General features: G+C 39.3%; 1 protein-coding gene, 3 long non-coding RNA genes and 3 pseudogenes across 4 annotated transcripts; 5 read left to right on the top strand and 2 right to left on the bottom strand.

Moving 5' to 3' along the window:
- Positions 1-17,306: 17,306 nt before the first annotated feature.
- On the top strand, positions 17,307-19,097 carry LOC136482040 (uncharacterized). Its single transcript, XR_010764944.1, has 3 exons — positions 17,307-17,439; positions 17,573-17,959; positions 18,993-19,097. It is a non-coding gene; the product is annotated as an uncharacterized lncRNA (long non-coding RNA).
- A 21,679-nt stretch (positions 19,098-40,776) lies between these two features.
- Positions 40,777-42,027, top strand: LOC136480015 (protein FAR1-RELATED SEQUENCE 5-like; annotated as a pseudogene).
- On the bottom strand, positions 42,024-44,809 carry LOC136480014 (uncharacterized; annotated as a pseudogene).
- A 1-nt stretch (position 44,810) lies between these two features.
- LOC136480013 (uncharacterized) lies at positions 44,811-50,436 on the bottom strand (annotated as a pseudogene).
- Positions 50,437-52,547: 2,111 nt separating this feature from the next.
- On the top strand, positions 52,548-55,555 carry LOC136483207 (uncharacterized). Its single transcript, XR_010765350.1, has 4 exons — positions 52,548-52,568; positions 52,698-52,770; positions 54,339-54,412; positions 55,367-55,555. It is a non-coding gene; the product is annotated as an uncharacterized lncRNA (long non-coding RNA).
- Positions 55,556-58,148: 2,593 nt separating this feature from the next.
- LOC136482039 (uncharacterized) lies at positions 58,149-62,775 on the top strand. The gene is made up of 4 exons (XR_010764943.1): positions 58,149-58,255; positions 58,628-58,700; positions 60,293-60,366; positions 61,772-62,775. It is a non-coding gene; the product is annotated as an uncharacterized lncRNA (long non-coding RNA).
- Positions 62,776-64,125: 1,350 nt separating this feature from the next.
- Positions 64,126-69,845, top strand: LOC136482038 (protein LAZY 1-like). The gene is made up of 5 exons (XM_066479289.1): positions 64,126-64,215; positions 64,588-64,660; positions 66,624-67,507; positions 69,018-69,291; positions 69,554-69,845. The coding sequence occupies exons 1-5, from the start codon at positions 64,210-64,212 to the stop codon at positions 69,571-69,573; spliced, it is 1,257 nt and encodes a 418-aa protein (XP_066335386.1). The 5' UTR covers positions 64,126-64,209; the 3' UTR covers positions 69,574-69,845.
- Positions 69,846-72,089: the final 2,244 nt, after the last annotated feature.

The following is a 72,089-nucleotide window of genomic DNA, read 5'->3' as shown; positions in this document are numbered from 1 at the left end:
GATGAGAATTATGTGCTCAAGGACAAGGTGGAATGGCTCACTAGCAAGAATGAGATCTTACAAGAAGATCATGATGAGCTTTTGTGCTCTCATAAGAAGCTTATGGATTCTCATCTCATGCTAGAAATTGCTAATGAGGTTTTGGTAACAATGGTAAAATCATACCAACCTCACACTCACAAGTGCACATGTACATAAGTTCCATATATTTTATCATGTGCTAATAATTGTTGCTCTCAAGCAAGCCAACCTTCCGTTGAGCATGTAATTGTAGAAATTTGTGATGATTCCATTACAAAAGAAAATGAAGATCTCAAGGAAGAAGTTGAGAGGCTAAAAAGGGACATGATTCAATTAAAGGGAAAGTACAATGCTCAACCTTCTCAAGATAACTGCAAAGACATGGTGAAGAAGCTTGAGAAGGGATCAAACAAAGCATGCATCAAGCCCCATCAAGAAGGACACAAGTCCAATAGTGCCAATGTCAAAGGGAAATTTGAAGAAGTACAATCTGTCCAAAATGTAGCAGTTCAGTTGAAGGCTGTAGAAGTTCCAGGATGTGGCAGTGTCGCATCCTAGTGTGGTAGTGCCTCACCTGGGAAGAACAACAATGCCCCCAAAGGCCACCAAGGTGTAACTTCAACCAAAGAAGAATCTCATCACTCGCTTCAGGTGCAAGAAGGAGGGTCACCATGTAAGAGATTGCTCCTTGAAGAAAGAAAACAAAGGCATGAGTAAGATTCAAGAGAAGAAGAAGATGGCTCATGTCAAGTGCCTCAAGTGTTCCATCATGGGACACAATGCCTCTATGCATTCCGACAAGGTTGATGACCAAGCCACACTTCCAAAGAAGAAGACAAGAAGAAACAAGAGGAAGTGTTATGGTTGCAATGAGAAGGAACATGAAATTGGCTCATGTTCTAACAAGAAAAGTGAAAGCCCTGTGTCATCAAGAAAGAGGCTCATTAGCAAGGTAGCAAACAAGAAGCAAGATAAAAAGATGTCTTACAAGATCAAGCACCGCATTTGCTACACTTGCCGAGGAAAGGGACATCTATGTATGGATTGTCCCATGGGTAACACTCCTAAGCTCAACTCATCAATTGATTCCAATTTGCTTAGGAAGCCCAAAAATGACACTTGTGCTAGAAAGGTGATTTGTTCCCCACGTGCTAGCACAAAGGCCATTTGGGTGCCTAAGTCTCCTGTGACTAACCTTGATGGACCCAACATAGTTTGGCTACCAAGTTGTGCTTGATGAGTGTTGTAGGTACCTGAAGGTGGTATGAAGCTTTGGGGTGCTTGAGAAAGTTAATTGAAAATATCATCTCAAGTTATCAATCTTATTCATATTGTCTATTTTCTCAAGATTGACCCAAGGACAACTTGATGGATATATCTTTAACTTCATACTCACCTCTGTAACTAGTACCTAACCCTTCCTAGCTAGCCACTTGACTTCTATAGTATCTAGTAGTTCACAAATTTGTGTGTGTTTGTGAATTGTTAAGAGTGGCTAGAGTATTTCAAGTTTAAATGAATCATTTGCCATATGATGCTTTAATGGCTCTCTAGTAGAGCAAGATCTTATTCATGTTGTAGGTAATGAGGAACCACCTTGCAAGGCAATCAAGCAAATGGCCATTGGTGATATTAGACCACAAGAAATCCGGGCCACTATAGAGGAGGATCCTCAAGTTGCCGCTGCTCCAGAACCAGCTGATGCAGCATCTGCGGCAGTGCCGCACCTCTAAGCGGCAGTGCCGCGCAGCAACAAGGAGTAGCAGTTGACATCAGTCCAGTTCGAGGACAAAACCTACAACCAATATTTGAGCAAGAAGAAGATGAAACTCATGATGGAAGTGATTCATTTCTATGTGATGAAAATGGATGGTCAACTCAAGACCAATCTCTAGTGCCATAACCAAGAGCTCACCAAAACATTGAAAAGGACTGAATTTCAAGAAAGCCAAGAATAAAGAATCAAGCTCAAGTAGAGTCACTCATCACTCACACTTCAAGAACTCTCTACTTGATGGAATCTTGTCTTATGGTAGATTGCCAAATTCTCATTCTTATCTTATGGCCATCTACATGTTCTAATGGTTGTAAGTATTTCTTAGCATAGTTCAATTTGATTACTCTATTGTTGCCATGACATAGACATAGAGTGAAATCCCAAGTTCTTAAATGAATAAAATGCTATGTGAGGAATTCAAATACTTAGAGCACTTACCAAAAGGGAAGTTAATCTATGACTAGTGTTGTGAGACTAATCTTTCTCTCTAAGTGATTTGTGTAGTCTCACTAAATGAGAATGTGCTTCTCAAATGGAGTGTGCTATCATAGGAAGATCATCAATCCAAAACTATGTGATGTGCTCTCTCTCTCTAGTTAATTTGGAATTGATTCATCTATTCTAACCACTCACCATACTATGGCTTAAATCTACCCTTTTGGACTTAATTGACCAACCATGCACATTTATATTTCCACTCCACTCAAAAGAATATGCATGAGGGTTTAAGGGAGATTTAGTCCATGTTATGAGGTTTCTCTATTTTAGTAACCCATTTGTCTTCCACACATAAAAGGTTACTAAATGAGAAACTAGCGCTTGTGTTACTAATGCCCTCTTGTGTTGAGCTTATTTATAGAAATTCAAGAAAAAGAGGTTGTACTTGTTTAACTAAATAAATCACAAGCCCATGGTTACTCTTCACCTAAAGAAAGATGAGGTTGCTAGAGGCCAAAGAAACCAAATTTTTAGTTTGGATAAAATTAAGTTTGAGGTTGAGTTGGATAAGCTATATTAGAAGAATTCACAAGACTACAAGTATCAATAAGAAAACTGAATGGAAATAACATCTTGTGAGTACTCTCAACCAAATTCACCTTAAGATTCGACAAGAAGAGAAGAACAGGGAATTATTAAATCTGTCCAGAAAATTAAAATTCTAAATTGGCTACCTTCAAGCATGGATTTGGAAGTTCAAATACTGATAAATTGGCCTGAAACTTTGTGAGCATGCAATACACACCTAGTACTTGTTGCTATACAGTTGGCATAAAGATTGGTTTAGAAGAAAGTCAGTTGTGAGTCAAGTTCTGTTAGCTTCAGCAATGCTATATTGAATTGGATTGCATTGTAACAACAAGATTAAGTTGGCTCTAAAGTTGGTCATGAAGAATCAGTAAAAATGAGATGCATCAGTTTGGTCTAAAGGAGTTGCAATCAAATACAAGAAGCAGCAAGTAATTGCAACTGATTGGAACTAGAAGAAATCAGTTACAGGCTTTCAGAAACAACAACTAAAATCAATTAAAACTAGATCAAACTAGTTGACTTCAGAAGCTATAAGCAGCAGAAATGGGTTACAATCAGTTGGAACTAGCTAAAATCAATTGGAAGCAACTGTAACCAGCGGAAACTAATTGGATTGCATGTAGCTTGAAAGAGTTTAAGATTAGTTGGAATATAGTGTAATCTTCTCCCTTGATCTCATAATTATTGTTATGCATGAGTGTACTTTGTGTCCTCTTGTATGCACAAATTGAGGGGGAGTTAAGCCTATATCTTGTGGGACTAATGGTTTCTTTCAAAGTTAATATTGAGTAGTCTCACATACATTGGAAAAAGAAGAACATCAAAGGAGGATGGATGGTTCCAATGGAATTCTTGGGGTGCTCCAAAGGTTATTCTAGGAAGTCTTGGTCTTTATAAACCAAGTGCTCTCGGATTATTGTTGAATGCCCCAATCCTTTAGTGGAACTAGATTTGAATGAGTTGGAGAAGAGAATTGAAGAATGGGCTTTCAATGCTATTTCTCCTCTCTAGAGATCATCATATGCACATGATCCATCCCATTGATCACCCAGGATCTTATCAACACAGAGTGGTAACTCCTAGTTCACTATTTGCAAAATTCATGAATTTTACCTTTGCTCTTTGTGTGAGTTGCTTTAGGTAAAGAAAGAACTAGGAACCAAATATGGATCTTGGATGATCATAAGAGCTCTAATTCACCATGAGTCATCAAGTGAAGAACTATGGCTATCCAAATCATCAAGTCTCACTTATGATGGTCATATCAATGTGGTGATCTATCTACCTTGGTGGTGGTATGTTTTCTTGGCATAATTTCAATTGTTGTAAATTGATCATACCTTGACCAAGATATAGGATGAACTCCTCTTGATTGTTAAACCGATTAAAGTGCACTTCACAAAGTAATTCGAGTACTGATGCACATATTAAGAGGGAGCCCATTCCATGTCATGTGTCTTTTGAGACTACTCTTTTCTTCTAGTGAATTTATGTAGTCTCTTGGTGAGAATGAGTTTCTCATGGGTATGCTACATTGATTCAATCCAAATTGGCAAAGTTATCTCTCATATTCATTTGGATTGCAATTTTATCTCTTGTGTAGCTACTCTCCATAATATAGCTTAAATTCCCTTGTTTGGACTTAATTGACCAAAAGTGCATATGTTCTTGCCTTCCACATATATATGTGTGCACTATCAAAAAGGGGGAATTTAGTCTATGTTATGAGGTTTTGCAATTACTGATCTACATGCCTTCCACATCCAAAATGATAACTAGTTGTGAAACTCTAGCATGTGCAATTTAATGATATCTCTTGTCTTTATGAGCATTCCCTAAGTGACATTATGAAATGCAAGAATCCATTCCAATTGGCATTAGTGAAGACTCTCCTTCAAGTGGTGTCAAAACTATAAAGATTATATTTCAATTGGTATTAGTGGATAATCTTTCAATTCGGTATATCAAGAAATATGTCTCTAGTTGGTATGTCAAAATGACAAGAAGAGCTAGCAATGGACCTTCAAATGAGATCAAGCACAAGTTTGTGAAATCTTCATGAAGGTCATGATTAAAAGAGATGGGCACAAATGAAATCTTTTGCATTATGTCAAGCCCATCAAAGCACTAAATTCAAAATATCATGATAACAGTGGAGATTATGAGGCTTAGAACAAAGGTATATCGCTCCATGAACTCTTGTACTACCTTTGTGCATCTAGGCCCTTACATGCTAGTGTGTGCATGTGTATACAATATTTTGAGTCACACCATGAGTTTGTTCTTGTGGTGACGATTAGAGAATTATTTAGATATTTGGTTGATATCTCTTGTGGTGATGGCATGAGTCAATCTCATGTTAAAAGTGTCATCTAAGTGAGGTATGAGCCAAATATGCCGACTTCTCAAGAATCTTGACTTAACATGTTGCATACTTTGTTTGGTAGACAACTAAGGAGAGAAATCATATATGTTGAACTTTAACCTACCTCTTGCCCTCACTTGTCTACCATTATTTGCTCCTTTTGGTGGAGAGATCCTTTTTGGAGATTAATGTCAAAGGGGGAGAAATATTGGGAGAGAGTGTAAGGAAAAGAGATTGATATGAGGATTTAAAGGGGTAAAAGGGTGGCATATAAGATTTCAATTTTATTGTGTGGTGTGTGCAAAGATAGTTTAAATTGATGCTCTTGATAAGGACCATATATGCTAGTGTGTGATATTCATGCCTTGAATGATGTGTTGTTTATCTTCTCTGACTACCACTGTGCGGCAGTGCCGCACATGACAACTTCAGAAACTTCTTAAGTGGATGAACTGCCATGAGCATCACGTTTATCATGATGACACCTTGTAGCCCATAGATGCTAAGATATTGGAGAGTTCCCACACTTTATCTTGAATATGTGCATTTGGCATTTGAGGCCAAAATTTGAATTCCTTTCAGTGCACACATTTAGGGGGAGCTCACTATACCATAGGATTCAAAATATTATTATTTATCAATCTCTTATAAGCTTTACTTGTGTTGTCATCAATCACCAAAAAGGGGAGGTTGTAAGTGTATCTAGCCCTTTAGTGGGTTTTGGTGAATTGAATGACAACACTATTAAAGGCCTAACAAGTTTGCTAAGTGTTGAATAGAAAATTGAGTTTATTGCATACACTTGTGGACTATGGAATAAGAAGTGTATATAGATTCAACAAGAAGGCAAACTCGATGATATTCCATATAATGTCCAAATCAAGGCCAAATTGTGTTGAAAGATCATGGAAACAATATAGTTCAAGAGAAAGACAAAAATGCAAATGGAGTTGATGAAATGGCTTCTATATTGAGGAATATCATAGTATCATGAGAAAGCAAGCATATTTGGCAAATATTAAAAGAGACATGAGTTGATGATTTTGGATTGGTGAAAGGTCCTAATGGCTAGAGGAGGTGAATAGTCTATTAAAAATTTCTACAACAACACTTACCAAAACGGTTAGACAATTATGAGGTGAAGCAAGTGTTGCACTAGCCTACTAAAGTTGCAAGCCACCTACCACAATTCTAGTTTCTAGTCTCTGTCCACACAATGGCTATGTCACTATACTAAGTTAGTGTGCTCTCAAAGGCTAACTAAAGAGCCACACTAACCAAACCAGTAAGCTCTCACAACTAGCTACACTAAAGAGCTTGACAACTAGTTTGCGGTAATGTAAAGAGAGAGAGCAAGATGGTTATACCGCCAAGTTGAGGACTGAACCAATCAATCACAAGAGTGAATACCAATGAAGACCAATTACCTCAGAATCAAATAATGACACAATGATTTTTTACCAAGGTTCACTTGCTTGCCAGCATGCTAGTCCTCGTTGTGGCGATTCACTCACTTGGAGGTTCACTCGCTAATTGGCATCACATGCCAAACCCTCAATAGGGTGCCGCACAACCAACACAAGATGAGGATCACATAAGCCATGAGCAATTTACTAGAGTACCTTTTGGCTCTCCATCGGGGAAAGGTCAAGAACCCCTCACAATCACCACGTTCAGAGCTGGAGACAATCACCAACCACCGCTCGACGATCCTCGCTGCCCCAAGCTGTCTAGGTGGCGACAACCACCAAGAGTAACAAGTGAATCCCGTAGCGAAACACGAACACCAAGTGCCTCTACATGCTAACACTCAAGCAATGCACTTGGATTCTCTCCCAATCCCACAAAGATGATAAATCAATGATGGAGATGAGTGGGAGGGCTTTGGCTAAGCTCACAAGGTTGCTATGTCATTGCAAATGGCCAAGAAAGTGAGCTAGAGCCGGCAATGGGGCTTAAATAGGGAGCCTCCATGAATAGAGCCATTGGCTCAATTATTGGGCTGACTATGGGATGACCGGACGCTTTAGTCGTGTCCACCGGATGCGTTCGGTGTGGTGACCGGACGCGTCCTGTCGCTGCCTGACCGCCACGTGTCCCTTTCAAATTCTTTAGCCATTCGCGCCCAACGGCTATCCGCACAACAGCGACCGGACACGTTCGGTGTGGCCGATCGGACGTAGGAGGGGCAGCGTTCGGTCGAGTCTAGAGAGCTCCTAGAGCCGCTCAACTGCGACCAGACGCATCTGGTGTGGCCAAGCGGACACACCCCTATATCCGGTCCTCTCTAGACCAACACCCACGCCCCATGTCACCATGATTGGACGCGCTGTTAGAAAATGACCGGACACGGGAGATGCAACGTCTGGTCGAGTCTAGAGAGCTCCCAGAGCCACTCTAGACCGACCGGACGCGTCCGAGCACACCGGACCGGACGCTCCCAGCATCTGATCAATTGTAGCGCTAAAAACCCGAGACTTGTTGGTTCACACCGGATGCGTTCGGTGTGCAGGCCGGATGTGTCCGGTCACTCTACAATCTTGAATTAGGTTATATCACTTTGACCGGACATTGAATAGTAACTCGTCAGCGTCTGATCACTCCACTGAGCCAGAGTCCGGTCACTTTCACTTAGTTGCTCACTTTGGGTCCAAATATCAGACACGTTTGGTAGCCACACCGGACGTGTCCGGTCACTTCCGTCTGACTACCCGAAGTCTGGATAAAATACCGAACACATCCGGTATCTACACCGGACGCGTCCGGTCATTCTGTTACCAGTGCGACTAACTCCTTTTCAACTCTATGTTCTTTACCCTTGCTCAAATGTGCCAACCACCAAGTGTATCACCTTGTGCACATGTGTTAGCATATTTTCACAAATGTTTTCAAGGGTGTTAGCACTTCACTAGATCCTAAATGCATATGCAATGAGTTAGAGCATCTAGTGGCACTTTGATAACCGCATTTCGATATGAGTTTCACCCCTCTTAATAGTACGACTATCGATCCTAAATGTGATTACACTCACTAAGTGTCTCGATCACCAAAACAAAATAGCTCCTATCAAGTTCACCTTTGCCTTAAGCTTTTTGTTTTTCTTTCTTATTTTCCAAGTCTGTAGCACCCAGTTTTAAGGACAAAACCAGATACACACCATATGCGAGCCCAGGAAGTCAAATCTCACATTGTTGTTGATGCATTAAGTATAGGAATTGGTTGGAACCAATTGTTGCATTATACATCTATCCTTGTCTAGATACCGCACTTGAATCCTAATTAAGTTTAGAAATGGGTTAAATGCTTTGCCATTCTTAGTGCGGTAGAAGTCAGGTGATTTCCTGTCACCTATGAGCTTTAGGATGAGGTGGGTCACGGTTGGCTATATTTGCTATCATGGAAAAGAACCATGTTAATAATGAATTAAGACTGGGCAGAGTTTTGTGTAGGTTTGGACATAGTGACTCTGTCTATGTCGTTTAAGGACCGATACGCTGTACGTCCTCATGTCATGTTGAACGTAGCCTAACACTTAGCTGGCCAGATAAGTCGTTCCGACCGTGAAGCCTAGTAGCTCGACTCAGGCCGAGATCATGAGCAGTTGGTCGCAATCTAGATGGCGGTAAGGATGCGTGGAGAGCCATTGGTGTAAGCCTATGGGCGGGTTAAGTCACCGAGCACTCATGGCAGAGTGGTTCTCTAATTTTGCTGCACTGATCATACCCGCGACTCCTGAATTGTACCAAAGGTGACTTGTTTGCGACCCTGACGGGAGAAGCAGGGTTTGTGTTTAGGAATACCCCTCCAGCTAGATAGGAATCAATTTGAATCATCGTCTCTCCCAGATAGTGAGAACTTGACTGAGCAGCGGCAACGTAGATTCACTTAATTTAACAATATGGTTAATGGAGAATGATGATAAAGTTGCCACAGTTTATACCTGCTATGGTTAATAATGTTTGCATCTTAATCAAGTGATTGCTTAGTACAGGTGCTAATATAGATGCTAGGTTAATGGCTAAAAGTCACTGCTATCTCAGGTTAAGAGTTGATCATTATTACTTATGCTTTTTCGTAAAAAGAAAGTGTCAGCCAGATCCACTAAATTAAGCTATGCATGATCCTTGGTGTCAATTATTTTGGTTTTCGATGGGTAAGTCTAGCTGAGTACATCCTCGTACTCAGGGTTTATTCCCTCTTATTGCAGATGACCTTCTTTATCAGGGCTTCTGTAAGTACTGTCTCCACCCGGCGGGTGATGAAGACTAGATCACGGGCATGATCTCTATTTATCTTATCCAAATGCTTTTGTGGGATGTGATCGGCAAGCTGGTACTTGTATTTGAACTTGTGTGTGAGTTAAACTATTTGCTTCCGCTACTTTACAAGACTTGGTTTGTAATAACTATGACTCTGATGTGTTGTCATCTATCTACAAACTGTTTGTGAAATATTGTAACGTGCGATGTGTTATGTTGAATTACTGTGATCTTGGTTGTATGCAAGTTGGTTTGAAATCCTTCGTGGTTTCAGTTGACTACCGGGTTTATATGGGCTCAAGTGCGAGAATTTGATCATTTTCGGTGATCATTTTTGTACTTGTGCTCTTATAAATTGGACGGTTCTGTTACATTCAAACTCTCTACAAGCAACACATTTGAAATGTTCATATCATTGGATATTGCAATCTTACCAAGCCCTTTGACCTTGCCTTTACCATTGTCACCAAATATGATACTATCATAACCATCATTGCCATCGGTATTGATTGAGTTGAACATTCTTGCATCACCGGTCATATGTTGAGTGCACCCACTATCAAGAAGCCTCCAGCTTTGTAATTGACCTATAAAAGAAGATCAATTCTTTTTAGGTACCCAAACTTGCTTGGGTCCTTGAAGGTTAGCCACTAAGCTCTTTGGTACCCAAATGGCTTTCTTCTTTGAGCCCATCCAAGGTGCACTAACGAACTTAGCCTTCACACCATTTGTACCCTTAGTAAGTACATAGAAAGAATTAATCTTAATTGAGGATATATTAGCATTTTTGCTCTTATTCTTGCACTCATGCTCTTTATGACCAACTTGCTTGCAACTAGTGCAAAACTGACCATTGTTCTTCATAAAACTAGTCTTGTGAGGAGCAAAGGTCGCCTTGCCTTTCTTAGGGTATAGCCCAATCCCTCTTTGTAGAGGGAAGCACTTTGGCTACCCAAGCATATAAGCAAGCAGTCCTCAACATCATAGGCCTTAGCCAAGGTGTGAGTGAGCTTATTGACCTCCTTCTTAAGGGTCTCATTCTCAACCATTAGTGAGGCATCATAAGTGAAACCATCACTACTAGATGAGGTGGAAGTAGAAGTGCTACAAGAAGGGTTAGTGGGAGCAACAATGATAGACTTATAGAATGATTCATCAATTATATCACAAGCTAAGCCTACATCACATGTCTCAACATGCTTCTTCTCATTTTGTTCATTAAGCAAAGAGGAATGAGCTTTTTCAAGCTTCTTGTGAGCCTTGCCAAGCTCCTCATGGGCTTCCTCTAGCCTCTCATGAGATGCATTGAGCTCATCAAGGTCGTACTTAAGGGCTTTTATTTCCTTATGCAAGCTTTTGCATTCCCTTCTCTTAATGTCAAAGTGTTCTTTAGCATCATCTAGCATGTCAAGTAGTTCATCCTGTAACACCCTAAAATTTTGCACTTTTGAAAATAGAGTTAAAATAATGGTTATCGGTTTTTGTGCTCATGAAATATAGGAAAAGTAATATTTTTTTAAATTAAAATTCATCATAGGAGTAGCAACATGCGGGATTGTGCATTCATGCTGGTTGCATTTGGTGTTTATGAGTGCAAATGGTTTTGAAATATGATAGAGCGATGTTTCTTTCTCTCCGGAAAATTTTCCGACCTTTTCTGGAATTAAATTCCTTTTTCCTTGGGCTTAATATTTTTCCTTGATCTTTGCAACAATATTTTCGTGAGCTCTAAAAACTTTATTTGGGTTCATTAGGTTCAAAAGTGTCTTCCAGAATTTTTCTAGAATTTTTGGAGCCATCGGAGTATTTTTCGTGGGCTAAAAATCAATTCTGGACTTTTCTGGAATTATCTTAATCCCGGAATTAATTAAATCCGAAAATAATAAAATATCTTGTTTTTCCACCGACCTCAAACCCCTACACTATATATATGTCGGTGTTCCTCTCGATGCGAGCTTTCTAGAAGTACAGCCCGTTTTTTGAGCCGCCACTCGTAGCCCCGCAGATCGGACGCCGAAGTTCTCCACAGCTAGGTTTCCGGCGAACCTTCGGTGAGCTTTTCCGGCCACTTCGGACGTCTCCGGCGAAAACCGCCACCACTAGAAGGTAGCCCTCTTCGTCCTCTACGCCGTCGTGTCTTCCGTTTCTCGAATCCATCACCGTTTGAGCGTTTCCCCTTCGTTTTTCCTTTTTCGTTGATGTTTTCCGGCGAGCTTCACCATGGCTTTCTCTGTTCCAGGCCATCTCCGGCCATGGCCGCGGCCTTCCTCGCCTAGGGCCTGGCGCCGCCGCCCCTGGCCCTCACTCGCGCGCCTCCAGTCGACTCGGTCAGGCGAGCCGCTCCCCTTCCCCGCACCCCCAGCCCCTCCGGTCGCGTGCTCCAGCGTGCAGGCAGCAGGCCGTGCCTGTAGTGGCCGGCAGCCACCGTTTGAAGCCGGCCCCGGTCCAGCCACGTGGGCCCCTGCGCCGTGCAGTCCTGTGCCGCCGCTGGCCAGCCAGGTCCGGCCGTCCCCGGCCCCTTCCTCCTGTGCACTGTGCAGCAGCAGCTTACATGACCATGGAGGCCACGTACGTTCTGTACATAGACCAAGGAGGAAGATGATAGTATTTACAAGATTGCCATCCGGTAATTATCATTGATCTTTAATCCTTCGCCGTTTCATCATTTTAGCTCCGTTTCGTCTCGTTCTCATTGCGTTAGTATCGTGTCGAAACGCTCTATGCAGTAGCGCTAATGGTTTTCATGTCACATGATTTTTCATATATAGCTAAATATTAAATTGGTTAACATGCTTATAATTAGTTTTATAACTAGAAACAATATAGGTTTTATATCTCGGTGATTATACATAACCTGTTAATTTGATTAATCAGTAACTTCAGTATAGTCTTAGATTATAATTAGTTGAATGTTGCATATGTGTTAAGTATGAATAGATGCCCTCACATGATTTATGTTTTTAATTTATAGATGTTTAAATGACTAAAAGTATATATATAATCTTTTATAATTATAAAATATGATGTATGCCAACATTAATGCCTTTTTAATTATGACTTGCTTGGATCAATTATGAGACATAATATAATTGTTCTATTAGTTGCTCTCACATGTTCTATATTTCTAAAGTAAAGTTTAAATACTTTATATAATAAGAGATATGTTGATTAATAAAATATGATTAATTAGTGACATAAACAAGTATGTCTTTAAATTGTAATTTGCCAAGTTTAAATGTGACATATATACTTTGAATATATATACTCTCATTTGTTATTATATTTCAATTTAATTTGCATAAATGATATCAAAATATTTATAATTAAGATATGATTAATTTATCTTAGTTTTCTAAATCTAATAACTCAAGTATAAAATGACTTAACTCAATTTTAGATATTTCCCTAAGATATCTTATACATGTTTTATGATCATTAAAATAGATAAAGCATATAGTTTTCTTTCCAACGTAAATCCTTCGATAGATGTTTCTGTTTTACCGTAGCTCCGATTAGTGTGCCTTTCGCGTGTGTGTGATCGTAGCAATGTGCAGATTAGATTTCGAATCTTTTCATTGATTGGTGTATTGTTCTAATCTAGTATGTTTGCTATGCATGCTTGTTCGGGTGCTTGTGTGGTGCTTTTCGGTCTTGTCCAGTCGGTGAGTTTTGCGTTGGTGATCTATAAGAAGTTGGAGATCAAGAAGAAGAAGAAGAAAACGTTGAAGATTAAAGCTTACCAAAGGATCGGTGTTTAAGACAAGTATAGTTTGGGTTTTCTTTCTGTGACTATGATGTTGAAACTTGATTAATGAATATGCTATAAATATAAAAAGATGACTTGTTAGCAACAACAGGAGGGTTAAATTCCCTCTCCACAAGGTCTCATTTGTAAGTGATCATCCGGGACTTACAGTACAGCTGTGAGGGCTATATGGCTCTGGCTTTAGCTCAGTATGAGGTCTTTTTCTAGCCGGCTTAGAGGATACTGCGAGTTGGGTATAGGACAGCCTCTGTCCTGTTGAGCCTAGCTATGGTAGCAGCCTTTTTTTTGGAAGGGGGGTTCCTATATCCGATGACCCTGCGGCCCTTCCCGGTTAGACGGAACCTTTGAAAGGCTTCATAGTGAACCCTGCCGGCCTTCCTTTGTAGAGGGTTAAGAGGCTCGCAACCTCAGGTGAAAGGGCAATTCACGACTCACAGTGAAAGTGTACACCTCTGCGCAGAGTTTAATAAACTGATATATCAGCCGTGCTCACGGTCACGAGCGGCCAAGGGATTCTTACGCCAAAGATGAGCACTTGTTTAATTATGCTTAACTGAGTTATTCTGAGCTATTTATTATTCAATTATACTTGATCATGTGGCTATGGAATACACTACCTTGTTGCTATATTTGCGGAGTTCGATATGGACTCACCCTTGCAACTTCCCCCACACCTCAGGCTGGATGACAGTCTGTCAGAGACTTGAGAAGTTGGGCTTGTGGTCAACCAGTCAGTTGGATCCAGTGGAGTAAAGTCTGCACCCAGAGATCAGAGTTGTCTATCCGTTGATTGCTTTCTAAGGTTATCTCTTTTGCTAAGTTTGCTATATATTAAGCATTGTGAATTGATACTGCCCCTTCATTTGTAGCTATATGTGAGGTTTGATTACCAGGGCTCACATATGGTGTGCATTCGGCTTTGTCCTTAAAACCGGGAGTTACAAGTGGTATCAAAGAAATGCTGACTGTAGGACGCAAGCCTAGTAGAAATTGGTCGTTCTAAGGTTTACAGGTTACAGCAAAAATTCGTGTTCTATAAACCTTGATATTTTCTTTCCTACTACATTCTTACCCTTGATATTCGTCCCCTCCTTGATGCTTCTTTGAAAGCTTTTTGTTCCCATCTACTCCTTGCTTTGATATGCTTTTAGAATCTTATCTTACCACCTTCTCGCGTAATTTGAAGTTAAGCTATAGGATCTTTACTCATAATATGAAGAAGACGATAGTATCGCAAGTGTAAGTCAATGATTGAAACCTTAATTGCTTGTTGGCTTGTCATTATGATTATGTTTTGTTTTGAATCTTTGTAATGAGTGCAATGATTTTGTGGGATTTTCCACAAATTCATTTAGTTTATAGGCATAAGACATAAGGATTAATGAATAGATAGTTGGGTTTTGGTTTTCTCCTGTTTTCCTATCCTATCTTTCTGGAGCAACCTGTCATCTTTGGTTTATATCTCTGTTTTCGGGCAATCAAAAATCATGGTAAACTTTTAGAGAATACTAGACTTCAACATGTTTCTCTGACCTCAAGAATCACCCTGATAGCTATTATAGTTATGGAGTTATGAAAATCATAAGAGGATGTATCTGTGCTGTCAGAAATCTAGAGCAGTCTGCGGTGTTCTGGTCATAACTTTTTACCTATTCGAGCAATGGCTATGAAATTTTTGTGGGAATAAATAGACCTCTGTATCTTTCCAATGCCACAAGAATCACCTCATTATTAGTTCTGGATTAAAAATTATACCTGTCGTAATCTGAAGTTACTGTTCTGTCCGGAATCTGAAACCATCTTCTGTTGTGGTCTGTTTTTGATCAACTTAACTTCAGAATCAGAGAACATGGTCTAAATAAAAGTTGTAGATAATTTCATGAGCTTTCCAACGGTATAAAGTACAATACTATTGGATTTATAGAACAGGAGTTATAGCAGTTTTACTATTCTGCTATTTTTTTTACTCGCTGGAGAAATCAGATTGTTTTTGCACATAAGTTTATTTGGAATATATTGGATAGATCAAATAGGAGAAGAAGCAAGCTATCCTTTGGTGACCCTACTTGATCTTTTCTTAAGGGGGGTAGCCAAGGCATAAAGGAATCGCAAGATGGAGGTCTCATACAATCTAGAGCTTCACTGGGAAGTGTCGGTTATTCCTATGGTTGAGGAATCACTATTAGACACAAGGATCTTTGTTCAAGATTGTTAACAGGTTGGATCATCTACAAGGAGCTCAAATATTTTGTCAAGATTGGTCTTCGCTTCAAGCTATCATCACTTGGGAGTTCAACCTTCAACTCAAGACAAGTTGGCACTGATGGCATACGAAAATATGATGATTGGACTTCTCTATAGTTGGTTCTTTGGCAACTTAAGTGAGTTTAGTTTGGATGGAGTTCTCTTTTTGGTTGTGGGATGTCTCTAATGATAGAATTATACGGACAATCACTCAAGAGAGATGTGTTGAGCTAGAACCCACTTAAGTATGCAAGAGTGATTCAGAGTTCCTCGGAATGGTAAGATTCTATCACACGTTCATTAGAGGTATTATAGTGTTGAACACAAGAGTTTCTTTTATAAAGCGGTTGGCAAGGATATGGATGTGCTCTATGTAAGAAAAGCAGTGAATTGTGCATCAAGACAACTATGGAGGCTTGAGATGGACTATTTGACATATGAGATCTGGAGTTATCCATTGTGGAGCATAGTGGTATTATCTACTTGGACATGAAGGGTGATATCTACGTGAATCATAAGAATCTAAGGGACATTTTTAGTAAGTTGGTTTGAGATTGTGACATCAGTGTTGGGTTCAAGTAACCAAATGTTTTTGGTTTAGAAGTATGTGTTATCTTTAGGAGAAATAAAAGTCATTGCCAATGCCGTTAGCAAATTGGAAGAGCTATGCTAAGAAGATTAGACGACACCATTGATTAAGTTGTGTTTAAGAGTCACAACTCAACCTGAGCATATATATAGTTAATAGTGTTTTGAAGTTGGAATCTATTTTGGACCAAGAGAGAGTAATACATGAGGATCCATTGGAATATGGATGTATGAAGTAGTCGATTTGATATCTTGGACTAAAAAAAATCTAGCAAGACATGTTGAGAAGTATTGTGTTACATTTTGGAATTAGTGAGGACAAGAGTTTGTCACCCAATGGATTCCAAAGTGGTCTTTGTGAGAAGCATATGGAGTGTCAGTGTGAAGAATAAGCTAGCACCCAGCTACAACAGTTCATTGAGGTTGTATAAAAGGAAAAGAGAAGAGGCCTAATAATTGGAAGAGTACCAGAGAGTTGGTTTGTGGATACTTGAGAGTTAATTAGAGGGCCTATCAACATCTGGGGATCAGCGAGTATACTATTTGGAGTAAAAGTAACAGGTGTGCAAAGTCAAGAGGATTCTTTGTCAAGATGGTGGAACTACTCGAGAAAGTGGAGAAGATCCAATGGCAGTGCGCATTCCAGTGTCTTGATCATCATCTTCCGAATCTCGAGGACGGGATTCATCTTAAGGGGGGTAGAATTGTAACACCCTAAAATTTTGCACTTTTGAAAATAGAGTTAAAATAATGGTTATCGGTTTTTGTGCTCATGAAATATAGGAAAAGTAATATTTTTTTTAAATTAAAATTCATCATAGGAGTAGCAACATGCGGGATTGTGCATTCATGCTGGTTGCATTTGGTGTTTATGAGTGCAAATGGTTTTGAAATATGATAGAGCGATGTTTCTTTCTCTCCGGAAAATTTTCCGACCTTTTCTGGAATTAAATTCCTTTTTCCTTGGGCTTAATATTTTTCCTTGATCTTTGCAACAATATTTTCGTGAGCTCTAAAAACTTTATTTGGGTTCATTAGGTTCAAAAGTGTCTTCCAGAATTTTTCTAGAATTTTTGGAGCCATCAGAGTATTTTTCGTGGGCTAAAAATCAATTCTGGACTTTTCTGGAATTATCTTAATCCCGGAATTAATTAAATCCGAAAATAATAAAATACCTTGTTTTTCCACCGACCTCAAACCCCTACACTATATATATGCCGGTGTTCCTCTCAATGCGAGCTTTCTAGAAGTACAGCCCGTTTTTTGAGCCGTCACTCGTAGCCCCACAGATCGGACGCCGAAGTTCTCCACAGCTAGGTTTCCGGCGAACCTTCGGCGAGCTTTTTCGGCCACTTCGGACGTCTCCGGCGAAAACCGCCACCACTAGAAGGTAGCCCTCTTCGTCCTCTACGCCGTCGTGTCTTCCGTTTCTCGAATCCATCACCGTTTGAGCGTTTCCCCTTCGTTTTTCCTTTTTCGTTGATGTTTTCCGGCGAGCTTCACCATGGCTTTCTCTGTTCCAGGCCATCTCCGGCCATGGCCGCGGCCTTCCTCGCCTAGGGCCTGGCGCCGCCGCCCCTGGCCCTCACTCGCGCGCCTCCAGTCGACTCGGTCAGGCGAGCCGCTCCCCTTCCCCGCACCCCCAGCCCCTCCGGTCGCGTGCTCCCGCGTGCAGGCAGCAGGCCGTGCCTGTAGTGGCCGGCAGCCACCGTCTGAAGCCGGCCCCGGTCCAGCCACGTGGGCCCCTGCGCCGTGCAGTCCTGTGCCGCCGCTGGCCAGCCAGGTCCGGCCGTCCCCGGCCCCTTCCTCCTGTGCGCTGTGCAGCAGCAGCTTACGTGACCATAGAGGCCACGTACGTTCTGTAGATAGACCAAGGAGGAAGATGATAGTATTTACAAGATTGCCATCCGGTAATTATCATTGATCTTTAATCCTTCGCCGTTTCATCATTTTAGCTCCGTTTCGTCTCGTTCTCGTTGCGTTAGTTTCGTGTCGAAGCGCTCTATGCAGTAGCGCTAATGGTTTTCATGTCACATGATTTTTCATATATAGCTAAATATTAAATTGGTTAATATGCTTATAATTAGTTTTATAACTAGAAACAATATAGGTTTTATATCTCGGTGATTATACATAACCTGTTAATTTGATTAATCAGTAACTTCAGTATAGTCTTAGATTATAATTAGTTGAATGTTGCATATGTGTTAAGTATGAATAGATGCCCTCACATGATTTATGTTTTTAATTTATAGATGTTTAAATGACTAAAAGTATATATATAATCTTTTATAATTATAAAATATGATGTATGCCAACATTAATGCCTTTTTAATTATGACTTGCTTGGATCAATTATGAGACATAATATAATTGTTCTATTAGTTGCTCTCACATGTTCTATATTTCTAAAGTAAAGTTTAAATACTTTATATAATAAGAGATATGTTGATTAATAAAATATGATTAATTAGTGACATAAACATGTATGTCTTTAAATTGTAATTTGCCAAGTTTAAATGTGACATATATACTTTGAATATATATACTCTCATTTGTTATTATATTTCAATTTAATTTGCATAAATGATATCAAAATATTTATAATTAAGATATGATTAATTTATCTTAGTTTTCTAAATCTAATAACTCAAGTATAAAATGACTTAACTCAATTTTAGATATTTCCCTAAGATATCTTATACATGTTTTATGATCATTAAAATAGATAAAGCATATAGTTTTCTTTCCAACGTAAATCCTTCGATAGATGTTTCTGTTTTACCGTAGCTCCGATTAGTGTGCCTTTCGCGTGTGTGTGATCGTAGCAATGTGCAGATTAGATTTCGAATCTTTTCATTGATTGGTGTATTGTTCTAATCTAGTATGTTTGCTATGCATGCTTGTTCGGGTGCTTGTGTGGTGCTTTTCGGTCTTGTCCAGTCGGTGAGTTTTGCGTTGGTGATCTATAAGAAGTTGGAGATCAAGAAGAAGAAGAAGAAAACGTTGAAGATTAAAGCTTACCGAAGGATCGGTGTTTAAGACAAGTATAGTTTGGGTTTTCTTTCTGTGACCATGATCTTGAAACTTGATTAATGAATATGCTATAAATATAAAAGATGACTTGTTAGCAACAACAGGAGGGTTAAATTCCCTCTCCACAAGGTCTCATTTGTAAGTGATCATCCGGGACTTACAGTACAGCTGTGAGGGCTATATGGCTCTGGCTTTAGCTCAGTATGAGGTCTTTTTCTAGCCGGCTTAGAGGATACTGCGAGTTGGGTATAGGACAGCCTCTGTCCTGTTGAGCCTAGCTATGGTAGCGGCCTTTTTTTTGGAAGGGGGGTTCCTATATCCGATGACCCTGCGGCCCTTCCCGGTTAGATGGAACCTTTGAAAGGCTTCATAGTGAACCCTGCCGGCCTTCCTTTGTAGAGGGTTAAGAGGCTCGTGACCTCAGGCGAAAGGGCAATTCACGACTCACAGTGAAAGTGTACACCTCTGCGCAGAGTTTAATAAACTGATATATCAGCCGTGCTCACGGTCACGAGCGGCCAAGGGATTCTTACGCCAAAGATGGGCACTTGTTTAATTATGCTTAACTGAGTTATTCTGAGCTATTTATTATTCAATTATACTTGATCATGTGGCTATGGAATACACTACCTTGTTGCTATATTTGCGGAGTTCGATATGGACTCACCCTTGCAACTTCCCCCACACCTCAGGCTGGATGACAGTCTATCAGAGACTTGAGAAGTTGGGCTTATGGTCAACCAGTCAGTTGGATCCAGTGGAGTGAAGTCTGCACCCAGAGATCAGAGTTGTCTATCCGTTGATTGCTTTCTAAGGTTATCTCTTTAGCTAAGTTCGCTATATATTAAGCATTGTGAATTGATACTGCCCCTTCATTTGTAGCTATATGTGAGGTTTGATTACCGGGGCTCACATATGGTGTGCATTCGGCTTTGTCCTTAAAACCGGGTGTTACACATCCTTAGTTGGTTCATCATCATCACTATCACTTTCATTTTCATTTTCATTATCTTGTTCCTCATTACTTCCATCATTACAAGTTTGTACCTTAGTGGCCTTAGCCATGAAGCATGATGGAGTGTCGAAGAGAGAAGGCTTCTCGTTGATAGCAATGCTTGCAAGTGCCTTCTTCTTGGTGGTCTTGTCATCATCACTATCATCATTATCACTTGAGGAAGCATCACTATCCTAAGCGACCACATATGAACCACCCTTCTTCTTCTTCTTGAAGGTCATCTTGTCCTTCTTCACTTTCTTTTCCTTCTTGTCCTTCTTCTTGTTCTTCTTGTCATCATCATTGTCACTATTGTATGGGCATTGAGCAACAAGATGATCTTTGCTTCCGCAATTGAAGCACCTTCTTGACTCTTTCTTGTTCTTGGATGATGACTTCTTTCTTCTAGCATGGTAGCCCTTCTTCATCATGAACTTACCAAATCTCTTGACAAAGAGAGCCATCTTCTCATCATCCATCTCATCAAAGCTCAAGTCTTCATCTTCACTTGATGATTCTTGCTTTGCTTTGCCCTTGGATGATGTGGCATTGAATGCCACACTCTTCTTCTTGTCATCCTTATTCTCCCTCTTTTCTTCCTTCTCATCATCATCTCTATAAGCATCATCGGTCATGATATCTCCTAAGATTTGGTTTGGTGTCATTGTATCCAAACCGGTCCTCACTACCAATGTGACCAACATGCCAAATCTTGTGGGTAAGCATTTCAAGAACTTATGAGAGAAGTTCTTGTCCACCACCTTCTCACCAAGTGCTTTGAGATCACTGACAAGCACTTCCATCCGATGGAACATGTCCGACACACTCTCATCTTCCTTCATCTTGAAGCTAGCAAATTTCTCCTTGAGAATGTATGCCTTTGCACCCTTCATTGCCTTGGTGCCCTTGAATAATTCTTCCAACTTCTTCCAAGCCTCATGAGACATCTCAATGTTCTTGATTTTCTCAAATGTTCTCTCATTAATTGCATCATGAATGGCACTTAGAGCAATGTCATTGTTTTAAAGAAGCACTTCTTTGGCCGCGGTGGGATTCTCTGGATCGACAATCTCAATTTTGGTTTCTACCACCTTCCACACCCTTCTATTGATTGACTTGATATGTGTGGTCATCTTTGACTTCCAATATGGATAATTTGTGCCATCAAATGGGGGTGGCTTCTTGGTGTTGTTAATTTGAGCCATTTTTACACCGAAGGTTGTTAAGCCTCAAATCACGGTGACCTCGGCTCTGATACCACTTGAAAGGTCCTAATGGCTAGAGGGGGGTGAATAGCCTATTAAAAATTTCTTTAACAACACTTAGCAAACCGGTTAGACAATTATGAGGCGAAGCAAATGTTGCGCTAGCCTACTAAAATTGCAAGCCACCTACCATAATTCTAGTTTCTAGTCTCTATCCACACAATGGCTATGTCACTATACTAAGTTAGTGTGCTCTTAAAGGCTAACTAAAGAGCCACACTAACCAAACCAACAAGCTCTCATGACTAGCTACACTAAAGAGCTTAACAACTAGTTTGCGGTAATGTAAAGAGAGAGAGCAAGATGGATATACCGCCGAGTTGAGGACTGAACCAATCAATCACAAGAGTGAATACCAATGAAGACCAATCACCTTAGAATCAAATAATGACACAATGATTTTTTACCAAGGTTCACTTGCCTGTCGGTAAGCTAGTCCTCATTATGGCGATTCACTCACTTGGAGGTTCATGTGCTAATTGGCATCACACGCCAAACCCTCAATAGGGTGCCGCACAACCAACACAAGATGATGATCACACAAACCATGAGCAATTTACTAGAGTACCTTTTGGCTCTTCGCCGGGGAAAGGTCAAGAACCCCTCACAATCACCACAATCAGAGCCGGAGACAGTCACCAACCTCCGCTCGACGATCCTCTCTGCTCCAAGCCGTCTAGGTGGGGGCAACCACCAAGAGTAACAAGCGAATCCCGTAGTGAAACACGAACACCAAGTGCCTCTAGATGCTAACACTCAAGCAATGCACTTGGATTCTCTCTCAATCCCACAAAGATGATAAATCAATGATAGAGATGAGTGGGAGGGCTTTGGCTATGCTCACAAGGTTGCTATGTTAATGCAAATGGCCAAGAGAGCGAGCTAGAGCCAGCAATGGGGCTTAAATAGAGAGCCTCCATGAATAGAGCCGTTCGCTCAATTATTGGGCTGACTGCGGGATGACCGGACGCTTCGGTCGTGTGCACCGGACCGCGTTCGGTGTGGTGATCGGATGCGTTCAGTCATAGCCTGACCGCCACATGTCCCTTTCAAATTGTTTAGCCATTCGGGCCTAACGGTTATCCGCTCAACAGCGATCGAACGCGTCCGATGTGGCCGAGCGGACGTAGGAGGGGCAGCGTTCGGTCGAGTCCAGAGAGCTCACAGAGCCGCTGAACTGCGACCGGATGCGTCCGGTGTGGCCGACTGGACGCACCCCTACGTCCGGTCCTCTCTGGACCAACACCCACACCCCACGTCACCATGATCGGACGCGCTGTTAGAAAACGACTGGACGCAGGAGATGCAGTGTCCGATCGAGTCCAAAGGACTGGATGCTCCCAGCGTCCGATCAATTATAGCGCTGAAAACCCGAGACTTGCTAGTTCACACCGGATGCGTCCGGTGTGGAGGACGGACGTGTCCGGTCGCTCTCTACAATCTTGAATTGGGCTATATCACTTTGACCGAACGCTAAACAGTAACTCATCAGTGTCCGGTCACTCCACTGAGCCAAAGTACAGTCACTTTCACTTAGTCGCTCACTTTGGGTCCAAATATCGGACGTGTCCAGTAGCCACACCGGACGTGTCCGGTCACTTCCGTCTGACTACCTGAACTCTAGATAAAATACCGGGCGCGTCCAGTCACTCTATCACCAGTGCGACTAACTCCTTTTCAACTCTATCTTCTTTACCCTTGCTCAAATGTGCCAACCACGATGTGTATCACCTTGTGCACATGTGTTAGCATATTTTCACAAATGTTTTCAAGGGTGTTAGCACTCCACTAGATCCTAAATGCATATGCAATAAGTTAGAGCATCTAGTGGCACTTTGATAACCGCATTTTGATACGAGTTTCACCTCTCTTAATAGTACGGCTATCGATCATAAATGTGATTACACTCACTAAGTGTCTTGATCACCAAAACGAAAAAGCTCCTATCAAGTTCACCTTTGCCTTGAGCTTTTTGTTTTTCTTTCTTCTTTTCCAAGTCCAAGCATTTGGTCATCACCATGCCATCACCATCATCATGTCATGATCTTCATTTGCTTTACCACTTGGAGTAGTGCTACCTATCTCATAATCACTTTGATAAACTAGGTTAGCACTTAGGGTTTCATCAATTCATCAAAACCAAACTAGAGCTTTCAATTGGTCTCAATAATGGCTTGCTTTGCATGAACAAGAAGAGTTTGATAGTGGATTAGCTTTGATCAAGGATTGGAGAATGGGTCAAGAATGCATATAGCTTCAAATTTTAGGCACAACACCGGGCTGCTTTTCAGTAGAATATAGTCCAACTTCAAGTCCTAGTGGCTTATCACAGAAATGAAGCAACATATAGGTTGATGACAACAGGAAGTACTCCTGAGGAAGCATCTAAACAAGCAAGTTTAGTTACTAACAGAGGCAATTGATGCCTATTGAGAGGGTGGTTGGCCTCAACACGGTGATTGATAACAAAGCCTGCACTAACTGGAAAACTAACACTCCTTACCCAACCAAAAAAAATAATGAGAATAACAAAAACAAAAAAATAAAAAAAAGATCTAAAAAACCGTACTGATTTGTGAAATACCTAAGAGTCTACTTCAACACGGATCAAACAGCAAAATAATGAGACTGACATAAACCAAGGAAAACTCAAATAGTCAAGAAAAGAGATAGAAAAGAACACAATATATAGTTAACTGGACTAACAGATTCTTAAACAAATAGTTTCGAGATTCATACAAAGGCAGGCATCTAATCATACAGAGACTAAAAGAAAACAAAACTTACATGAAGGATACAGAAACGGGTCGCAGACGCACAAAGAAGAGAATGGCAGGAAAAGAGAAGAACACAACCCTAAGAGGAAGCCTAGTGCTTTATAAAGAAATAAAGGGCACTTCATAAGCAAGATCCGAATGGTCACCCAAATAAATGGGAAACAAGGACATAATTCCAAACGCTAGGAGTAAATGGAGGACCACAGATCGAGAGAAAACCACTGAGGGAGTACAACTAGTCAAACCACACGGTGAGAGTGTAGCACCCGGTTTTAAGAACAAAACCAGATACACACCATATGTGAGCCCAGGAAGTCAAATCTCACATATAGCTACAAATAACGGTAATATCAAAAGACAATGCTTAAATACATAGCGTATTAGTGTAAAGATTATTAACCTCAGAGTATAGACAGCGAAAAGACCACTCCGTTCTTCAGGCAAAGACCCCAAATCCACAAGGACAACTAACTGGTTGATCACAAGCCTAATTCCTCCAAACTCTAGCAATCTGGTACCCATCTAGGATTTTTCCAAATATATATAAAATAAAGCAAGCGTAAGTACATGTCGTACTCAACAAATATAACATGGGGTTCATGAGGCTCAAAAGGCTGACACTGGTTAACTGCAATTAGCTTTTAATGAGTCATGATTTTAGCAATTGAGTAGCAACAAATTTATCATAAGCCCATAAACACATGATCAGGTAAACATGAATAATGAATAGCATAAACAATTAACCATTAGTGAGCATCTTTATCATCCATATCATTAGTGTTCATCATCTATTCCGTAAGGGTTCCAAGGCCGCTCGTGACCGTGAGCACGGCTGATATACCAGTTTTATACTCTGCAGAGGTTGTACACTTTCACTGTGAGTCGTGATTTACCCTTTCGCCCAAGGCGGCCAACCCCTTGACCCACTACCAAGGAAGGTCGGCAGGGTTCACTATGAAGCCTTTCAAAGGTTCGTCTAACAAGTTAGGGCCATTAGATTCACTCAGCAAACAGATATAGAGCCCCCCTTTCCGATGGCACATTGACACGCAGCCTATACTCATGGGGACAGAGGCCGCACTATACCCAATTCGGCCATTCTTACGCCAATAAAGGTAACCACTAACAAGCTAGAAAAGCTCCTCATACTGAGCTAAAGCCAGAGCCATGTAGCCGTCACAGCTGTACTATAAGTTCTGGATGATCACTTACAGATAAGTCCTTAGGGAGAGAAATCAAGAGCACCATAAAATAGCCCAATGCTCTAGCCCCCTTGTTCCATGCTGCTAAAAAGCATCTTTTAATGTTTATAGCATATACCATTAGTCAAGTTACAAGATCATGGTCTTTAATTGAGCACTAGCATCATACTACCCAATGTAATACCCCATAAGTAACAAGGCACAAGTACAAAAGACTAGGATATCCTAGTGGTAGTCAAGGTAGACACATGCAGTATGAATTAAATGATTAAAGGTGAATAGGTAACAAGGAAGATCCCATGTTATACTTGCCTTAAAACACCGATCCTTCGATAAGCTTTAATCTTCAACGTTCTTCTTCTTCTTCTTCTTGATCACCACGTATATCTCACCGACTGGACTTAATCATAAAGCACCACACAAGCATCCATACAATCATACACGAAGCAAACAATTGATCTAAATTAGAACAGTACACCAATCATAAAATCAAGATAAAAAGTTTGTGAAACGAATCTACGTCTTGCTATGAACACATAGACACAAAAAAGCACTCTAATTGGAGCTACGGTGAAAAAGATACATCTACCGAAAGATCTACTCATAAAACTATGAGCTTCATGTGTTTTAATTATATATAAAAACATATATAAGATATTTTATAGAGATTATAATTTAAGTCAAGTTTAGATTTGAATTATAAAACTAAAGTAAAACGAATCATATTTTATTTATAAAACCCAGTTGCATAATTATTAATCAAGATATGATTTTAACCATGAAATTTCAGAAATAGTAATATGGTACGCGTAGATCTCGTCGATATGAATCTAACACAACTTGAATGGGCTAAAACGGAGTTAAAACGCAGAAGATATGAAATAAACAAGATTTCCTTTATTAAAGTAATAGATTAAATCTAATCTCAAATTTTAAAAGTTGAAAACATACATAACAGTAGTATGAACATGTAGATTATGAAATTACGAACCTAACACAAGTTGAACGGATCAAATCGGAGTTAAAACGGAGAAGTTATGGCTAAAACAAAATCAGTGGCAATTCTGTAAATAGCTGAAAACGTAATTTATTTCTTAACCGAAACAAAATACGCTTTTAAATGAAGAAAACAAAATCTGTAAACATGTTTTGGACTGCGGGTTTATTTTCCATGAATACAGGGACTCTTTAGCAAAAAGAACAGCGAAAGGGTATGTTTTAATCTGGGCCATTGATCTAAAAACAGACGGCTCAGGATGATGTGTATTTCTATTGTATTTTAAGGTTTGTTTTGTTAAAGAAAAACGGCCACAAAACTCATGCATGACCTCATATGACGTCATCAAGCTAACTAGCAGATTGGAACAGTGCAACGCATGCATGCACGGGTGACGTTGATTGCTCATATGCATGTAAGCCTCCATGCCTTGCGTGATGTACGTAGGCATACACATGTGGACATGATAAGCGCGCTAACAGGCCATAGATCATAGCGATATGAAACTGACGCAACAAATGAACTGAAATAGAGCTAAAATAAATAAGATGTGAATTGGACAAGTGCACGAGTGTGGGTTGCCTTGCTTGCTTCTGGATTGCATGACGAGATGTGTTCTCTAGATGATAGTGTGCTCTTGAAAGGTACAGGTGGCAGAAGATACATACATGTACTTGGTGAATTTGCTGTAGGATCCATGTACGTTGAACATGAGTCGTGGCTTTGATTTCCTCTCTGGCAGTGAAGAAATTAACGTGCAGGAGCTGCTTGCTATGGTGAGGACAGAGGCATGAGCCTGGCTTGGGCATCAACTGGCAAGGACGCTTGTGCCCGGAGATGGATGGCCGACGTGCAGAACAGCAAGCGACGGCGACATGCAGAAAGTGATTTCCTTGCAAGCAGACAGATACACCATGATGAAATAAGCGAGTGCAGACTACAGAGAACACAAAGACCTGATAGAAAAAAGGAAAGGTAGCAATAAGAGGCATTCTCACTGGAGACAGATGTGCGGCAGATGAACAATGGTGACCAACAGGGCTCTGACTGGCGGCCGGCACGACGATTCCAAGCCGGCAACGAACCGGTGCCGAGGAGATGAGAACGCTGACATGGTAGCTTGATGAAGCTTCTTCTCAAGAAGGTTTTCTCAGACAGCGTTGCTGAAACATGGTTCACGGTCGGCAATGAGTAGCAGATTGCATGTCCATGGAGCAACGACAGGATGTAGCCATGAGTTGGAGAACGGTAGGGACGGCGGCGGACTTACTTGTTGCCGAGGAGAGTATGGCCGGGCTAGGCAGCGCGGCGGCGGCGGCGACGGCGATGGTGATGGCGAGGGCGAGGATGACGGTGAGGGAAGGAGGGAAAATATAATTTACTACGCGAGGGATTTCCCAAACTAGGGGCTCCCCTTACGGTAGTTTTGGTGTGCTTTGCCCAAGGAGTTGGTTGATATATAGAGGAAGAAAAACTCCCCACATCCACGTCCACTAGCGATATGGTACTAATTGATGTTGCACCCTCCACATTTACTAATGGGCCTAAATAATCATTAAAGCCCATTAATAAATAAATGCATGGGCCTTTATGATTTATTAAGATTATTGCACATGGACTTTGAGCGTTGGGGAAAATGAGAGATTTATTATTTTCGGAATTAATTAATTTCATGGATAAAATAATTGTAGAAAAGTCCAGAATTGATATTTAAGCCACGAAAAATACTCCGAGATCTCCAAAAATTTGGGGAAAATTCCTAGAGACACTTTGGAACATGATGAACCCAAATAAAGTATTTGGAGCTCATAAAAATATTGTTGGGAACATGGAACATAAAGATTAAGATGAAGGAGATAGGAATTAAATTCCAGAAAGAAGCTGAAAAATTCCTAGAGATAGATATTCGTCTCCTAAACGTATAAAAAAACACACATTTTGCACATAGAAACACGAGGTGCGACCGGCATGAATGCAACAAACACGTTTCTACCTTATGATAAATTTTAATTTAATGAAAATTTTATTTTCCTAGGTTTTCATGTGCTCAAAAATTTAAAAATAAATCATTTTAACTCTATTTTCAAAAGTGACAAATTTTGGGGTGTTACAATTCTCCCCCCCTTAAGATGAATCTCGTCCTCGAGATTCGGACGACTTCGACTAGGAAATAGGATACTTCGTTCTTGGATTCTTCTGTACTTTCTCGTGCAGTTCCATCGTCCTGATAAGAATTCCGTCTTACTTTGCATTCCTGTGAATCTTACTCCAAGTCACTTATCGAACTGATTCCAAGATTCTGATAGGTACCCTAACAATGCTTAGGTAATTCCAATCACTAGGCCACCTTCTTATAATACCAATTCTCTTTCTTTAAAACATCCACCTTCCAACGAAGCCCGATGATTCTCTTGGTCAGAAGGAGATTCTCTTACCAATCTTCAAAACATTAATGATTCTTATCAAGTTGCTCAAACTTGGAATACGATTCCTAGCCCTTGGTGTCACCCGAACCTTCTTAGCACAATTCTCCATTGCTAAGGGCATCGGTCGCGACTTTTGCTTCTCCAGGTGATAGCACTTTTCCAAGTCTTAAGCAATTTCATTCCAACGAGGATATCATAAGCTCAAGACCAACTTAGTAAAGATGCCTTGTAGATTCTTGTGATCCTCCTAGATGACACTTTTACTTCTAAAAAGACAGTACTTCCATGCTCCATAATGGATAACTCTAGATGCATGTTAGGTAGTTCAACTCACGCTTCCTTAGTTGACTTAATGAATAAGGTACTACATTTTTCTTCTTGCATCAGGACACATCCCACATCTTGACAAGGTGCATCATCATAGTTATGAAGCTCTTGTCCGGATCTAGCAAAGCTAATACTTAGATTTTACTTCAACCTCTTCTTAGATTCCTTCAAACACTTAGCTGAGGTCTCTTGATCCAAACTACCTTGAAAACTTCTCCGGTAGCTCTACCAAAATCTTGATGAGCTTGGATAAACCTTCCTTGAACCTTTAATCAAACCTCATTGAAACTCTGAACTTCTTTCACATCTTTGGGTACCACCTCGCTTCCGCTGTGCAAACTAAAACGTAGGGTACTTCATCTTGTAAATTCTTTAACTTGGCTACCCCCTTAAGAAAAGATCAATAGGGTAGCTTGAACCTTCTTCTAGATGGATTAACTAGCATAAGGACATCCTGGCATCCCAAAGAAACTCTCGTGTAGGGGCAAGAACAAGAAATCTGGAATTCCTCGCGAGATGAAAAACAGCAGCACAGTAAAACAGCTATAACTCTCATTCTATTAATCCAATAAAGTTGTAGCTTATACCGTTGGAAAGCTTATAAAATTCTCCACAACTTTCTTATAGAACACTTTTCCAAATTCTGCAGTTAACTTGGTCAAAAATAGTGCACTACAGAAACTACTCCATATTCCAAACAGCACAGATTTATCGCCTTGTGATTTTCGTATCTCCATAACCAAAATAGCTACCATAGGCTGATTCTTCCGCTCAGAGAAAGATATTGAAGTCTACTATTGTTCAAAAAATTTTCTCATGATTTTTTGTCATCCAAAATTAGAGTCATAAGCCGAAGAGTGCAGTCTGCTCCGGAAGGACAGGATAGGGAGAACAGAAGAAAACCATAACCCAACTATTTGTTTCACTAATCCTTATACCTTAGGCCTATAAACTAAATGAAATTGTGGGAACACCCAACAAGATCATTGCAATCATTACAAAGATTCAAAACAATCATAAGCATAATGACAATTCAATAAGCAATAAAGATGCACAATTCAATCATTGACTCAACTTGCGATACTATCGTCCTCATTATGCTTGGGGTAACAATCCTAAGACTTATCTTCAGATTACGCAAGAAGGTGATGAGGAACAGTTCTAAAAGCATATCAAATCAAGAAGTGAAGATGAGAACAAAGACTTCAAAATAAGCACCAAGGTAGAGATGAATAGCAAGGGTAGAGGTATAGTAGAGAAGAAAATATCAAGGTTCATAGAGCAAGGTTTTATAGCAATTTCAAAACCTTAAGACGGCCAATTTCTAACTAGGCTTGCGTTCTACAGTCAGTATTGCTCTGATACCACTCTGTAGCACCCGGTTTTAAGAACAAAACCAGATACACACCATATGTGAGCCCAGGAAGTCAAATCTCACATATAGCTACAAATAACGGTAATATCAAAAGATAATGCTTAAATACATAGCGTATTAGTGTAAAGATTATAACCTCAGAGTATAGACAGTGGAAAGACCACTCCGTTCTTCAGGCAAAGACCCCAAATCCAGAGGGACAACTGACTGGTTGACACAAGCCTAATTCCTTCAAACTCTAGCAATCTGGTACCCATCCGGGATTTTTCTAAATATATATAAAATAAAGCAAGTGTAAGTACATGTCGTACTCAACAAATATAACATGGGGTTTATGAGGCTCAAAAGGCTGACACTGGTTAACTGCGATTAGCTTTTAATGAGTCATGATTTTAGCAATTGAGTAGCAACAAATTTATCACAAGCCCATAAACACATGATCAGGTAAACATGAATAATGAATAGCATAAACAATTAACCATTAGTGAGCATCTTTATCATCCATATCATTAGTGTTCATCATCTATTCTATAAGGGTTCCAAGGCCGCTCGTGACCATGAGCACGGCTGATATACCAGTTTTATACTCTGTAGAGGTTGTACACTTTCATTGTGAGTCGTGATTTACCCTTTCGCCCGAGGCGGCCAACCTCCTGACCCACTACCAAGGAAGGTCGGCAGGGTTCACTATGAAGCCTTTTAAAGGTTCGTCTAACAAGTTAGGGCCATTAGATTCACTCGGCAAACAGATATAGAGCCCCCCTTTCCGATGGCACATTGACACGCAGCCTATACTCATGGGGACAAAGGCCGCACTATACCCAATTCGTCAAGCCATTCTTACGCCAATAAAGGTAACCACTAACAAGCTAGAAAAGCTCCTCATACTGAGCTAAAGCAAGAGCCATATAGCCCTCACAGCTGTACTGTAAGTCCCGGATGATCACTTACAGATAAGTCATCAGGGAGAGGAATCTAGAGCACCATAAAATAGCCCAATGCTCTAGCCCCCTTGTTTCATGCTGCTAAAAAGCATCTTTTAATGTTTATTGCATATACCATTAGTCAAGTTACAAGATCATGGTCTTTAATTGAGCACTAGCATCATACTACCCAATGCAATACCCCATAGGTAACAAGGCACAAGTACAAAAGACTAGGATATCCTTAGTGGTAGTCAAGGTAGACACATACAGTATGAATTAAATGATTAAAGGTGAATAGGTAACAAGGAAGATCCCATGTTATACTTGCCTTAAAACACCGATCCTTCGATAAGCTTTAATCTTCAACGTTCTTCTTCTTCTTCTTCTTGATCACCACGTATATCTCACCGACTGGACTTAATCATAAAGCACCACACAAGCATCCATACAATCATACATGAAGCAAACAATAGATCTAAATTAGAATAGTACACCAATCATAAAATCAAGATAAAAAGTTTGTGAAACGAATCTACGTCTTGCTACGAACACATAGACACGAAAAAGCACTCTAATCGGAGCTACGGTGAAAAAGATACATCTACCGAAAGATCTACTCATAAAACGATGAGCTTCATGTGTTTTAATTATATATAAAAACATATATAAGATATTTTATAGAGATTATAATTTAAGTCAAGTTTAGATTTGAATTATAAAACTAAAGTAAAATGAATCATATTTTATTTATAAAACCCAGTTGCATAATTATTAATTAAGATATGATTTTAACCACGAAATTTCAAAAATAGTAATATGGTACGCGTAGATCTCGTCGATATGAATCTAACACAACTTGAATGGGCTAAAACGGAGTTAAAACACAGAAGATATGAAATAAACAAGATTTCCTTTATTAAAGTAATAGATTAAATCTAATCTCGAATTTTAAAAGTTGAAAACATACATAACAGTAGTATGAACATGTAGATTATAAAATTACGAACCTAACGCAAGTTGAACGGATCAAATCGGAGTTAAAACGGAGAAGTTATGGCTAAAACAAAATCAGTGGCAATTCTGTAAATAGCTGAAAACGTAATTTATTCTTAACCGAAACAAAATATGCTTTCAAATGAAGAAAACAAAATCTGTAAACATGTTTTGGACTGCGGGTTTATTTTCCAAGAATACAGGGACTCTTTAGCAAAAAGAACAGTGAAAGGGTATGTTTTAATCTGGGCCATTGATCTAAAAACGGACGGCTCAGGATGATGTGTATTTCTATTGTATTTCAAGGTTTGTTTTGTTAAAGAAAAACGGCCACAAAACTCATGCATGACCTCATATGACGTCATCAAGCTAACTAGCATATTGGAACAGTGCAACGCATGCATGCACGGGTGACGTTGATTGCTCATATGCATGTAAGCCTCCATGCCTTGCGTGATGTACGTAGGCATACACATGTGGACATGATAAGCGCGCTAACAGGCCATAGATCATAGCGATATGAAACTAACGCAGCAAATGAATTGAAATAGAGCTAAAATAAATAAGATGTGAATTGGACAAGTGCACGAGTGTGGGTTGCCTTGCTTGCTTCTGGATTGCATGACGAGATGTGTTCTCTAGATGATAGTGTGCTCTTGAAAGGTACAGGTGGCAGAAGATACATACATGTACTTGGTGAATTTGCTGTAGGATCCATGTACGTTGAACAGGAGTTGTGGCTTTGATTTCCTCTCTGGCAGTGAAGAAATTAACGTGCAGGAGCTACTTGCTATGGTGAGGACAGAGGCATGAGCCTGGCTTGGGCATCAACTGGCAAGGACGCTTGTGCCCGGAGATGGATGGCCGACGTGCAGAATAGCAAGCGACGGCGACATGCAGAAACTGATTTCCTTGTAAGCAGACAGATACACCATGATGAAATAAGCGAGTGCAGACTGCAGAGAACACAAAGACCTGATAGAAAAAGGAAAGGTAGCAATAAGAGGCATTCTCACTGGAGACAGATGTGCGGCAGATGAACAATGGTGACCAACAGGGCTCTGACTGGCGGCCGGCACGACGATTCCAAGCCGGCAACGAACCGGTGCCGAGGAGACGAGAACGCTGACATGGCAGCTTGATGAAGCTTCTTCTCAAGAAGGTTTTCTCAGACAGCGTTGCTGAAACATGGTTCACGGTCGGCAATGAGTAGCAGATTGCATGTCCATGGAGCAACGACAGGATGTAGCCATGAGTTGGAGAACGGTAGGGACGGCGGCGGACTTACTTGTTGCCGAGGAGAGTATGGCCGGGCTAGGCAGCGCGGCGGCGACGGCGAGGGAAGGAGGGAAAATATAATTTACTACGCGAGGGATTTTTCAAACTAGGGGTTCCCCTTACGGTTGTTTTGGTGTGCTTTGCCCAAGGGGTTGGTTGATATATATAGGAAGAAAAACTCCCCACATCTACGTCCACTAGCGATATGGTACTAATTGATGTTACACCCTCCACATTTACTAATGGGCCTAAATAATCATTAAAGCCCATTAGTAAATAAATGCACGGGCCTTTATGATTTATTAAGATTATTGCACATGGGCTTTGAGCGTTGGGAAAAATAAGAGATTTATTATTTTCGAAATTAATTAATTTCATGGATAAAATAATTCTAGAAAAGTCCAGAATTGATATTTAAGCCACGAAAAATACTCCGAGACCTCCAAAAATTTGGGGAAAATTCCTAAAGACACTTTGGAACATGATGAACCCAAATAAAGTATTTGAAGCTCATAAAAATATTGTTGGGAACATGGAACATAAAGATTAAGGTAAAGGAGGTAGGAATTAAATTCCAGAAAGATGCTGGAAAATTCCTAGAGATAGATATTCGTCTCCTAAACGTATAAAAACACATACATTTTGCACATAGAAACACGAGGTGCGACCGACATGAATGCAACAAACACGTTTCTACCTTATGATAAATTTTAAATTAATGAAAATTTTATTTTCCTATGTTTTCATGTGCTCAAAAATTCAAAAATAAATCATTTTAACTCTATTTTCAAAAGTGGCAAATTTTGGGGTGTTACAGAGAGTAAATGCATAACCACCAAGCAGTTATTGATAAGAAAATGGACCAAAGAGGCCAACATGACTCAAAAAGTCCAAAACAAGGCCCACAAAGATAAGAACAACTCCTTCCGCAAGGCCCAATCATTGTCACAAACCACCAAACATTCAATAAAAAGCCCAACTCAGGCTATGCATATCTAGAAAGCCCAAAAGAGAGCGCACTTTAACCAAGAAAGAACAAAAAGAAGGGGCAAAACACAAAAACATAGACTTGCCAACCAAGAAGGTCAAAACGAATCTGTTATAACCAAAAGAAGGGCATACAAGTAAAACAAGGAGACTTTCCTAAACTGCAAGACCATTCAGTCGATAAAGGATGGCACAATCCCAATCGAATGCAGATCGGAGTATAGGACTCAAAGAAACCAAGAGCAATGGAACCTCCAGATCCATCATGGGAGCAACCTTGGGATAAACAAGGAGATAAAACATAGGTAAACATCAAACTCAATAAAAAAAAGTACTAGAATAATGGATCTACAAATAAGTTAGAAGCACATAGGAAACAACTACTGCACCAATTCTAAATAAGAAGCCAAAATCACATAGTTTGGCATAATCTTACTGCATAGTACAAAAATTTTGTGTTCTCGAATATGAAATTCATCCTAAACAAACTATGTAACTAATAATGATGACACAATCTTAATGTTAAGACAGATTCAAAATTCCTTATCTAAATTACTCTACATACTAATAACTTATTATTATTTGTTCAATGCAGGAAGTAATAGACAAGGACAAATATACACCAACATCATTACAAGGAAATCAAATGCAGGTACCTTCTAAAACCTAAGGAAAACTCACTAATTTATATCACAACTCAAATACTGCAAAGATTGCATACATCCATAAAAAATAAAAAAAATAAACAGGCACAATTCAGCTAACTTGCAACAAATCCATTTGGAGCAACAACTTCAATGCCTCCAATGAACCAATGGCGGGACTGCTTGGGGCTCATGTACAACTCCCAGATATGAAATTCAAAATAAGAAATACACAAGTTACTAGCAGGTTGTATAACACATCGTCTATTGAAAATAGAGAGATGATGGCACATCAAGACACAGAACAAATACAAAAGAAGCTACTCCTATTTCAAGGTCAAGCTCAAACATCAATGCATCAATAATCACTCAAAGCAGTGGACACATTTCTCAATTACACAACACAAGCAAGGTAAACAACGAAAAACTTCTCATACATTAACCATTTAGCACCATTAAAATAACAACTAAAAATATGATACAATTATCACAGGAGAGCTTAATAGGACTACTGATGGAACAAATTAGGAACTCCCAAGAAGAAACATACTTGGTAAGCAAATTTACAATTTAAAATTCATTAACTTACACCACCTATGCAACTGTAAACTCAGTGTACTGATAATGTAATAATTTTAATACATGTTACAGTTTTCCCAAGAAATGCAGGGATCATACACAAGTATGTTACTGGGTCCAGATATTTTCTAGGTACGAACAAAAACAAATTATAGATATGCAAAATTCAAATACAACTACTCATAAACACCTTACTGTTGTTTATATATCATAGAAACTATCTAATTTATTAATCAAAATAAATACAGGGAACTCTATAGGTGCAGAAACAAATTTCAAACATTACACATGAGATGAATATGCCATATCTAATGCTCAAATAGGAAAAGAGGTAAACATGAAAAAAAATTACATCAGTAACTTGCCTGATTGCTAACATTTTTTTTGGCAGATTGCTGTTGAAAACATGAACATCATTCCTAAAACAAATACCAATTTCAATTACTCAACTTCAGAATTAGAGGTAAGACTCTAAAAACATGATCTCAAACTACATATGCATTTACTACTACAACATTCAATATGATACAATAATGAACTAGATGTAATATTAACAATTTCAAGATTACCAACTCCACTCAAGAACTGGGATGAAGAATACTTATCAGAGCAAGAAGAAGAACCGGTAGAATGGCATCTTAAAAAAATGCAACTTCAAGTAATACAAGAAGCTACAATTGTTGTAGAAGATGTGTCAATGACAACATCAGACCTGACAAGGACAAATTCAGAAATTGCAAATAATGAAATAGTACTAGTAGAAGAGTTACACTGTGCAGAAGGAAAGGGAAGCCAAGAACTCATTGAACATGAAATAGATGAATTTAGAAGTAGAGAACTGATATCAGCATCCGAAGGCAATAATGCAGATATCATTAGCAAGTACACCCCATAGTTAGGGATGGAATTCAAAGGAAAAAATGAAGCTTAACACTTTTTCAACTTCTATGCATACCTTGCTAGGTTCGAAGCCGTCGTAGTCCATGTCTTCAGGACTGGAAGCAAGAAAAGGAATGGTGAGATAACCAAAGTGACAATGAAGTGTCACAGATATGGAAAAAGAGTAGCCAAATACAATAGATCAGCAAGAGGCAGCAGTATACAAGGATATTGGCAAAAAGTACAAAGAGACAAACAAATGTGATAGCAAAAACAAACTGCCCATGTGTGATGGTTGTGAAAGAAGTTGATGACATTTGGAAGATTATAATGCTAGACTTAGAGCACAACCACGAACTACAACCAGGACAGAGAAACCAACAATTCAATGGACACAAATATATGATAGAAATAGAGAAGGCACTGATCAGAACCTTGAATGATAACAACATTCCTACAAGGACAATGATTTCTATTTGTCATATCTTAGAGAAGGACCTACAACACTACCAGTGAACAAAAAAGATGTGAGCAACTTCATAACAAAGTTAAATAGAGAAATAAGGGGAAGGTATTAGACAACTTCATAATTAAGAAGAGTCAAGATCCTACCTTCTTCTACAAATTTGAGTTAGATGATGACAACAAAGTCAAAAATATCTTTTGGAGAGATGGATCATCACTGAAATACTATGCAGATTTTGGAGACTATGTCAGCTTTGACACAACATATATGACAAACAAATACAGATTACCTTTTGCACCTTTTGTTGGAATCTGTCGCACCCAGTTTTAAGAACAAAATCAGATACACACCATATGTGAGCCTAGGAAGTCAAATCTCACATATAGCTACAAATAAAGGTAATATCAATAGACAATGCTTAATATATAACATACTTAGTATAGAGAATATAACCTTAGATAGCAAATAGCGGAAAGACAACTCCGATCTTCGGGTGAAGACTCTACTTCCACAGGGACAACTGACTGGTTGATCACAAGCCTAATTCCTCCAAACTCTAGCAATCTGGTACCCATCCGAGATTTTTCTAAAGATTTAAAAAGTAAAGCAACTGCAAGTACATGTCGTACTTAACAAATATAACATGAGGTTCATGAGGCTCACAACGCTGACACGGGTTTAACTGCGATTAGCTTTTAATTGTCACAATTTTAACAAAGGAGTAGCAACAAGTTTATCACAAGCACATATAAACACATGATCAGGTAAACATGAATAATGAATAGCATAAATGGTAATCATTAGTGAGCATCTTCATCATCAGTATCATCTGTGTTCATCATCATTTCTTTAAATGTTCCAAGGTCGCTCGTCACCATGAGCACTCTGCAGAGGTTGTACACTTTCACTGTCAGTCATGATTTACCCTTTCGCCCAAGGTGATCAGCCTCTTGACCCACTACCAAGGAAGGTTGGCAGGGTTCACTATGAAGTCTTTCAAAGGTTCGTCTAACAAGTTAGGGCCGCTAGGTTTCTGTGGCCTGCAAATGTAGAGCTCCCCTTCTGATAGGCACAATAACACGCAGCCTATACACTAACGGATAGAGGCCACACTATATCCAACCCGGAACACACTCCTCTTGTGCCATAAAGGTAACCTATAACAAGCTAGAAAAGGTCCTCATACTGAGCTAAAGCCAGAGCCATGTAGCCCTCACAGTTGTACTATAAGTCCCGGATGATCACTTATAGATAAGTCCTTAGGGAGAGGAATCTAGAGCACCATAAAAACAGCCCAATGCTCTAGCCCAAGAGCATCTTTTAGTGTTTATTGCATATACCATTAGTCAAGTTATAAGATCATGGTTGTAGTTGAGCACTAGCATCATACTACCCAATGCAATACCCCATAGGTATCAAGGCACAAGGTACAAAGTACTAGGAAATCCTTAGTGGTAATCAAGGTAGACACATGCAGTATAAATTAAATGATTAAAGGTATATAGGTCAACAAGGAAGATCCCATGCTATACTTGCCTTAAATTCAGATCCTTCTATTGAATTGTAACCTACAAAAGACTTCTTTTAGATCACCAACGTACTTCTCACCGACTGAACATGATCATAAAGCACCACACAAGCATCCATGCAATCATACAATAGAACTAAATTAGAACAATACACCAAACATATGAAATAGCAAGTAAAAAGGTTTTAAAGATGTTCTACACGTCGCTATGAACACACAGACACGAAAAGCACGCTAATTGGAACTACGATTGTAAAGAAACGACTACAAGGTTTTATATTATAAAAGAAAAGAGAAGACTATAAGCTTGATTTATGTTAATTAGGAAAAACTATGTGAGTTGCATTAATTTAGATTAAACAAATCATATTTATACTTAAAAACTGAGTTGAAGCTAATCATATTTTATTTATAAATATTTTGATATCATTTATGCCTATTCAACTTTAACTTGCAAATACGAACTGACATGTGAGAACATCTAATCAAATTTGATATGTGTGTTTAGACTAAACATATTATAATTTAGAAATATATTTATGTTAGCAACTAGTCATGTTAAAACTTACTTGCAAAAGAGCATTGTATATAATTATGTTGCTTTTATTTATAAAAACTAGTTGCATGCATATTAATTAAATCAATATTTAAGCACATATATAAAAGTCACTTGACATGAAAACAACGACACTAGCATGTAGATCACATCGATATGAATCTAACGCAATTGGAACGACTCGAAACAGACTTAAAACGAATATACGATGACGATATTACAAACCGGTGGTAATTTCGTAATTACCTCATCTTCTTCCTTTGGCCTCCCATACAGCCACCACATGGCCATGGCAACAACAGCTGCGTAGGAGTGGGCTCGACTTGTTGCATGAAGGAGATGATGGCCGGGCTAGGCAGCGCGACGGCAACGGCGATGACGAGAGGAGGAGAAAAATCTAATTTACTACATAAGGGATTTCCCAAACTAGGGGCTCCCCTTACGGTAGTTTTGGTGTGCTTCGTCCAAGGGGTTGGTACATATTTATAGGGAGAAAAAGTACCCACATCTACATCAACTAGCAATATGGTACTAATTGATGTTGCACCCTCCACATTTACTAATGAATCTAAATAATCATTAAAGCCCATTAGTAAATAAATGCATAGGCCTTTAGGATTTATGAGGATTATTTCACATGGGCTTTGATCGTTGGGAAAGTGAAAGATTTTTATTTTCATAATTAATTAATTTTGTGGATAAAATAATTTCAGAAAAGTCTAGAATTATTATTTAAGCCGCGACAAATACTCCGAAAGCTCTAAAAATTCGGGGAAAATTCCCAAAGACATTATGGAACATGAGAAACCCAAATAAAGTATTTGGAGCCCATGATGAGATAATTTAGAGCAACTAAAAATTAAATTATGCTCACAGACAAGTAGGAACAAGTTCTAGAAAAAGCTAGAAAATTTTCTGAGAAGCTTGTAGAGATTGATTGACGGACGCACGAGGAACTGAAAGGAGTGATATGCGTTACAAAGAAAAGATTTTAGGAAGCTCCCAACGAAAACTTGAGTCGAGAAACAAAGAATTTGATTGTAGAAAAAGATAAACGCGTGCTGGAGAAGGAAAATCGACCAACTAACGTATTTTAAAGACTTTGCTCACTCTCAACACACAAAGAAGCAACAAGCAAACATCACATCATCCAAACGCCCTTCAAAATTAGAAAACATTGAAAATTAACATTTTTTTCTATAACTAAATTTGCGCTAGCTGAAACTAAACTTGGTAAATTTTATCCAAATATTAAAACATTTATTTTAATTAGTGTTTTCTATGCACAACCCAAAATCAAAAATTTTGGGGTGTGACAGAATCACTGGCCATGCGCAGACATGCATCTTTTGGATGTGCTTTCCTACATGATGAGACAACAACAACATTCAAATGGGTTTTTGAAACATTCCTAGAGTCAATGGGAGGCAAGCACCCTCAAACTATAATAACTGACCAGGACAAAGCTATCAAAACAACAATTAAAGAGGTAATGACAAATACAAGGCACAAAAATTGTCTTTTCCACATCAAGACCAAATGCTACTCAAAGAACGTCAAAGTATTTGCAGCTAAAGATGGACTATATGAGGAATTTGAAGACATAGTGAACAACTATGTCACAGAAGAGGAATTTGAGTACTTGTGGGAGAATATGATCAAGGAAAGAAACCTAAAGAACAACAAGTACTTTACAAAAATGTGGGAAACAAGGAAATGATTTATCCCAGTCTACTACAACAATGATTTTTTCCCTTTCATCCAAACTAGATCAAGAAGTGAGGCTACAAATGCAAGATTCAAAGAAAATGTGGGTCCAACCTATAGTATTATCAACTTTTTGAAGAAGTATGAACACATAATTGAGACAATAGACAGAGCAGAGAACCTAGAGGACCACTACAGCAACCAAAAAAGACCAAAGAAACTAATCTTTGGATACAAATTTGAGAAGCAAGCATGTGAGTTATATAACAAAAACATATATAAGAAATTTCAGGTTCAACTGAAAGCTACTTCAACACTCATTTATAAGGAGATTCAACAAGACAAGGCTTTCGAAGTATGGCAAAGAAGCAACCAGGTATATAAGGTACAAAGGATAAGGAAATACATAGTGCTAACTGACATGACAAAAAGGAAAGAAGAATTCAGTTGCATCTGTGCCAAATTCATCAAAGATGACATACTCTGCTCCCATATCTTGAAAGTGATAATAGAAAAAGAAAGTAGCACCATACCAGATAAGTACATAATAGATAGGTAGAGGAAAAAAGATATGAGATTGATCCAACAAAGATTAGAAGACAAAACAACAACTACAAGTTCTCTGCTCATATTCAATATACTATCAAGGAAGTCCACTATACTGAATCCAAAAGCATCTAAACAGGAAGAAGCAATAGATTACCTTATAGCATAAATGGAAAGGATTGACTTGCACCTGGAAAAGTTACTAGCACCTCAAGGCATTTAGGATGGTCAGAATGAACCAAACTCACATACAGAAGTACAAATAGGTGGAACAACATATACTGAGGTCAACAATTTAGAAAATATTATTCCAGATCTAGATACAACACCAAAGAAAGGCAAGCCACCAAAACCAAAGAGAATGAAGACTGCAATAGAAGAAGTAAAGGAGAAAATGAAGCAGAAAGAGACCAAGAAGAAGAAGAAATCAACAAAAAATGAAAATTCAGGTGAATATCTCACAAAAAAAGCAAGTGAAATTAGTTACTAACTAATATCAGTTATCAAGTATAGTGATACAATTAGAAAAACAACACCATTGTCCACACATTTTTTCCTGATAGAATCACCAAGCAAGCCTAAGATAAAGAGAATGAAGAAAGCATCCAACAAACACTAATGCAGAGGAGAACAACTCAACAGCTCCAAGGAAGAAGTAGAATAAGAGGATGGAAGACAAGAACAAGTCAGCAAGACATTTTTCAGAAAACATCAGCATATGTAATACTATATTAGACTTAAGAACTGTAGTACAAGGTTTGCTTGTATGATGTGCAACAGAGCACAAACAGATTGTAAGGCACTTCCTTAAGTACTACCCTATTACAAGATAGGGAGACCAAAAGTTTTTGATACAGCATTAATACCTTTACAAACCAGCGAAAATACTGTAGATAATGAAAACTAAAGTAAAAAAGAAAGCAAGAAAAAATAGCTACCGAGAGCCACCTTCCTGAAAAAAATACAGTCAACTAAAAAAACAAGTCAAAAAAGGAAGCAAGCACCGATAATACCTGATTGTGATAATAGGTAATGACTGGATTCTTTTTTTTGAAACAAAGTAATGACTAGATTCTTGTAACCAGTGTTCCTAGGGTTGAACAACATCTCATTGCATAACTTGATCCTGATATTTGTAATATCTTTGCTGCTGAACAAAGAAAACAAAGAAGATCTTGGTGACGACCAATGCTCAAGAAACATCATAGCATAAACTCCTGAATCAATACTACATTAATTTAAAAAAGATTAATATGATAAAAAAAATTAACAAAGGTAACCATAACAAAAAAGAAAAATATATAAGACTAAAGAGAAATAAAAAATAATTAACACGAATCAAAAATACTAAAAAGCACATACACATACTTATTATCTAGAGACTGCTTGGGCACACTTGGATATATAACACCATATTCACTGAACTTCATATTAGTCTTGACAAACCTGTTCCACTACAATTGGAATTCTAGAATCTGGATCAAAAAATATAAAAAGATCATCAAATAATTAATCACTAACACAAAAAATTAAAGCTGATGAAACAAAACATACCATCTTTTCCCTAACATATTGCTGGTAAGCATGAAGTTCATAATAGAATGAATCTAAGAACACAAATTTCCTATCCTTAACATCAACAACAAAGACAAACCAATGATCTTCAAAGAAAGTTGGAAAATACAACTGCACAAGCAAAAAAATAAAATAAATATTCAAATAAGAAAGCAAAAGAAAAAATGGTTCATCAACCTTAGAAAACATTACTTTAAAACCTACCAAGTCAAAACGATGAAGTGGCATGGCTTTTGCATAACGCTGAAAAGTTCTCATCATCACATCACCATCAACTTTAGCATGATCTTTGAGAAGATTATCCTTCAAACTCAAAAACATTAGGATTAAAAAATGATCACATTATCTAACACATAACATCAAACACTTACTGAAATGTTAGAAAAGAAGTAATGCCACTTCAAAACATCTGGATGTCCATCAGGCCGGCAAAAGAGATGATAGGAAAATGCAGCCACCACAAAATTATTTACTTTACCACCTGGCTTCATAGATTCTCCAAGAGACTAGTATGTACAACGAACACCTCCAAAATACAAAGCATCCTCACTAAAAAGAACAAAATAGATAAAAAAGTATTAGTTACATAAAAACAAAGAAATACACAGGAGCACAATCAATAACAAAAAAGGACAAGCAATTACTTGCTGGGACTAGACTTTGACAAAGCACGGATAGCCTTATAGTTTGCAATTATAGATTTTGAAACTTTAAATTTGTCTTGAAGATTATCAAAATCATCACTATAATATCGATATCGACTTGGACAAACCATCCTTCTAGGACCATGAACAGGAACTTTCCCACCAGTTGATGAATCCCTTGATTTGAAAATCAGAATGACCAGCCACACCTGCAGGATCAATAGAAAAATCTAATGGAAAACCATGAGTTTTGTTCAGACACAAATTAGGAGTCTCTGAGCTCATCCACGCTTTTTCCAACTTGGAATTATAGATAACATCAGATTTTTTACTTTCAACTCTGACTATCAGAAAAGGACCCTGAACCGGTACAAACAATAGGAGAAGTATCCTAAAAAAAGGAGAAAGACAACCAATTATAAATATAAATTTTATATACATATATATAAATGACAAAATCAAAAAGAAAGAAGGAAAACTAACATTTCCTTTGGCTGTAGATTTTTGAGAATTCTTCACAGAACTATGACTGAGAGGCAACATTGGAGGCTTCATAGAAAGTTTAGGTATAATATAGGGAGTTTCTTCATCAGAAAATGGAAGAGTTTGCAGAATTACACGATCCTAAAAAAGAAGATGAAATATAAACAAGACAACAACAATAATAGAATACAAAAATTTAAAAACAAAAACAACAAACGATAAAAAATTTGGACCTAACCTCATCTCTACTACTAATAGAGCCATTCTGAGAATCTTGAGACAGCTACAAATTAAAATGAATAAAAATAAGCTTACAACAAAAAGAAAAAAAAGGAAAACAAAGAGAGAATTTTTAGCACACTATACCTTAGATGGAAATATTCTAGATCGATGCCGAAAAGGAAATGGGGAAATAGATTCAGGGATAACAACATTCTCTTTATCAATAAGAATGACATCCCTATCCAAATTAGAAGAAATATGACAACCACCAGAATGACAAGCAACATTAGTTCTATCAGCCAAAGGGTTACGAACAGAAGCATGAGCAAGCCTGACTTTAGCATCCATATTAGGGGAAGACATAGGTTTCAATCTCTGGCTTAAAACAGCGGAACTTCCTAAAGAAGAGATCAACATTGAAATAAGAAAACAAACAATTGCAGAAAAATGCTGATAACAAACAATGAAAAAATATAATAGCGAACAAAAGGTATAAAATAATAAACAGGAAGGTCCTTACCACTACTTATATAGCAAAGTGGTCTACCTACTACAACATATTATAACAACTAAAGTGAATGCTAAGCATAATCATAATACAAGGATTACAAGCCTAAAAATTAATGACAGGAAACACTAAAAACAAGATACAAAACACTAGGCTTAACAGTCCAACTATAAAAATAAGAATCAAGGATACTATATAAAGTGAAATCATCAAATACAAAAAACTTGAAAAATAGAAACTACCATTATTACAAAATAGATCACTTACTCTTTTTCAACTTCTCCTCCAAATCAACATCAATAGACTGATTATTACCAACACGTATACTCTAAAAGACTTTAGGAACAGAATATGCATAGAATTAAGATTCAAAATTGAAAAAGAACCAAAAAAGAAAAATTATATAAACAAAGTAAAAAGCAAGAGCAACAGCAATCACCTTTCATAACAGGGACAATAACAGGATCACTTTTACCTTCATCTGGACTTGCAGCAGCAACAGATAAAGGATCATCATCTTCAACAGATGGATCGGTCTGAGCAATAGTTTCCATAACATCCACAATTAACTCATTCGATCTCAAATCAATAGTACACACATGCCGCATTAGCTTTGCGAACATATCTTGAAAGTCTTTGGACACATTCCCAAGAGAAATGATATCCAAATTGAAGGACGAACCACAGTTAAAGGAATGCTTGTCAACCAATTGAGATATCTTCAACTTCAAAGCTAAAGGGAGCTTACAACCAGAAACAGATTCCATTTTATCACAAATAACAGAATCAAGGTCATCAACAGAAACCACAGTCTTAAGATGACCACAATGTCCAAAATAAATAAAATAAATAAATAAATAACCAAACAATGCATGACTTAGAATTAATCACAACAAAAAGAATGCAAATAATAGATCTAATCTTGTAATAGCATGTTTTCTCAAAGTCAAGCAAAGGTCTGTAACCATAAACACCACGAGATTTGATGTCAAGATTAGCATAAAACTGAATCAAATCACCCTTCCACACAGATATTCAAGGAATAGAGCCTACATGTTGCCTTTGCCGAAAATCAATATGATCTAGGTAAACAGCCTTAAAAGAACCAGTAAAAAATAAGATACATTAAAACTAGGACCTACTACATAAAGCAAATCCATAATAGGAAAAAATTACATCAAGTACTAAGATGTAAAAATAGTAATGCTAACATATAAGTTAACCTACACAAGGCTAAAACTCTTAAAAGATGCCACCACAAAACTCATTTGCTCTGTTGCCTTGTTAACTACCAACTATAAGGCACACTAATACAACAATAACATCAACCCAATGTACTCCAGAAAACAGTTGCAGTAACATACTAAAAACATGGGCAAAACTAACAAACCAAAACACTTCACCATTCACTTGTTAAGACCACAACAGTAGTTTCAATACAAATGGCTCACAGGAAACACCAGTTCCTAAATTAACCATATCAAAATGTAATACAGACTAGACTTAAAACTGAAGAGAGAAAACAACAATATCTTGAAGAAAACAAACCACAAAACAAAACTCACAAACAACATAGAAATAAATGCACAAGCAACTCATGAACCCAAATACTACATCATTCCTATAGTAGAAATAGACAAAATAAATACTCATAACAAAATATTATAGGAATCATATCTACAATTAAAAAAGAAACTTACCACAAGATAATACAGACAACCACCAAGACCTAAACAACGTTTCGCTTTATCATCTTTACCTCAATTGAACGCCTTGACATGATCAAGTAACCAATGTAGCACATAAGTACACCACTTGAAATCATTAATGTGCTCAACATCTTCAAATATGCCAAAGTACTTTGGGTTCGGAACAGTATTCGTAATGGGGCACAAGAAACTGCTCAAAGCAACTATCATGAAACAAATAAACATTTCCTCATCTAACAAATCTTCCTTCTTGATCAATTTATCAGAAAAATAGAAACTAGCAGAATCTTAGACTTTTGAAACTTCGATAATACAAATCCTTGCCAGCACTTGGATCTGAAGGGAAGGGTCTTGTACCAACAGGAAGATCTAGAACAAGATGAACTGACTCCTCAATTAGTGAGATTACCTTTCCATCATGAACAATATCACCAGACTTGGGATCAACTAAATGCACAACCCACTTAACAAAACTATTCGGCACAAAGCATTTATCAAACAACAATAGAGAACCAAACCCATAGCTAGCAATGACAGCCTTCTTCTCAGGGGACAAAAGAGGAAATCACATTCATAAAAGCTATAGCAGAAAATCTTGTGAATCCCTCCTTAGACTTCTTTACAAATTTCATCTTCTTAGACTACAATTATATTCAAAAAATTAGAAAACAAACAATCCACAAAAAGCTCTGAAACACTAACAACACATGAACAACATCTGAAAATAACAAGGAGGATTACTAACCTTATGCCTCAATGCCATTTTCAGCCTTCTCTTCATATTCCTTATTTTCTCATACTGAACAAACAACAAACTATTTTAGTAAAAGAAAGTAGTAAAAAAAGAAACCTACAGAGAAAAAGACAAGAAGGGAAAAAGAACAAATCCATACATCTTTCAAACACTTCTCATACAAATGTCGATCAAAACTTGAATTGTCACTGGAAGAATCACCCTACAATCACCAACAAAAAATAACTACAACAAAAAAATACAAAAAAACTGAGTTACAAATAGAGCACTCACATCTGAAATAACCTGAGTTTCTAAAGCAGATTGATATGAATCATAATCCATATAAGGAAGTTGAGAACATTGGACATCATCCAAATCATCGTTTTCAGAATCATCAGAACTAGATAAATCAACAACACCACCAGGCCTTTTCTAAACCATCTAACAAAAAATTAAATAAATAAAAAACAAATTAAAAAACTAATAGAACAAAAACTGATGCACCAAGCAATTAGACTGAAACACATTATATACTAAATGGATATAATATTCACTAACAGAAATTAACAACCTAAAGAAAAAATGAGAATATAATTGCAAGCATTTGAGACACAATGAACTTAGAAACCAGAATTGCTACATTCAATTCAAAGCTTGAATAACAAATTCAAAGAGAAACCAACTAAAAGTTCAAGCAAAAATCATCAGAATTTTACATAGGAAATCATGAAGAAACAAATATGAAAAAAAAACAAACTTGAATCTCACAACAGCAACATCCTACTAAATCGTCACTCATTTAAATCCTAAAACTCTGAAATGGACTAAGACTTTGTGAAAGAATCAGAACTGCTATGCTAAACACAGAATAGGGGAAAGGAGCAGAATTCAGATAGCACATAAAAAAGAAAAAAAAATCAAAAAGGAAAATTAATGAATAACCAATAGAGAATATGCAAAAGAACACAAGTCAGCTATCTTCCATTGGATAAGGTTGAACACCTAAGCACAATTCATAAAACTCAAACTCAAATACTTACAGCAACAAAATACTAAAATTACACTTTGATTTGGAAAAAATTACATTGAGTCCTACAATGTAAAAATTGTAATATTAGCATATAAGTGAACCTACACATGGCTGAAACTATGAAAGGGTGGAACCCTAAACTCATTTGTTGTATTGCCTTGCCTAGTATACATACAAATCTAAGTACCAACTATACGACACACTACTATACAAGGGTAACATCACCCCAATCTTCTCCAAAACAACTGTTGCAAGACACTGCAACATTCCTAAGACCATTCCCAAAAATAAGAAAACAACCATTTTCAGCCCATAAATAAGCATACAACTACAGTCTAGGGAAGTAAAATATAAGCTACAAAATAGGTAACCTAGTCTTAAAAATAGATTGATCTTTCATCTTCAAATCACTGCATGAAACACAACACACCATCAACTAAAAAGCCTTTGATGATGCATCTTCTAAAAGGAGATAACAGCCAGTCATGATGACAACTCACAGAAACATGCTAATGTATTTTTTCTAAAGCTAGCACTTGTCACAACTTACTGTTCCCATTTTCCACAACATGGCCATGTCTAACAAAAATACCATACAATTCATTTCATAACCATAACCTATTAACATCATTTTCACAACAGCAAAATACTCAGACTACAAACAAAACCATGGTCAATAATCAAAGTAGCCCACAAATGATAATGCAACTTCCCAAGAACAGGCGACAGAGAAAATCAACATATCCGGCGATGAACGACTAGAAAATAACAAAACAAGAATGGGGAGACAGAGGAAATCTACATGCTCTAATCTTGGGCATACCCAAATAAGCAGAACAATATGACAAAAGAGGAGGCATCCACGGTCAACCAAAACAATAGCGAACAAAGAGAAATCAACTAAAAAGAAGTTGTACTCAAATTAACCTGAACATGAACTTACCTAAACGAAATTGCTATCCATCAACCTCTATTGAACTTGGACAAAAACTATTCTACTCAACATGAAAGACAAATTTTATTCTATTGAACTTGAACATAACTAAAACTGGAAATAAGATCTACTAAACTAAACCTAAAATTACAACAAAAAAATTCCTCTGGCAAACATCTACATCAAAAAATCAATCTAACATCAATAATCTACCCATCATAACAAAACATAAATGGCCATCATCAATCAACTTAGAAATAACCCTACCAAACATATCTACTCACACCATACATCATTAAGCAAAAATACGTAGCAGCACACACTAGGCAGCAGAGCTAGATCAAAAACATGACTAACTCAAGAACAAAACATACCTGAACAGTCCCTACGAGTCGCCAATAGCCAAGCCAGTCGCCACCACCGAAAACACCAAATCGAATGGAGGAATAGGAGAAGAAATGAGAACGCCGAAAACCGAAAATGACAACAACAAACCCTAACAAACATAATCAACTGCAGCAGAACGAACATACCTTAGCAAACCCTAGGAATCGAGCATGATCACCCCAAATCCAGCCACCGGTGCAGGAAGACGAGAAGAAATGAAAACATCACAACAACATCGAAGAACGAAAACAAACCCTATCAAACAACATCCAATGGAGCAGAAACCAAACATAACTTACCAAAACTTAGCAAACGCCAGACGCCGCACCAGTCACCGCCCTCAGGGAACACAGATTCGCATGCACGAAGACGAGAATAAATTAGAATGGGGAGAAGAAGAAACAACCAGAAACAAACCCTAACATGGAGCAACAGCAAACAACGGAGAATGCCGACTCGCCGAGAAAGAACTTGATCTACTGGAGCACAAGGAGCGTACCTCGCCAAACCCAAGCAATCACCAACGGCGCAGAACGCTGAGTCGCCAAGAAGGAGACAAAGTGAGAGGAGAAGGGGAATGGGGAAAGTGGGAAACGGCAGCGAGTAAATCGGCACGACTCCTAAAAAATCAAACAGTGCGGCACTGACAACTCAACCCCACATGTCATCATCACAAAAGCCACAGCGATGGGAAAGCAAACGCCAAAACAAAACAACCAGATCGGACGGTCCGCAACAAAACAGAAGTAGATCCGATAGTCAAAAAAATGGATGCTAGAGGGAGCCAAAACATCCGGTTGATGGATATCAATTTCGTAATTATTCCCCTGAATAATTGTTGGTGAGTTCAAAAAATCCATGGTTTTGTAAGAAATTTTTGGGAACTCTTCGGGATGCTCTTACTTAATAATTGACTGGGAATCAAATTGACTAAAATTTTCCAATAATATTAGTATACTTCCAATTTTTCTAGTACAAGTAATGTGAAAAAAAATATTCAAACATTGTACCTTGAACCTCATTGACATGGAAAGGGAAAACAACCCCTTTTGTGATCATTAGAGCATCTCCAAGAGTTCACTAAATCCTTTCCTAATCCTTGGTTTTTAGCAAGATGAGAAAAACCCCTCTCTAACAACTCCTAATCTATCCTCCTAATCTTTTAGAACTTGGAAAAAGTCATCCTGTTTCGTGTAAAGTTATGCGCTTTCGAGTCGCGCATATCTTCTCTCTCCTGCCCGTGTTTATCGGTCAATGTAAAGGTGAAAGGACGTGGAAAGAATAAAGAGTAGAAAAGGGTTCCTGATGTAAATGTATAAGAGAGAAAGAATATATAAAAGTGGTTAGGATAATTTAGAAATAGTATATGATTCCTGATGTAAAATTGTCTTATATTTTAGAAGTGCATTATTAGAAACTCTTGGAGATGGCTTTCTTTATTCCATTCAATACTTTTTTAGGAGTCGTAAAACTTCATGTTTTTAGTAAGAAAATATTACGTACTCTTGGAGATGCTCTTAGGGATATACCCGCGAGATTACATATATTAGAACCGATTATTGACAATACTAATTAATATCAACTAATAAAATACTTAAATGTTAATAGCATGATTGACATGTATACATGTCACTGATTTGACATGGCAATACATACGTCGTGTCGTGTCTGGTCGGTACATCTATCAGTCCGTCCGGCATGGCACCTTCATATTACCCATCGATTTGCTAGCTTGCTGGTTGCAAAGATTGCTCGGTGGCTAATTTTTCAGCTAGTTTTTTGTTGTGGCATGTCTGGCCATATGCACAGATCCGTCAATTCATCAGCTATGCTCTTTTTTCTCGGATGACTGATCGATACCATCGTTGCTTGATGCTCGTTCTCAGTTCAGTTGTTCACTCGCCATCTCACATTCATTATAAAAGGCTTTCTGTACGGCTAAACCAAACTGAATTTGCAAGTGCGCTACTCATAGCTAGTTACCAATAGCTTTAATCTGTTAAATGTGTGACGGATGATTAATTCGATGAAGAAAAAGCATGCAGGAAAGTTGAGAGTACTACTTTCACACACCTGCTGATTTGAAAGTGAAGTGACCACGGACAGAGAGAGGTTGCTGTGACATGCTGCTGCTCATATTGATCGGAGTCCATCGATCGTACCAACGGATTCATTCATTCATTATAAAGGCTGTGTGGCATTAGGTACCAAACAAACTAATTAATCATCGTTGTTGATATATAGAAAGCTTTATTACGAGATAATCTCCAAATTTGGTTATTATAAAGAATTTTATATACGAGGTTAATTATACGCAAAGCTACAAAGTAGGGCCGGTTGCGCAGGCTGCGGCTTACTACATTACATCGGTCCTGTACTCGACCATTTGTAGCCCTCTTTATGTTGTGATCTGCCGACTGATGGATCACTCCTGCCGCAGCTGCAGTGCGTCCCGGCTATTCTGTTCCTGCCTCTGGCGCCTTCCCTACCCATCGTCTATTAATGCCTGCCTCGTCTATAGCTCCAGCGCTCGGCTTAGACAAGCCTCTCCAACATGAAGGTCAGTAGTCCTAGCTACCTTTAATTTCCTCCTCAATCCTGATGCTCATTTCTCAACTTTCCTTAATTTACCACCCTGCATAGCTTGCTAGTATTCCAGGCGAATGGTCTCCTCTTGATAATTTGGAAAAGAAAATGATTTTCCCTTTTCAAGTTCTTGAATCATTGCTCTTTTCAGTAAATCTCTCTACTTTGTACTTCTTCAGCGATGATCGTTTATGAATAATATTGGACCAATGCAGCTGTAATCACTCTCTAAGCCTCCCTTCCTCTGAATTCTTTGTTCTGCGGTTCAATTAGTTGATTGTTTGGCAACAAAACTCTGTTTCTGAATTATGATCTTTTTTTTATGCATGAATGTATGTATGATCAGCTCCTCGGTTGGATGCACCGAAAGTTACGACAGAATAGTAATGATGTGTTCAAAGAGTTCAACAACGGTGGAGGTACATTCATCTGATCTGCCTTCTCTCTCTATGTGCCCTCTTCCTTGCATCTTATTGTTTAATCTGTTCATCAAACATTTTCTCTTATTTCATTGGCAAATGGGCTTTTCTAATCAAGAAGAGTGTAACACCCTAAAATTTGCATAATTTTGAAATAGATGAAAATGATTAATTATGCATTTTTGTGAGCATTTGAATTTAGGAAAAATAATAAATTTTATCAAATTAAAATCAAATATAGGCTTACAATCATATGTGTGCATTCATGCTGCTGCATAATATTTTGTGTTGCCTGGTTTGAAGTCAGATTTCAAATTAATTTGAATTTGTATTTTGAAATTACTTTGGAAAAAATGAAAAAGAAAACTGAATTTCGCTTCCTCCTTTCCCTGCTTTCGGCCCAGTCGGCCTACCTCTCTTCTCCCTCTCGCGGCCCGTTCCCGTCCCGAGGCCCAGCTTGCTCCATCGCGCATCCCAGCATAGCAATCGGCCCAGCCGAAGGCCAGGTCTAGCCGTGCCCGTGTGTTCTCCTTTCCTCCCTCTCGCTGACCGCCCTGGCCCACCCGTCAGGCGCTCCTTCTTCCTTCGGATCGAGTCCGAGCCGGACTCTACCACGCCTTGTGTCCGGCTTTGCTACGCTGCCGTGTCGCCCAAGCCGCCTTGCCCCTTAAATACCGCCCGAGCCTGCGCCACCTCCCTACTCCGCCCTCCAGCGCCGCAGCCATCCACGCCGAGAAGCCGCGTCGCTGCCTAGCCCTAGCCGCTGCCATTGCAGTCCGCCTCGTCGAGCGTCGCGCTGTCGTCGCTTCCCCGCTCGCTTCTTTTGGTTCCGATGAGTTCCCCACCCTCTCCCCTCTCCTACACCTCTCAGTTCAGAAAACCGTGCACCGTAGGCTCTTAACCGTCATCTTTGGTGAGCTTCTCGTTGTTCCGGCCATGGCACCGCCGCGCTCGTCATGTTCTGACCGACCGCCGTCGTTTCCTGCCCGCCCGCTTCTATCCCGGCCGTCCAAATCTAATCCGACGGCTCATATCGAAGGATACCCCTTCGCTGCGAGATTTGCAAAAGCCCCCTTATAATTATTTGAGTCTTAACCCGCGGTCCATAGCGTCTTTTCAGATTTCGTTTTCTTCTTTTGAAAGCGTACTTTGTTTCAGTTAGATCTAAAATACGTTTTCACCTATTTACAGTTTTGCCACCCAACTTGTTTTAGCTATAAAATCTCCGTTTTAACTCCGATTTGATCCGTTCAAGTTGCGTTAGGTTCATAATTCTATAATATACATGTTAATACTACTTTTATGTAGGTTTTCAACTTTTAAAATTCGAGGTTAGATTTAATCTATTATTTTACTAAAGGAAATATTGTTTAAATCATAACTTCTTCGTTTTAGCTCCGATTTTTATGATCTTCGCATTTGTGTAATCGTAGTGAGACGTAGATTCATTTTACAAACTTTTTATATTAATTTTATGATGTTTGGTGTACTGTTCTAATCTATCGCTTTTGTTTACTATGCATGATTGTTTATGGATGCTTGTATGTTGCTGCGAATATCGAGTATAGACGGTGAGTAATTCGTGGGAGACCAAGAGAGTATTACTTTGATGAGCGGGAACAACAGGAGTACTTTGCTCAAGGCAAGTATAGCATGGGATCATCCTTGTTTCCTAATTACTTTAATACATTAAATTCATGTTGCATGTGTCACCTTGATAGGGATTCCCTAGAATTGAACTTATACCTTGTCACCTATGGGATATGCATTGGGTAGCTTTGCTAGTGCTCAATTAAACCATGATCTTGTAACTTGACTAATGGTATATGCAATAAACATTAAAATATGACTTTTTAACGACTTGAAAACAAGGGGCCGAAGTGTTTAGCTACTTTTTAAATGCTTCAGATTCCTCTCCCTAAGGACTTATCTGGAAGTGATCATCCAGGACTTACAGTACAGCTGTGAGGGCTACATGGCTCTGGCTTTAGCTCAGTATGAGGACCTTTTTCTAGCTTGTTAGTGGTTACCTTTATTGGTGTAAGAATGGCTTGACAAATCGGGTATAGTGCGACCTCTGTCCCCATGTATATAGGTTGCGCGTCAATGTGCCATTGGGAAGGGGGGCTCTACACCTGTTTGCCGAGTGAATCTAATGGCCCTAACTTGTTAGACGAACCTTTGAAAGGCTTCATAGTGACCCATGTCTGCTCACCTTGAAATTGTTTTAGGAGTAATTAACCTGGGCATATGGGTATCACGACCCACAGGGAAAGTGTACAACCTCTGCAGAGTATAAAACTGGTATATCAGCCGTGCTCATGGTCACGAGCGGCCTTAGAACATTTACGAAATAGATGAACACTAGAATTATCTGTTTATGCTATTCATTACTCATGTTTATTTTGATCATGTGTTTTGCTTTGGGAATTGAAACAACTTGTTGCTACTCTTAAGCTAAAATTGTGACAACTAAAAGCTGAATGCTGTTAAACCTGTGTCAAGACTTTTGAGACTCATTAACCCCATGTTACACTTGTTGAGTACGACATGTACTTACGCTTGTTTATTTTTATTATTTGGATAAAAATCCCAGATGGGTAACAGATGGCCATGGTAATAATGACTTCTCTGAGGATTACTAGACTTGTGGTCAACCAATTGACATCACTGTGATATGGAGCTTCCACGAGAGATCTTTTCTTTATACTTTCGCTATATTTATGTGAAGACTCTGTCTTATTCGTGATGTAATAAACACTTGTGATGATACTATTCATAATTTATCGGCTTATATGTGTGACTGATCTCTGGGCGCACATAAGATTTTGCATCCCATTTTATCCTTAAAATCGGGTGTGACAGATTGGTATCAGAGCTATGTTGACTATAAGACGCAAGCCTAGTTAGCAATGGTCGTTTTAGCTTCTTTTGCTTCACTCATTTCATGCTTTTCATCTCACCATTGTTATTTGCTAAAGTTTTATGCTTCTTTTGTCTTACTCTATTATGAAAATTATTGCTTCTAATCTAACTAAATCTAATTCTGTAGATGCCTCGTGCTAATAAGACTATCCGCATCAGCACCGGAGGTTACTACCCTCCTCGTGGTTTGTCTATGGAGCCTGAGGAGGAGGAACCTCAGGAACAAGAATTTGATTCACCAACACCTGTACCTATGCCTGAGCCAATCCAGGAGGAACCCGAAGAAGTAGAGGTCGTCTTACTGTCCGACGATGATGATGAGGAAGACACCGTTGAAGAGGATGAGCCGATTCCGCCCCTAGGATGGACGACAAAGGTCTGGTATAAGCCGGGCTATGAATCCTCCGTTTCGCACCACCAACTCATGGGAATTCTTTAGACCTACTATGGTGATTGGGATGCAGCTATGGAGTACGTCTGCAATGAACATACGCACCCTCTGGAAGACACCTATTCGAAGACCAGAGTGTGCATCTCCATCAAGGACGAACAGAAAGACACATATTAGTTGGATTCAAACTATGCGCATCATGCTCACTGTGCCACCATAGAGGATAGCATAGAAGATGCAGCCGCTGCAGCGTGCATGGGTCTCCGTGGTCGTCGATTCGAGGATATGAAGGATGACCAATATCGATTCCTCCCTCACCAGCACCCTGAATTGGAATGGGCAATGATGGACCAGCAGGGCACGGATCCAACTACCCAAGTGATGGTACACTTTGGCTATGAGTCTGTAGCAAAGATTCACCGACTGGAGGATCAGTTGAAGGCACAGCAGAAAACCATTAAGAGACACCAACAGGTGATAGATGAGCAAATGGTGTACCTCAACCTGTCAAAGATGTACGAGGAGATTCCCCATAAACATCGTCCATAGATGTTGGAGTCCCTCTTATGTAATAAAACGATAGTAGAACGAGTCAAGTTGAGTCTAATCGAGTCTATTAATGCGGTGTGAACTTTTGTGTGCATAGTTGAATTATTATTATGTTTATGAGTGAGTTGAATCTTTGTAATTAGTGCTGGAACTTTGTAGGCATGTCCGCGAGTTTCATAGTTAAGAATATTAAAGTTTGGGTCAATAAATAAATTATTGGGTTTGGTACATCCTGTTCTCTTGGATCTGTTTTTCGAAGCAGCCTGTCTTTATCTTAATGCCAATTAAAATATACTCGACCAAAAATTATGAAATTTTGTGCAAATAACTAGACTTAAGTATCTTTCCAACGCCTCTAGAATCACCTCTATATCTGATCTGGTTTGTGAGATATCGCTGTTTCAAGATAAAGTTTCTGCGCAGTCTGAAATCTGAAATAGTTTCGGTTGTATCCTATTTTTGAGTAACTTAGCGATAGAATTTGGGAATGTGGTCTGAATAAAAGTTGTATATAATTTCTTAATATTTCCAACCATATAAAGTACATCTCTTTTGGATATCTGGAACTCGAGATATGACTGTTTTAACGAGCTGCTGATGTTGGAACTCGTCTAGAAATTTTTCAGAATGTATTCTAATTTAGAAATCTCGAAAATTTAAATATTTATGTTGGATGACAGATGTCTGGAAGAGGAAGAGGAAGCGTGGCAATACATACGTCTTGTCGTGTCAGGTCGGTACATCTATCAGTCCGTCCGGCATGGCACCTTCATATTACCCATCGATTTGCTACCTTGCTGGTTGCAAAGATTGCTTGGTGGCTAATTTTTCAGCTAGTTTTTTGTTGTGGCATGTCTGGCCATATGCACAGATCCGTCAATTCATCAGCTATGCTCTTTTTTCTCGGATGACTGATCGATACCATCGTTGCTTGATGCTCGTTCTCAGTTCAGTTGTTCACTCGCCATCTCACATTCATTATAAAAGGCTTTCTGTACGGCTAAACCAAACTGAATTTGCAAGTGCGCTACTCATAGCTAGTTACCAATAGCTTTAATCTGTTAAATGTGTGACGGATGATTAATTCTATGAAGAAAAAGCATGCAGGAAAGTTGAGAGTACTACTTTCACACACCTGCTGATTTGAAAGTGAAGTGACCACGCACAGAGAGGTTGCTGTGACATGCTGCTGCTCATATTGATCGGAGTCCATCGATCGTACCAACGGATTCATTCATTCATTATAAAGGCTGTGTGGCATTAGGTACCAAACAAACTAATTAATCATCGTTGTTGATATATAGAAAGCTTTATTACGAGATAATCTCCAAATTTGGTTATTATAAAGAATTTTATATACGAGGTTAATTATACGCAAAGCTACAAAGTAGGGCCGGTTGCGCAGGCTGCGGCTTACTACATTACATCGGTCCTGTACTCGACCATTTGTAGCCTTCTTTATGTTGTGATCTGCCGACTGATGGATCACTCCTGCCGCAGCTGCTGTGCTTCCCGGCTATTCTGTTCCTGCCTCTGGCGCCTTCCCTATCCATCGTCTATTAATGCCTGCCTCGTCTATAGCTCCAGCGCTCGGCTTAGACAAGCCTCTCCAACATGAAGGTCAGTAGTCCTAGCTACCTTTAATTTCCTCCTCAATCCTGATGCTCATTTCTCAACTTTCCTTAATTTACCACCCTGCATACCTTGCTAGTATTTCAGGCGAATGGTCTCCTCTTGATAATTTGGAAAAGAAAATGATTTTCCCTTTTCAAGTTCTTGAATCATTGCTCTTTTCTGTAAATCTCTCTACTTTGTACTTCTTCAGCGATGATCGTTTATGAATAATATTGGACCAATGCAGCTGTAATCACTCTCTAAGCCTCCCTTCCTCTGAATTCTTTGTTCTGCGGTTCAATTAGTTGATTGTTTGGCAACAAAACTCTGTTTCTGAATTATGATCTTTTTTTTGTGCATGAATGTATGTATGATCAGCTCCTCGGTTGAATGCACCGAAAGTTACGACAGAATAGTAATGATGTGTTCAAAGAGTTCAACAACGGTGGAGGTACATTCATCTGATCTGCCTTCTCTCTCTCTGTGCCCTCTTCCTTGCATCTTATTGTTTAATCTGTTCATCAAACATTTTCTCTTATTCCATTGGCAAATGAGCTTTTCTAATCAAGAAGAGTGTAACACCCTAAAATTTGCATAATTTTGAAATAGGAGAAAATGATTAATTATGCATTTTTGTGAGCATTTGAATTTAGAAAAAATAATAAATTTTATCAAATTAAAATCAAATATAGGCTTACAATCATATGTGTGCATTTATGCTGCTGCATAATATTTTGTGTTGCCTGGTTTGAAATCAGATTTCAAATTAATTTGAATTTGTATTTTGAAATTACTTTGGAAAAATTGAAAAAAGAAAATGAATTTCGCTTCCTCCTTTCCCTGCTTTCGGCCCAGTCAGCCTACCTCTCTTTTCCCGCTCGCGGCCCGTTCCCGTCCCGCGGCCCAGCTTCACCCATGTGGCTTGCCTCCCTTGCTCCATCGCGCGTCCCAGCATAGCAATCGGCCCAGCCGAAGGCCAGGTCCAGCCACGCCCGTGTGTTCTCCTTTCCTCTCTCTCGCTGACCGCCCTGGCCCACCCGTCAGGCGCTCCTTCTTCCTTCGGATCGAGTCCGAGCCGGACTCTACCACGCCGCCGTGTCCGGCTTCACTACGCTGTCGTGTCGCCCAATCCGCCTTGCCCCTTAAATACAGCCCGAGCCTGCGCCGCCTCCCTACTCCGCCCTCCACCGCCGCAGCCATCCACGCCGAGATGCCACGTCGCTGCCTAGCCCTAGCCGCCGCCATTGCAGTCCGCCTCGTCGAGCGTCGCGCTGTCGTCGCTTCCCCGCTCGCTTCTTTTGGTTCCGGTGAGTTCCCCACCCTCTCCCCTCTCCTAGACCTCTCAGTTCGGAAAACCGTGCACCGTAGGCTCTTAACCATCATCTTCGGTGAGCTTCTCGTTGTTCCGGCCATGGCACCGCCGCGCTTGTCATGTTCCGGCCAACCGCCGTCGTTTCCTCCCCGCCCGCTTCTATCCTGGCCGTCCAAATTTAATCCGATGGCTCATATCGAAGGATACCCCTTCGCTGCGAGATTTGCAAAAGCCCCCTTATAATTATTTGAGTCTTAACCCGCGGTCCATAGCGTCTTTTCAGATTTTGTTTTCTTCTTTTAAAAGCGTACTTTGTTTCGGTTAGATCTAAAATATGTTTTCACCCATTTACAGTTTTGCCACCCAACTTGTTTTAGCCATAAAATCTCTGTTTTAACTCCGATTTGATCCGTTCAAGTTGTGTTAGGTTTATAATTCTATAATCTACATGTTAATACTACTGTTATGTAGGTTTTCAACTTTTAAAATTCGATGTTAGATTTAATCTATTATTTTACTAAAGAAAATCTTGTTTAAATCATAACTTCTTTGTTTTAGCTTCGATTTTTATGATCTTCGCGTCTGTGTAATCGTAGCGAGACGTAGATTCGTTTTACAAACTTTTCATCTTAAATTTATGATGTTTGGTGTACTATTCTAATCTATCGCTTTTATTTGATATGCATGATTGTTTATGGATGCTTGTATGTTGCTGTGAATATTGAGTATAGACGGTGAGCAATTTGTGGGAGACCAAGAGAGTATTACTTTGATGAGCAGGAACAGCAGGAGTACTTTGCTCAAGGCAAGTATAGCATGGGATCATCCTTGTTTCCTAATTACTTTAATACGTTAAATTCATGTTGCATGTGTCACCTTGATAAGGATTCCCTAGAATTGAACTTATACCTTGTCACCTATGGGATATGCATTGGGTAGCTTTGCTAGTGCTCAATTAAACCATGATCTTGTAACTTGACTAATGGTATATGCAATAAACATTAAAATATGACTTTTTAGCAACTTGAAAACAAGGGGCCGGAGTGTTTAGCTACTTTCTAAATGCTTCAGATTTCTCTCCCTAAGGACTTATCTGGAAGTGATCATCCAGGACTTACAGTACAACTGTGAGGGCTACATGGCTCTAGCTTTAGCTCAGTATGAGGACATTTTTCTAGCTTGTTAGTGGTTACCTTTATTGGTGTAAGAATGGCTTGACAAATCGAGTATAGTGCGACCTCTGTCCCCATGTATATAGGTTGCGCGTCAATGTGCCATCGGGAAGGGGGCTCTACACCTGTTTGCCGAGTGAATCTAATGGCCCTAACTTGTTAGACGAACCTTTGAAAGGCTTCATAGTGACCCCTATCTGCTCACCTTGGAAGTGTTTTAGGAGTAATTAACCTGGGCATATGGGTATCACGACTCATAGGAAAAGTGTACAACATCTGCAAAGTGTAAAACTGGTATATCAGACATGCTCATGGTCACGAACGGCCTTGGAACATTTACGAAATAGATGAACACTAGAATTATCTGTTTATGATATTCATTACTCATGTTTACTTTGATCATGTGTTTTGCTTTGGGAATTGAAACAACTTGTTGCTACTCTTAAGCTAAAATTGTGACAACTAAAAGCTAAATGCTGTTAAACCTGTGTCAAGCCTTTTGAGACTCATAAACCCTATGTTACACTTGTTGAGTACGACATATACTTACGCTTGTTTATTTTTATTATTTGGATAAAAATCTCGGATGGGTAACAGATGGCCATGGTAATAATGACTTCTCTAAGGATTACTAGACTTGTGGTCAACCAGTTGACATCCCTGTGATATGGAGCTTCCGCGAGAGATCTTTTCTTTATACTTTCGCTATATTTATGTGAAGACTCTGTCTTATTCGTGATGTAATAAACACTTGTGATGATACTATTCATAATTTGTTGGCTTATGTGTGCGACTGATCTCTGGGCGCACATCAGATTTTGTATCCCATTTTATCCTTAAAATCGGGTGTGATAGATTGGTATCAGAACTGTGTTGACTATAAGACGCAAGCCTAGTTAGCAATGGTCGTTTTAGCTTCTTTTGCTTCACTCATTTCATGCTTTCCATCTCACCCTTGTTATTTGCTAAAGTTTTATGCTTCCTTTATCTTACTCTATTATGAAAATTATTGCTTCCTAACTAAATTTAATTTTGTAGATGCCTCGTGCAGTAAGACCGTCCGCATCAGCACCGGAGGTTACTACCCGCCTTGTGGTTTGTCTATGGAGCCTAAGGAGGAGGAACCTCAGGAACAAGAATTTGATTCGCCAACACCTGTACCTACGCCTGAGCCAATCCAGGAGGAATCCGAAGAAGTAGAGGTCGTCTTACTGTCCGACGATGATGATGAGGAAGACACCGTTGAAGAGGATTAGCCGATCCCGCCCCTAGGATGGACGACAAAGGTCTGGTATAAGCCAGGGTGTGAATCCTCCGTTTCGCACCACCGACTCATGGGAATTCTTCAGACCTACTACGGTGATTGGGATGCAGCTGTGGAGTACGTCTGCAATGAACATACGCACCCTCTGGAAGACACCTATTCGAAGATCAGAGTGTGCATCTCCCTCAAGGACAAACAGAAAGGCACATATCAGCTGGATTCAAACTATGTGCATCATGCTCACTGTGCCACCATGGAGGATAGCATAGAAGATGCAGCCGCTACAGCGTGCATGGGTCTCCGTGGTCGTCGATTCGAGGATATGAAGGATGACCAATATCGATTCCTCCCTCGCCAGCACCCTGAATTGGAATGGACAATGATGGACCCGTAGGGCACGGATCCAAGTACCCAAGTGATGGTACACTTTGGCTATGAGTCCGTAGCAAAGATTCGCCGACTAGAGGATCAGTTGAAGGCACAGCAGAAAATCATTAAGAGACACCAACAGGTGATAGATGAGCAAAGGGTGTGCCTCAACCTGCCAAAGATGTACGAGGAGCTTCCCCAAAAACATCGCCCATAGATGTTGGAGTCCCTTTTATGTAATAAAACGATAGTAGAACGAGTCAAGTTGAGTCTAGTCGAGTCTATTAATGCGGTGTGAATATTGGTGTGTCTAGTTGAATTATTATTATGTTTATGTGTGAGTTGAATCTTTGTAATGAGTGCTGAAACTTTGTGGGCATGTCCGCAAGTTTCATAGTTAAGAATATTAAAGTTTGGGTCATTGGGTTTGGTATATCTTGTTCTCTTGGAACTGTTTTTCGGAGCAGTCTGTCTTTATCTCAATGCCAATTAAAATATACTCGACCAAAAATTATGAAATTTTTATGGGAATAACTAGACTTAAGTATCTGTTCAACGCCTCTAGAATCGTTCCTATATCTGATCTGGTTTGTGAGATATCGCTATTTCAAGATAAAGTTTCTGCGCAGTCTGAAATCTAGAACAGTTTCGGTTGTATCCTATTTTTGAGTAACTTAGCGATAGAATCTGGGAATGTGGTCTGAATAAAAGTTGTAGATAATTTCCTAATATTTCCAACCACATGAAGTACGTCTCTTTTGGATATCTGGAACTCGAGATATGACTGTTTTAACAAGCTGCTGATGTTGAAACTCGTCTAGAAATTTTTCAGAATGTATTCTAATTTAGAAATCTCGAAAATTTGAATATTTATGTTGCATGATAGATGTCTGGAAGAGGAAGAGGAAGAGGCCGAGGTCGTGGCAATACATACGTCTTGTCGTGTCTGGTCGGTACATGTATCAGTCCGTCCGGCATGGCACCTTCATATTACCCATCGATTTGCTAGCTTGCTGGTTGCAAAGATTGCTTGGTGGCTAATTTTTAAGCTAGTTTTTTGTTGTGGCATGTCTGGCCATATGCACAGATCCGTCAATTCATCAGCTATGCTCTTTTTTCTCGGATGACTGATCGATACCATCGTTGCTTGATGCTCGTTCTCAGTTCAGTTGTTCACTCGCCATCTCACATTCATTATAAAAGGCTTTCTGTACGGCTAAACCAAACTGAATTTGCAAGTGCGCTACTCATAGCTAGTTACCAATAGCTTTAATCTGTTAAATGTGTGACGGATGATTAATTCGATGAAGAAAAAGCATGCAGGAAAGTTGAGAGTACTACTTTCACACACCTGCTGATTTGAAAGTGAAGTGATCACGCACAGAGAGAGGTTGCTGTGACATGCTGCTGCTCATATTGATCGGAATCCATCGATCGTACCAACGGATTCATTCATTCATTATAAAGGCTGTGTGGCATTAGGTACCAAACAAACTAATTAATCATCGTTGTTGATATATAGAAAGCTTTATTACGAGATAATCTCCAAATTTGGTTATTATAAAGAATTTTATATACGAGGTTAATTATACGCAAAGCTACAAAGTAGGGCCGGTTGCGCAGGCTGCGGATTACTACATTGCAAGGGTCCTTCCCTGTACCTGTACTCGACCATTTGTAGCCTTCTTTATGTTGTGATCTGCCGACTGATGGATCACTCCTGGCGCAGCTGCTGTGCGTCCCGGCTATTCTGTTCCTGCCTCTGGCGCCTTCCCTATCCATCGTCTATTAATGCCTGCCTCGTCTATAGCTCCAGCGCTCGGCTTAGACAAGCCTCTCCAACATGAAGGTCAGTAGTCCTAGCTACCTTTAATTTCCTCCTCAATCCTGATGCTCATTTCTCAACTTTCCTTAATTTACCACCCTGCGTAGCTTGCTAGTATTTCAGGCGAATGGTCTCCTCTTGATAATTTGGAAAAGAAAATGATTTTCCCTTTTCAAGTTCTTGAATCATTGCTCTTTTCTGTAAATCTCTCTACTTTGTACTTCTTTAGCGATGATCGTTTATGAATAATATAGGACCAATGCAGCTGTAATCACTCTCTAAGCCTCCCTTCCTCTGAATTCTTTGTTCTGCGGTTCAATTAGTTGATTGTTAGGCAACAAAACTCTGTTTCTGAATTATGATCTTTTTTTTATGCATGAATGTATGTATGATCAGCTCCTCGGTTGGATGCACCGAAAGTTACGACAGAATAGTAATGATGTGTTCAAAGAGTTCAACAACGGTGGAGGTACATTCATCTGATCTGCCTTTTCTCTCTTTGTGCCCTCTTCCTTGCATCTTATTGTTTCATCTGTTCATCAAACATTTTCTCTTATTCCATTGGCAAATGGGCTTTTCTAATCAAGAAGAGAAATGAAAACAGCCTTTTCATCCTCATCGTCTTTCAGATACTATGATTGATTGATCATACAGCACATAGGAGGACTATAGGAGCCAAGCTAGCTAGGACTAGTTTTACCATATTGCTTTGAACAAGCATAACTGACAAGCAGGCACATGTGGAAGCTTAACACATTCCTTCTAGGGAACACATGTCAGTAACAATTCGTACATAGTAACTTCACAACGCTAGATTTAAACAGTATGGATCCCTGAATGCTTGAACACAGTGGCGGATCTGCCATAGGGGCAGGGGGGGGGGGTGCTCGAGCCCCCACTACCGTGGCCGTGCCTGTGGAGCCCCCCAAGAATTGTTGGATAGTGGACTGGCAATGGAGGAAGGAAAGGAAGGGCTCGCCTGAAACACTCGAGAGGTCGACAGAGGTTGAAGACGACGCATCGGCTGTTTCTCCATCTCTTTGTTTCCCCCCACCCAAATAGGCCCAGGAAGGCAATAACGTCAATAGGCCAAGTGGGCCGTGGGCCTTTCTCCTTTCCCCGTTTGCCATTTTCAATTGTATTTTTTTACTTCTTGTGAAATATGATACACTTTCAATTGTTTATCAAAGTTATTGTTATAAAATGCTTAAAACTGCTATGTGTTAGTTATATATGGGACATAATTGAGTTATAAGTTGGTCTTGCTCTCTTCAGTCCAGCCCCCCTATATATTTTTTTTTGGATCCGTCACTGCTTGCACTTTTGCTGTTTGTCACATTGGACTGGACATGGCACATGCTATTCCTTTCCAGCTTAGTCTAGCTCAACAGTTTCACTGCAAGCAGCACCCCCATATCATCATGTTTCTAGATAATATTTCTTTATAGCAACATTGTCCTATATGAAGGTATCCTCTCTTTTTTTGCAAGCAATATATTGCAATATTTTTCACGTTTTTTAGACAGACACCACATGTTGATATTTTTGTAGCTTTGGTGTGAGCTGAAAAAATGTTAGGATATCCAGTTTGAATTTACATATTTATTAATTTAACAGAAGCTGTTCATATGTAAATTTGACACTGATTACCTTTGCTGATATCATAATATTCAATAAGAAATCAAAATCCAAATTTTGGTTTTAATTTTTTTGTGAAGAAGTTAATTTCAGTTTTTATCTTACACTGTTCACAACAAGTTTTTTTCCCATTGCTTTTGTTTTTAGAATGTAGAACAAAGTGGTATTCCTTTTTGTGTGAAATTGTATAGGAATATTGTATAATACTGCATCTTTATAAGTTACCATTTTATAGATACTTGTTACTGCTTATTCATAATTTGCTTGAGAGAATATTATGTAGCATAGAAGCCTCACTATCGCGGATGCCTACCACTCGGTGAATAGCATCATTTCTTATTAGAAGTAATCAAGGAAAACACGATCACTTATACCACGTCTAGGTCAGACTCTCGAACCTAGGTGTGCATGTTTCATCTATTCTACTCTTTTAGAGTAACAAAAATAAAGTTTTTAGTTGTCTCAAGTGAACCATATTAAACTTCAATAACTACTTCTAAAAAATGACTAATTTTCAAAAGGTAACAAATTTGTAACATAGGAAAGTTCAAGGTAAATCTTTTTTTATTTCTCTTAGAAGAAAAAAAAGACAAATCTACTTTGTTGTATCCCTACTACAAAGTTTTAAAGTAAACACGAAAATTAGAGTACTATTTTTTTTGTCGAAGTTTGAAATAGTTGACTTTACAAAGGGGGTCATCGCCAAGTCGAAAGTACCAAAAAATCACCATAAATCATTTCACAAAAACTCAACAAGTTAAACATAAACCTTACTAGCAAGTATTTCACTGCAGGTGGGACCTGCAACTGCATCAACGGGCTGGCCTCACCAGACCCGGCCACCTTCCTCGCCTCGGCCAACGAATACTTCGCCGGCGACCACGACTTCACCAACAATCACTCATCGCCGCCGGACGCCGACCTCTTCACCTTTGGCGGCAGCGGGCTCCTCACCATTGGCACTCTAGGCATCGCCGCTGTCGCGGTCCCGGCAAACGGCGACAACGATTATTACGATGTCGACGTCGACGTCGATGCAGACTCCGACTCTGACGACAACGACGACACCGCGGATGAGGGAGACAAGATCGACAGCGCCGTGACGCCCACATTCACATACACAGCCACAGCGCCGCCTCCGCCAGAGTCCGCGGAGGTCGTCGAGAAGGCTGCAGTCGCCGTGGTCGAGGCCATTGCCGAGAAGGACGACGACACCACCACGGAGGACGACCTGATGGTAGTGAGTGCGGAACTGGAGAAGGTCCTCGGTGGCCGCAACAGCGGCGCCTCCGGCGACCTGGTGGCGTCGGCGCGGGTGAGCTTCGCCATGGGCGGCGTGGACTGCCCGCTGCAGGGCTTCCTGTTCGGCTCCCCCGTGAGCGACGCCGAGTCGCGCCTGGAGAAGCCGCGGGATAGCAACGGCGGCCGGCGCACCTCGCTCGGCGAGCTGTTCATGCGCACGCGCTTCGCCGACGAGAAGGTGCTGCTCGTCGCCGTCGAGGAGGGCGAGGACGGCGGCGGGGATGGAGCTGCCGGTGGAGAAAGGGACGACGGGAAACCAGGGAAACGCGGCGGCTTCCACAAGACAATGAAGAAGAGGAGGGTGAAGGATGAGAAAGTCCCCGGCGGTGATGGAGCGCCGGCGAGTGCAGCGGTGACCAAGAGTAAGTTTCAGAAGGTACGACCATCGATTTATCTCTCAAGTTCTGTGTTTTAGACCTTTTTTAAGGGAAATACAATTCTCTACTATATATGTACAAATTCTTGATCTTGAATCATCCTTTTTAATTTGGTTGATTTGATTCAAAATGTTGATAAACATTGGGTCTATTTGGGTTGAAACAAAAATTTGCAGTTTTTATCAAGTATAAGTACAATGCTGGGAAGAAAACACAACTGAAGCCAATCAATTGCACGTTAATTGTATAAGTACCTGCTCCATTCTCCTTCACGCACCGTTCGGTTCATACGAAACCTTGTCCAACCGTTCCTAACAGGAATGCTAGTCTAATTTATATAATCTTTGATAGGCTAGAACTATTCATGGACAGAAATCCTCTAACCGAACGAGCCCTTAGGCTTCGTTCGGTTTCATAGGAACCATTCCTTGTAAAGATTTTCAGCAGAAATGATTAACTAATTTATATAAGCTTGATCAAGCGGGAATGGTTCCTAGGACTTATTCTAGGCTAACCAAACAAGCCCTTAAGTGTGTCATACACAAAGCTGGCAATAATTGTAATCTTGATATCTTGATTGCTAATTTGTAGAAAAGTTTTACATATCTCGCATAAATGATAGTAATTTTGCTATATTTTGATAATCTTATTAATTGACGTGGCATGACCCAACTAGTTTTTTTTTTATTTTTGTTCTCACAATGGAAATAATTAGCTAGTTGCTCCAAGCCAATATATATGGTTTCTTTGTACCACTCTCTGTCCCAAATTGTAAGTCGTTTTAGATTTTGTAGGTACATATAGATACAGGATATATCTAGATACGTACCAAAAGTTATATATTTAGAAAAGCCAAAACGATCTATAAATTGAAACAGATGGAGTACTATTTTGAAGCAAGAGTATATCGAAACCACATGAATGTCCAAAACAGGAAGGGGGAAAGATTTTTTTTTCTAGAGCTTAAGCAATCATGCATATCCGACAATCTTTTTGATGAAACGTCCACTTATGTTATAGATCTGGAACACCAACTAGGACTAGGAGTCAAGTTGTTATTAGAAGTAGGGGTAGCGAGTTGACACACCCTTTTGTTTGCAATCTCTTGTCAAGTGTTATCTTTATGGCTCATTGCATTTGTCATGTTCCATAGCTTCCAAACAATTGGACTTGATCTGACAGGACTTTTTTTTATCATATATATATATAACAATTGAACCTCCCTCTATCTCTTTCTTCTCTCTTACTATTATATATATATAACGATTCTGTGCATGTATGTATTATGCAAGTCCCTATAATAAGATAATCTCTGGAGAAATCTTTTTTTTTTGTTTAGTAATCATTTGAAGAACCTTCTACTCTTTTCAAAATTCCATATAATTGGTGCCATTATATTCTTGAATTTACAAATTGATTAGACGGTGGTTTTTTTTTTCATTTTGTCGAATTCAGAAAAATGATGAGCCAGTTCTGAAACAGAGAGGCATTAATTTTGCTCATTTGCAGATCCTCCAAATCTTCCACAGGAAAGTGTACCCTGAGAGCGCGGCCCTGGTCCGGAACCTGACCAAGAAGAGCCGCAGGCGCGGCAGCGGCGCCGCCGAGCCGGCGTCGTCCAAGCTCCGGTGCCGCAAGGAGCAGCGCGCGCCGGTGTTCGGCTGCTGCGCCAACCGCGCCTCCTTCGGTGGCGCCGCTTCTCCCATCCACCACCACCACCACCACGACGACGAGGAGCTCAACGGCAGCAAGAGCGGCCACTGGATCAAGACCGACGCTGAATGTGAGCGCATATTCATTTCATTTCACAGCACAGCACATACGTACACCTTGCAATCACAGCACAGCACATATCTATCTCATCCTAATCCACCAATAATTAATCTGCAGTCGCAAAAAGCAGTCTTGACAGAGAGACTTTCCATACTGTTATCGGCAAAGAATAGAATCTTCAGGAGCTATCAATTCAGTTTGACTGCGCCATGGTGATGCATGTAGCTGACTGTTTACTGACTGAACATCTCTTTTTCTCTGACTGGATGCAGACTTGGTGCTGGAGTTATAGAAAGAGAAACAACAAGAGAAAGTCAGAATCTGTTGGCTGGTCAATATCAAGCATATATAGTGAGTATATTGAGCATGTTGATTACTTATGTTTGTGTGCTTGCTTGCTCTTCACAAAAAAAAACTTTATATATATACATATATATTTGTTCATGTCACTACGTACCTGATGGATGAGTTGTACGTGTCCGTCTATCTATAAAGGTGAAAAGGACTGTGTGTGAATGTATGAACTTAATGTATGGTTTGCATCAAGGTGTGATTGATGCCTCCTGCCTCATGGATACTCCTATAGCTGATGATAGCCTTCTGTGGGTGCATGTGGGGCCTTAGGCACTTGGCTCGGCTGCCCCCCCCCCCCCCCCCCCCCCCCCCCCCTTCTTGAACTCTTGTTGGTGTCCTGATTGCAGAGGAATATCCGGTGACAGGGATGGGCCTAACAACAAATTGCCATTTCCCGCAATAGGCTGGATGCAGCTTTGATATGCATCATTATTCGTATGGCCCATTTAATTCAGATTAGGAGCTTTCATATATTCACCATTTCAAAGACATTTGCTTGTGTGCATGATGAATTTGGCCAGGCAGAGGCAGGGGTACATTAGATTACAATCCATTGTTCACTGACATGTTTGTGCAAGAGTCTAAATGGCATATGGTTTTTGACACAGTGCGTGATATATGACTAAATCACTGGAGTTACCTAGTGGTTTGGTTGGGTTGCATGCATGATTCCTGTGCAGAAACTATTCTCAGGTAAACATGATCAGCAAAAACCTTGTGTATGATGAGAACTTGCTTGTGGGTCGGCTTGAAACTGTATGAACAGATAGCAGGTAGGCTTCTAGCAAGATCCTAATAAACTTCAAATCAAAACCTTGTGTGGTTTTTCACCATGGAAACTGTTGTAACGGTAGGTTAGGTAACCATATTATTAAACATTTTTTATTGAGATTTGTTACTGCATTTTTTTTTTGGAGCACCAGAAAATTTCTCAGTATAATAACATGTACAGCTTCAAAGTTCAAACAAAATACGCTATCAAGAAGTATTGCAAAGAGAATCGAATGAAAATTGTTTGATACTGTAGCCATTGATGAATTTTTCTATAAGCTTGGTTGAGGTCGATTGTAATTTGGGATAGAGGGACTAAAATGAAAAAAGTAGTTCATTATGTGCTCGTTATGCAAACAAATAATTGTATTAATGAATAGACTCCGAGATCATATACCTGATTCTGCATATCGTCTATTGTGGGACTTGTTTTTTTCCTGAAACAACTGTTGTGGAGCTTTATCTTTTATAATAACAGCAGAATAATGTCCACCGGAAGGGAAGAATATCTGACAACTGAAACATTTTCTTTATGTAATTATGCATGATTGGCTCACTGGTTCACTTACCCATAGTGTCAACTAGAACAATTGTATATTTTAATATTTGCACTACGTTGTAAAATCGTGGCCTAATTAGGCTTAAAAAATTCGTCTCGTAAAGTAGTAGCAATCCGTGCATTTAGTTATTTTTTAGTCTATATTTAATACTCCATGCATGTGTCTAAACATACGATGTGATAGGGACTAAATTTTAGGGAAGAAACTAAACAAGGCCTCAGTGGTTTAATATGCCTTCAAATAAAGTTACTGTACTTGTAGTATAGTAAGTGTGATATTATTATTGTACATTTGTACGTATAAAATTAAAAAAGGAATCTCTAGACCCAATCGCATGGCACGTTTGGATTGGATATATATATATATATATATATATATATATATATATATATATATATATATATATATATATATATATATTTTATAGCTAGTTGTAGCTCTTGGTGTCCCTGGATCTGCTGCTATCTTATCCATCTCTTGGGCCCCAGCCGGCCGGAGATCATAGGTTACCTTTTTTTTTATATATATATGATGAATCATAGGTTACTTAGTCACGGCTTCACCAAATATATATGGACACCTAGCTAGCTTTGTGTCACGCTTTTATTTGGCGCAAAAAGTCACTTGCGCACCTAGACAGTGCCTGTCGACATGAGAAGTAATTATTGTTCTTTTCTGGCACTGTGGCTATGGTTGTATCTGCTTCTCAGGTAATCATAAATAAGCTAAAACAATCCCAAACGCCAGGATTCTCAATAGCTTTTTTGAGTGGCACTTCCTAATTTTACAATATCAAATCTATAAAGCAAAAAGCCACGCACGAGGTGCTTCTTGGGCTTTTCGCTCACCCTTGACCCCTCCTCACTTAAGCCTCTACCTCCACACCCACGTCTTCACCTCTTTACTAACCTCTAGCCGATCGGCTCTGACCTTCCCTCCGCCACCTTTCTTTTTTTTCCTCTTGTTACCTTATCTCTATCGCCACCCTATCCTCCGCCTCCGACCTCCCCTCTACCGCCACCCACTCCTTCACCGCCCCACGGTGTAGGGCGTGTCACCACTCATAGCCTTCGGTGGAAGAGCTCTTAGAGTCCATCGCCTTCAGCTCACCTACCAAACTCCT

Source organism: Miscanthus floridulus, chromosome 9 (assembly GCF_019320115.1).
Source record: "Miscanthus floridulus cultivar M001 chromosome 9, ASM1932011v1, whole genome shotgun sequence".
NCBI classification, from domain to species: domain Eukaryota; kingdom Viridiplantae; phylum Streptophyta; class Magnoliopsida; order Poales; family Poaceae; genus Miscanthus; species Miscanthus floridulus.
The sequence above is the reverse complement of the archived record's forward strand: the minus strand, read 5'-3'. Positions and strand labels throughout refer to the sequence as shown.

Coding starts and splice junctions, on each gene's coding strand:
- LOC136482038 (XM_066479289.1), top strand. Junction 64,661..66,623: donor AGAGTTCAACAACGGTGGAG/GTACATTCATCT, acceptor ATTTCACTGCAG/GTGGGACCTGCAACTGCATC. Junction 67,508..69,017: donor CCAAGAGTAAGTTTCAGAAG/GTACGACCATCG, acceptor GCTCATTTGCAG/ATCCTCCAAATCTTCCACAG.